The following is a 72,089-nucleotide window of genomic DNA, read 5'->3' as shown; positions in this document are numbered from 1 at the left end:
TGACAAATAGATGGGAAAAAATTGGAAACAGTGGCAGATTTTATTATCCTGGACTCCAAATCACTGTGGACAGTGCCTGCAGCCATGAAATTAAGACACTTGCTTCTTGAAAGGAAAGCTATGACAAACCTAGACAACATATTAAAAGCAGAGACATTGCTTTGCCAACAAAGGTCTTTATAGACAAAGCTATGGTTTTTCCACTAGGCATGTAAAGATATGAGTGTTGAACCATAAAGAAGGCTGAGTGCCAAAGAATTGATACTTTTGAATTCTGGTGCTGGAGAAGACTCTTGAGAGACTCTTGGACTTCAAGGCTATTAAAACAGTCAGTCCCAAAGGAAATCAACCCTGAATATTCATTGGAAGGACTGATGCTGAAGCTGAAGCTCCAGTACTTTGGCCACCTGATTTGAAGAGCTGATTCACTGGAAAAGACACTGCTGTTGGGAAAGATTGAGGGCAGGAGGAGAAGGGAGTGACAGAGGATGAGATGACTGGATGGCGTCATAGACTCAATGGACATGAGTTTGAGTAAACTCTGGGAGATGGGGAAGGACAGGGAAGCCTGGAGTGCTGCAGTCCAGGGGGTCACAAAGAGTCAGACATGACTTAGTGACTAAAAAAGACATATGATAAATGGAATTTAAACATAAAAACAGACATTTAAGAATAGTGCCAAGACAGAATTGTTCATATTCATGATTATCATAACAAGATATCCTAACACGACGTTGAAACCTTAGAGAACTTATACTTTCAGTCTCCCACTGGGTTGCTCTTTATCCAAGACTCTTGAATTCATTATCTCTTTTGTTCCCACAAGTGTTCCACTAGTTTAAGAATTCTCCTTACCTCATCACTGATCATTTTTGACACAATCCAAGTCTCCATCTTTCAATCCAAACTGCATGCAGCTACATATTTCTCTAATATTTTTATCTTATCATTCTCAAACAATTGACCTTCATTACCATTGCTAACAAATGAATTGCTTCCCCAGCTTTTTCATCTCATGATACACAGAGAAATGATACCTATACACATAGCAGGGCAAATGGAAGACATTGGATGCCTCTGGGGCTCCATGAAAGAATGAATTATTCTTATTTTACATAAGTAAAAGATACAGAAAATAAAAGAAATATGAAAAAAGTTAAATTTTTAATTCTTTGAAAATTTAAACAGGATATATTAAAAAGCTTTAAAATAGAAACATGAATTGGCTTCTGTGAACATTTTATTTTCCCAGATTTTAACCTGAAAACTGATCAACACTTTCAATGGTTGCTGCAGGTTTTTCAGATATCTTCAACAGGAAATTTTATTCACACATGTAGGTGGTAGCAAATGGCAAAAGAAAGTTTATGATTTATTTACACCAATTGAAGGAAATTTATCTATAAGTATTAGCAAGATTTCAGAGTACTAAGTCTCTAAATTGTGCTCCAAATATATATTCATTCTTTAAAACCATCACTCTTCCTTTTATACTATTAAAATAAAATGCTGAAATTTCTTATCGCTATGAAAATGGATGTGAAATTCAAATGGTTTAATATCATGAATTTCAAAATATTGATAAAATATTGTCTATTAAGTTTTGCAAATATTCTTAATGATTAAAATTAGAAGACTCATTAAATAATGTTAATGAGCATTCTAACCATACTCTCCTGAAGTTATGTTTTTGCTTAAAGTGCATGCTGCTGCTGCTGCTGCTGCTGCGTCACCTCAGTAGTGACCAACTCTGTGTGACCCCATAGATGGCAGCACACCAGGCTCCACCATCCCTGGGATTATCCAGGCAAGAACACTGGAGTGGGTTGCCATTTCCTTCTCCAACGCATGAAAGTGAAAATTGAAAGGGAAGGCGCTCAGTCGTGTCCAACTCTTCGCAACCCCATGGACTGCAGCCCACCAGGCTCCTCAGTCCATGGGAATTTCCAGGCAAGAGTACTGGAGTGGGTTGCCATTGCTGTATCAATATATGGTAATATTTTTCATGTAGTTTTTACAATAATGATATATTTATTTAAGGTATTCAAACTTTCTCTTCAATTAGTTGCTTTGGCTAAACACCAAGCGCAGGTGGCTGCAGCCGGCGCACTAGCTACCCCACGTCCGAGGTCAGGGGCAGAAGCCGGGAGGACCCCATGCCTGAAGGGAGGCGGCCTAGAGGAGTTACCCCACGTCCAAGGTCAAGGGCAGTGGCCTAGAGTGCCAGGCTGCGACGGCACAGGAATGCCCGAGAGGAGCTACCCCGCATCCGAGGTCAGAAGCAACAGCCGAGAGGAGCTACCCCGCGTCCAAGGCCAGGGACAATGGCTGAGAGGAGCTACCCAAAGCCTGAAGCCAGGGGCAGCGGCAGGGAGGAGCAACCCCACTTCCAAGGAGTGGTGGCTACGTGGGCGCAGGAGGGCCTAGAGGAGCCATCCCAAGTTGAAGGTCAGGAAAGGCAGTGGTGAGGAGATACCCCTCGTCCAAGATAAGAAGCAGCGGCTGTGATTTGCTGGAGCAGACGTGAAGAGATACCCCATGCCCAAGGTAAAAGAAACCCAAGTAAGATGGTAGGTGTTGCAAGAGGGCATCAGAGGGCAGACACACTGAAACCATAATCACAGAAAACTAGTCAATCCAATCACACTAGGACCACAGTCATGTCTAACTCAATGAAACCAAGCCATGCCTGTGGGGCAACCCAAGGTGGGCAGGTCATGGTGGAGAGGTCTGACAGAATGTGGTCCACTGGAGAAGGGAATGGCAAACCACTTCAATATTCTTGCCTTGAGAACCCCATGAACAGTATGAAAAGGCAAAATGATAGGATACTGAAAGAGGAACTTTCCAGGTCAGTAGGTGCCCAGTATGCTACTGGAGATCAGTGGAGAAATAACTCTAGAAAGAATGAAGGGATGGAGCCAAAGGAAAAACAATACCCAGCTGTGGATGTGACTGGTGATAGAAGCAAGGTCTGGTGCTGTAAAGAGCAATATTGCATAGTAACCTGGAATGTCAGGTCCATGAATCAAGGCAAATTGGAAGTGGTCAAAGAAGAGATGGCAAGAGTGAATGTCAACATTCTAGGAATCAGCGAACTAAAATGGACTGGAATGGGTGAATTTAACTCAGATGACCATTATATCTACTACTGCAGGCAGGAATCTCTCAGAAGAAATGGAGAGGCTATCATGGTCAACAAAAGAGTCCAAAATGCAGTACTTGGATGCAATCTCAAAAACGACAAAATGATCTCTGTTCATCTCAAAGGCAAACCATTCAATATCATGGTAATCCAAGTCTATGCCCTAACCAGTAACACTGAAGAAGCTGAAGTTGAACGGTTTTATGAAGACCTACAAGACCTTTTAGAACTAACACCTAAAAAAGATGTCCTTTGTATTATAGGGGACTGGAATGCAAAAGTAGGAAGTCAAGAAACACCTGAAGTAACAGGCAAATTTGGGCTAGGAATGCAGAATCAAACAGGGCAAAGACTAATAGAGTTTTGCCAAGAAAATGCACTGGTCATAGCAAACACCCTCTTCCAACAACACAAGAAAAGACTCTACACATGGACATCACCAGACGGTCAACATCTAAATCAGATTGATTATATTCTTTGCAGCCAAAGATGGAGAGGCTCTATACAGCCAACAAAAACAAGACCAGTAGCTGACTGTGGCTCAGATCATGAACCCCTTGACTTCAACTGAAGAAATTCAGACTTAAACTGAAGAAAGTAGGGAAAACTGCTAGACCATTCAGGTATGACCTAAATCAAGTCCCTTATGATTATACAGTGGAAGTGAGAAATAGATTTAAGGGCCTAGATCTGATAGATAGGGTGCCTGATGAACTATGGAATGAGGTTTGTGACATTGTACAGGAGACAGGGATCAAGACCATCCCCATGGAAAAGAAATGCAAAAAAGCAAAATGGCTGTCTGGGGAGGACTTACAAATAGCTGTGAAAAGAAGAGAGGTGAAAAGCAAAAGAGAAAAGGAAAGATATAAGCATTTGAATGCAGAGTTCCAAAGAATAGCAAGAAGAGATAAGAACGCCTTCTTCAGCGATCAATGCAAAGAAATAGAGGAAAAGAACAGAATGGGAAAGACTAGAGATCTCTTGAAGAAAATTAGAGATACCAAGGGAACATTTCATGCAAAAATGGGCTCAATAAAGGACAGAAATTGTATGGACCTAACAGAAGCAGAAGATATTAAGAAGAGGTGGCAAGAATACATAGAAGAACTGTACAAAAAAGGCCTTCATGACCCAGATAATCACAATGGTGTGATCACGCATCTAGAGCCAGACATCCTGGAATGTGAAGTCAAATGGGCCTTAGAAAGCATCACTATAAACAAAGCTAGTGGAGGTGATGGAATTCCAGTTGAGCTATTTCAAATCCTGAAAGATGATGCTGTGAAAGTGCTGCACTCAATATGCCAGCAAATTTGGGAAACTCAGCAGTGGCCACAGGACTGGAAAAGGTCAGTTTTAATTCCAATCCCAAAGAAAGGCAAAGCCAAAGAATGCTCAAACTACTGCACAATTGCACTCATGTCACATGCTAGTAAAGTAATGCTCAAAATTCTGCAAGCCAGGCTTCAGGAATACATGAACTGTGAACTTCCTGATGTTCAAGCTGGTTTTAGAAAAGGCAGCGGAACCAGAGATCAAATTGCCAACATCCGCCGGATCATGGAAAAAGCAAGAGAATACCAAAAAAACATCTATTTCTGCTTTATTGACTATGACAAAACCTTTGACTCTGTGGATCACAATAAACTGTGGAAGATTCTGAGAGAGATGAGAATACCAGACCACCTGACCTGCCTCTTGAGAAATCTGTATGCAGACCAGGAAGCAACAGTTAGACCTGGACATGGAACAACAGACTGGTTTCAAATAGGAAAAGGAGTACATCAAGGCTGTATATTGTCACCCTGCTTATTTAACTTATATGCAGAGTACATCATGATAAACACTTGGCTGGAGGAAGCACAAGCTGGAATCAAGACTGTCAGGAGAAATATCAATAACCTCAGATGTGCAGATGACACCACCCTTATGGCAGAAAGTGAAGAGGAACTAAAAAGCCTCTTGATGAAAGTGAAAGAGGAGAGTGAAAAAGTTGGCTTAAAGCTCAACATTCAGAAAACGAAGATCATGGCATCCAGTCCCATCACTTCATGGGAAACAGATGGGGAAACAGTGGAAACAGTGTCAGACTTTATTTTGGGGGGCTGCAAAATCACTGCAGATGGTGATTGCAGCCATGAAATTAAAAGACGCTTACTCCTTGGAAGAAAAGTTATGACCAACCTAGATAGCATATTCAAAAGCAGAGATATTACTTTGCCGACTAAGGTCTGTCTAGTCAAGGCAATTGTTTTCCAGTAGTCATGTATGGATGTGAGAGTTGGACTGTGAAGATGGCTGAGCGCTAAAGAATTGATGCTTTTGAACTGTGGTGTTGGAAAAGACTCTTGAGAGTCCCTTGAACTACAAGGAGATCCAACCAGTCCATTCTGAAGGAGATCAGCCCTGGGTGTCCTTTGGAAGGAATGATGCTAAAGCTGAAACTCCAGTACTTTGGCCACCTCATGCGAAGAGTTGACTCACTGGAAAAGACTTGATGCTGGGAGGGATTGGGGGCAGGAGGAGAAAGGGACGACAGAGGATGAAATGGCTGGATGGCATCACTGACTCGATGAACGTAAGTCTGAGTGAATTCCAGGAGTTGGTGATGGACAGGGAAGAGTGGCGTGCTGCGATTCATGGGGTCACAAAGAGTCAGACACGACTGAGCAACTGAACTGTACTGAACGAATAATTATTCTTTAACAATGTACAAAATGATCATTAGTCACACCAACTACAAAGAAATTTTAAAAATTCTTAGCTCATAAACTTTTGTGTTTTTTTTTGTTTGTTTGTTTTTTACTTAGCAAAAGCAGTTCATATGTAACAAAAGCCAGTGATATTCTAATACTTTGCACAAAGCTGAAGATATATAGAGACCTGAATTCTATTAGAATTATCATCTTCTAATATAATTTAATATACATCTGAATCTAGAGACAGGCTATGTGCTAAGCCTTCTCTGTGAATTCAAAATTGATTATTTAAATGTCAGACTTCTCAGAATAAATGTTAAAGAATGATATAATTTCTCTCCCAAAGCAAGACACTTTGGTCAGTAAATGAGTGTTATTAACAATATATAAAAAAAATATTGGGTCATCTTGATTTGCTATTTTGATGTATATTTACCATTAATAATGTGGCTAATATTATTAATACTAATTTACTGACTCTTCAGAGCAATCTATGACATAAAACATACTTCTCTCTGCATTTGAAAACTTAGTGTGCTGCAGTAGAATGTTCAAATAGCTTGGTGTGGACCAAGCAAGTAAAAGGCACAGCTTTGGTCTGCCTCAGGCAATGCTGAGGTTTGAGTTCACCTACGATTCATTAGGTCGCAAAGAGTCAGACACTACTGAGTGACTGAACTGAACTGAACTGATACTCTTGCCTGGAAAATTCCACTGACTGAGGAGCCTGGTACAGTCCATGGGGTCAGAAAGAGTTGGACACGACTGACTGACTTCACTTCACTTCATAAGGTTGTTGGTCACGGCTCTTGACTTTGTATTCTGCCTCTGTGTACGATGCACACAGTTATGAGTCTTTTCATATAGCCCTATTTTCAAAATATTTGTTTCCACTTGAATATTCTAAGTATTTTGTTTTGATATGTCCATGATAAAAATAGACAATCTTCCTAGTGTTTCTTTTCATGGTCTCTAACCAGTACAATATATATTTTTTTCATCCTCTGAATTCATGTGAATATATCATGGACACAGGCACTATTCAAAATAGTATCTTTTCTATTTCTTTGCTTCATGGGTCCCCAACACTAGTCTTGGAAAGCAGCTCTGTAACTTGTGAAGCATTTTGCATTTCTCGATGTGTGATCTTGTGACTAGGCACTTTGCTATGATCTCATGCTGCTGGAACTAACCTCACGAGGGTAACTTGCTTCTTATTTTATACTTACAGACACTTAAAAGAGTCACAAGCTCTTTTCTGTTCCATAGAGATATTTTGTTTGGTAATGTGTTAAAGTAGTTAAATTAGCAATGTTGTTTATTTTTAAAATATAACTAAAAGGTAACAGTTTTAGGCTGAGATAGAGAATTACAGGAACACATCAAAGCAAAGGCCATCTACTTTATTTTACATGATTAGGTAATATAACTTATTCAGCATTAAGAGTAAAGTTTTTGAGACTGTTGTAGTTTGTATGTTATATAACTTTACAGTTGCAATCAAATAGCTGCGTGTCTTGGTACTAAAATTGGGATTTATTATATTATATATGCGCATGTATATATTACAGGAGGCAGTTCTACTCTGTGTGTGTGTGTGTGTGTGTGTGTGTATATATATATATATAATATATAGTGAAAGAGACATTTCTGCTCTGCACCCCAGAAGGGTCACTTCTCTAGCAAAATTTGTAATCTTTTCACATTCTGCTTCAGAGCTTTCTCCAAAACAAAATCATCTAATTCAAACCTAAGTGCAGCCGGGAATCATGGGAGAATTAACGCCATCCAGGGGTCACATGTAGTCAGTGGGGGCTGGGAGCACATGGAGAGATTCTCCAGTTATTCTCTTCCACAGAGGTGGAAGTCCTTCTTTTCCTGACTTACTTGTCTAGAAGATCCTGGAAGAGCCACATCCTTGCAGCTCAGAACAACAGGACTTCACACTGGCTTGTCTATTTCCCTGCCTCACTCCTTACTCCTCTCATTCCCACCTCTTCCAAACCCCTCCCTAATAAACTACATGAACTGTAGTACTTGCCTCAAACCCTACTTTTTTAAGAGTATCACAAGAAAACAATAGACACCAGATCATTTTAAGAAATTTTTAGTTAATTAGCATCAACAATTTAAAAACAGTAAGCACGGGGTAAGCAAAGTATAAAGTTCAAATACTATATTCAATTAACTTTCTAGAAAATATGCAAAATAAAATATGATTATATATATGATCAAAATGCTTTAATATGCAACTTATGAATTTTGAAATATCCAAGCTCATTGAAATATTTGATTGCACTTTCCACTCATATTTTTAAGTATAATTTATTTTCCCCAAACAGTAGTGCTGCTGCTGCTGCTAAGTCGCTTCAGTCGTGTCTGACTCTGTGCGAACCCATAGATGGCAGCCCACTAGGCTCCTCTGTCCCTGGGAGAATCAACATTTAACTAGTTTTTAACATCAAATGTCAAAATTAGTTAATAGTTCTTATAGAAAGATGAAGAGAGAGCAATAGTGAGTGGGGGGCAGGATGGAGGAAGGAAAAAACATTTTAAAAACATTTAGAAAATAATGACTGTCTCTTTGTATGTATACCTGTTCCAGTAAAGTTTTGGTTTCTTGTTAGCTTCAATTTTTTATTTGCAATATTATATTAGTTAAGGCATGTAACAAAATTATTCAGTATTTTTATAGACTGTGCTCCATTTAAAGTTTTATAAAATAATCACTATATTTCTTGTGCCATAAAATATACGCTCATTGCTTATTTATTTTATACATAGTTTTTTGTACCTCTTAATTGCCTAAACCTGTTTTGGCCCTCCCCTTTTCTGCTCCCCATTGATAACCACTATTTTATTCTCTATAGAGTCTGTTTCTGTATGCAATATAGATTCACTTGTTTTATTTTTAGACTCCATGGGCAAGTGATAACATCCACTGCTTGTCTTTCTCTGACTTATTTCACTATGCATAGTATCCTCTGGATTTATGCACCTTGTTGCAAAGAGCAGAATTTCATTCTTTTTCATGTAATATGCCATATTTATATATGCCATAATTTCTTTATCCATTCATTTTTCAGTGAACACTAGCTTCCATATCTTGGCTATTGTAAACAATGCTGCTATGAACATTGGGGCACATATACATTTCCAAATTATTGTTTTCATATTTTTTAGATATATACCCAGGAGTGGAATTGCTGGGACATATGGTAGTTCTATTTTTAGTTATTTGAAGAAACTCCATACTGTTTTCCATAATGACTACACCAAATTGCATCCTCACCAACAGTGTACAGGACTTCCACTTTCTTCACATTTTCACCAGCATTTGCTATTTACAGACTTTTTTAATGTTAGCTGTTCTGATAGCTCATTATGGTTTTGATTTGCAGTTCTCTGATGATAAGATGTTGAACATCTTTTCATTTGCCTGATGACAATGTACATGTCTTCTTTTGAGAAATATTAATCTCTTCTGCCCATTTTTAAATCTTTGTTTATTTGTTTCACATTGAGTTGTATGAAATGTTTTTATGTTTTGAATATTAATTACTTATCAGTCATATCTTCAGCAGGTAGTCTTTTCATTTTGTTGGTTTTCTTTGCTATGCAAAACTTTTAAATTTAATTAGTTCCATTTGTTTAATTTTATTTTTATTTCTTTTGCCTTAAGAGCTAGATGAGAAAAACAGTCCCTGCAATTTATGTCACAGAGTTGGTTTCAGACCTTACATATAACTCTTTAATCCATTCTGAGTTTATTTTTATATGTGATGTGAGAAAATGTTTTAATTTCATCCTTTTATATATAGCCATCCAGTTTTTCCCACACCACTTGTTGAAGGTACTGTCTGAATCATGTTATATACTTCGCCATCCATGATATCCTCAATAATGACTGTCCCAGAGCATCCCAGTAATTGACTCACACATTATAGCTGTGCTACAGGTTTGGGGACATTCTAGTCAAAAGCAAAAGACTATGCCCGAGTCCCACTCTCTCTATGGCCATGAATGCGGCCCAGTTTCTCAACCCAGGCCCTAAACATCTTTTCTTACTATTTTTTGTGTTAGGTCTTCCTTTTCAATCAAACTTATGATTTTGAAATTTCATATCTATCTGCTCAAGAATCAGGACTCTTCTTTCCTCCTTTTTTCCATCCTTCTTTTCTGGTTTATTTCATGTGAGATATTCTAATACATTTACTTTCTCATGATAAAAAGTTCTTCCTCTCCTTGCCTACTAATGTCAACCTACAGTGTATTTCAAATCTCAGTTTAAAATGATCTTCAAAATACTGGATCTCACCAAAGTTGTAAGCTAGTTTAAAATAGCCTTGTATAATGTATCACCAAAGAATTTTAGAATGATATATTTGAAGTTGAGCATTTGTTATATTGGAAGCACTCTGCTACATGCATTATATAAATTCTATTTTGTTTTCCTATCAAACACTGCAGGAAAGTAATATTACATTTATCTATCAAAATGTTATATATCCTCTTTTAGTTAACAAGCTAGTAAGTGACAGAGTAATGTTTGCTTCCACATTTTACAACATTAACACACATCTGTGCTCATAATGGAGAGTGGGGTGGGGGAGAGTTAATGCTAACTCTGAAATTTATATTAGTATAATTTAAAGCATAGAAAGATTATACATAATATATATATTTATATTAATTTAATGGAAAAATTAAAGTAAAAATTATAAAAAATAATAGTTAAATGGGAGAATGTTTCAAATTCTGTTTTTCCTATGTGTCCATTCCCTTCCCAATTCCTCTGTCTAAACTAGCCCTGCCATATTGTTTAGCTCAACTTGAATTGAACTTTATGCAACTGGAATTAGATTGTATTTACTTTTCTACAATATTCTTTTTCTATTCAATGTGAAGTTTTAAAGACCTATACATGTTTTTACACATGTATGTGCTAAGTCACTTCAGCCACATCCAAATCTTGAGACCCTGTGAACAGTATCCTAACAGGCTCTTCTGTCCATGGGTTTCTCTAAGAAAGCATACTGAAGTGGGTTGCCATGACCTCCTCCAAGGGATCTTCCCAACACAGGGATAGAACCTGCGTCTCCTGTATCTCCTGCATTCGCAGGTGAGTTCTTTACCACTATCGCCACCTGGGAAGCTCCATTTGTACACATAGCTCTAACTTTGTTTCACTGCTTTAAAATATTCTATTTAGTGAATGCATTATAATTCATTAATCAACATTATTTTGCTGGACTTTTGTTTTTCTCCAGTTTTTTTCAGTTATAATAATGCTTCTAATAATTATTTTCCATGTGATCCACTACATACGAATGATTTTCTCTAGTCCATGTTGGTGAATGAGAGTATAATTGCTGCATATATATATCTTCAAAGTTACTATATAGTTCCTATTTTAAGTACTAATCTCAGAACTTTATGAATATGCATTGCACTATACTGTCAAAATGTTTGGTATTTTCAGACTTTGACTTTTGCTAACCTGGAGGCTTTGAAATGGGATATCACAAAGTAATAACCTGACATGCTTTTTATTGCTAATTGACATTTCCTACTTCTGTTAATTATCTGCTCTGCCTTCCCCACTCTTCTATTCAGTTGTAGTTTTTGTTGTTGTTGTCATTGATAGTAGAAAATGTTACATGTTCTGAACATTGATCCTTTTTATCTTTAGTCTATAAACACTATAAACATGTGATTTATTTTCTCATTTGTTTGGTAGAATCTATTGGCAAATTCAAGGTCCTAATTTTAATTAGTAAAATTAATCAATATTTCCTTTCAGTTAAACTTATTCTCTACCTAAAATCCATGAACTTTTTAAAGGTTTTCTTCTAAAGTTTTAAAATTTGCGCTTCATAAAATTGTCTGAAATTTCTGCGTATGATGTGAATTTCAAATTTAATTACATTTTTCATATAATTTTGTGACTTGTCCTTTTTAAAGTAAATAATCCATTTTAATTGAAGTATAATTGATGCATAATATTATAATAGTTTCAGGTGTTGAACATAGTGATTCAGTATTTTTACATATTGTAAAATGACCACCATGTTAAGTCTAGTTCCATCTCTTATTATACAAAGTTATTACAATACAATTCATTCTTTTTCTGTGATCTACAATGCCATTTTCTCATACTTCAAGTGTCAGTATGTATGTGGATTGTGTTTCTAAGCTTTCTTCTATTCCTTTTATTGATGAAATTATATTCAACATTCAGAAAACTAAAATAATGGTATCTGGTCCCATCACTTCATCGCAAATAGACGGGGAAACAATGGAAACAGTGAGAGACTCTGTTTTCTTGGTCTCCCAAATCACTGCAAATGGTGACTGCAGCCATGAAATTAAAAGACACTTGCTCCTTGGAAGAAAAGCTATGCCCAACATAGAAAGCGTATTAAAAAGCAGAGACATTACTTTGCCAACAAAGGTCCATCTAGTCAAGGGTATGGTTTTTCCATTAGTCATGTATGGATGAGAGAGTTGGACTATAAAGAAAGCTGAGTGCCTAAGAATTAATGCTTTTTAAAAATTAACTAATTTATTTTAGTTGGAGGTTAATTACTTTACAATATTGTAGTGGTTTATGCTGGGCATACACACCGAAGAAACCAGACTTGAAAGAGACATGTATACCCCAGTGTTCATTGCAGCACTGTTTACAATAGCTAGGACATGAAAACAACCTAGATGTCCATCAGTAGATGAATGGATAAGAAAGCTTTGGTACTCATACACAATGGGCTATTACTCAGCTATTAAAAATAATGCATTTGAATCAGTTCTAATGGAGGTGGATGAAACTGGAGCCTATTATACAGAGTGAAGTAAGTCAGAAAGAAAAACACAAATACAGTATATTAATGCATATATATGGAATTTAGAAAGATGAAAAGGATGACCCAATATGCAAGACAGCAAAAGAGACACAGATATAAAAACTGATGCCTTTGAATTGTGGTGTTGGAGAAGACTCTTGAGGGTCCTTTGGACTGCAGGGAGATCCAACCAGTCAGTCCTAAAGGAAATAAGTCCTGAATATTAATTGGAAGGACTGATTCTAAAACTGAAACTCCAATACTTTGGCCACCTGATGTGAAGAACTGGCTCATTGGAAAAGACCCTGATGCTGGGAAAGATTGAAAGTGGGAGAAGTGGACGACAGAGGATGAGATGGTTGTGTGGCATCACCGACTCGATGCACATGAGTTTGAGTAAACTCTGGGAGTGGGTGATGGACAGGGAAGCCTGGTGTGCTGCAGTCCATGGGATTGGAAAGAGTTGGACGTGAATGAGCGACTAACTGAACTGAGTCAATAACATACCTTTAGAGGACTATAGCTTTATTATACTCATTGGAATATAGTAAGACTAAGCCTGTCACATTTTTCTTATTATTCAATAAATATTTACTATGCTTGGACTTTTGCTATTCCATATACAATTTAGAACTGGCCTCCTGAAAAAAAAAAAGAAGAAGAATTGGCCTACTGAACTTGTAGATTCTGAACTTGAAGATACTGAACTTATAGTAGGGAGGAAAAGGGGATGACAGAGAATGAGATGATTGGATGGCATCACCGACTCAATGGACATGAGTTTGTTTGAATGGACATAATTTAAAAATTATGAAATGATGTTTAATTACTTCAGTTTTTGCTCAAATATAAATGCAATTGAAATTTTTTTGTTGTTTTTGGATTATGGTTTTCTATCTACCTATCTTGCTAAATTCTATCATTACTTCTGATAATTTGTTTGTAGATTTGAGGGCTGTTTGTATATAGAAAAATCATATAGATTGTGGATGCAATGTCTTTATTTGTGATTGAGCACTACCCTATTTATTTATTCCATAAAGAATGCTTACAATTACAGATATGCTTTTTAGCATTAAGTACTTTAAGTATTTCCATCAGTTTCTAAGGTAGGTAGATGCTCATTGAAGTAGATAATTGAAATCAGCCTTAATTATTTGTGTATCACTTTCTAAAGGTCCGTAAAAAATACTTTATACTCTAGAAATAAAATATAATCATATAAACAGTTCTCTATTATAAACAAGGTAAAGTCCAGGAGTTCTGCTTTAGAACATATTTTATTTTTGGCCCTGCCGCAGCTTGTAAGATCTTAGTTTTCTGTCTATGAGTTGAACTCAAGCCCTAGGCATTCAGAAGACAGAATTCTAACCACTAGATCAACAGGGAATTTCTTTACTCTAGAACTTAAATCTCTTGAATATTCACCACCAGCATACTTTTCCTAATAATGTATATTTCAAGAAAATGTGACTATGAACAATCGCATGATATGCCCTTAAAATGATTAGCTCTACATGCTTCTCTTCAGCCTGTTGAGATCTGTCTATCCAGAGGGAAAAACAGAATACAACAGAATGTAGGCATTGGAACATACTGATGCAAAGCTGATGATCTATTTCCTTCCCTTGCTTATATAAGTCAATTATGTTTATATGTTTAAATAATGTACAATTTTATGTATTTGCAATGATCCCCAAAATAGCAAAACTAGTGTGGAAGAGGGCAATACCAGGAAATTATAGTCTAAATATCCATATTAAAGCCAAAGCTAATAGCTCCAGTCATGGTGGTTTAGTCACTAAGTCGAGTCTGACTCTTGCGACCCCAGGGACTGCAGCTTGCCAGGCTCCGTCTATGGGATTCTCCAGGCAAGATTACTGGAGTGCTATTTCCTTCTCCAAGGGATCTTCCTGACCCAGGGACTGAACCCACACATTCTGTATCTCCTACATTGCAGGAAGATTCTTTACCAACTGAGCTATGAGGGACGTTCATTCATATTTTCCATTTATTTATCTGCTGGTTTTTTTTCATTTAATTAGAAAAAAGACAAAGGAAGTGAAGGCTCTAGTAGATGCCCACCAGTTCCAAGATGTATTTGTAATCTTAAGAGGATAGCTTCATGCAGAAAATGAATCTGTGAATGAAATCCAGAAGCCACATATGCTATAACTGATCTTTTTTATTATTATATTTGATTTCAAATTAGATTGCTTTATAGAGTTCAACATTTTAACATTTCTGATTTCAAGACAGATATATTACTTTCATCATTTCACTCCCTTATTATTTACTTCCCTGGAAATCAGATAAAAATTACATTTCTAATCATTAAAATGATTGGTATATTGGTGTACTACATCTCTAATCATTAAATGGTTGGTGTAGCGAAGCCTGGTGTACTGCAGTCCACTGGGTCACAAAGAGTCGAACAGGACTAAGTGAATGAACTGGACTGAATCATTAAAATAGTATGAAGCCAGTTAAAATAACTGGTCCTAATATCAAAATCGGGTTTCATATTGATGATTGGTATATACAGCTACAACTAGTTGATAAAGAATTTTTCTGCAGTGCAGGAGACCCAGGTTCAATTCCTGGGTCAGAAAGGTCCCTGGAGATGGGAAGGGCTACACATTCCAATATTCTTGCCTGAAGAGTCCCCTTGATGGAGGAGCCTGGCAGGTTACAGTCTGCTGGATGGCAAAGAGTCAGACGTGACTGAGCAACGTGACTTAAACAGCATCTGAAGATTTTATTTTTTTTAATTAATACAGTTAACGAGTTGAAATAATCAGAAAATTGCAGTAAGCTCAATATTTACTGCAGTTTGAGAATGATAGCAACATGACCATCTTTTCTTGTTGCTTTAAATTTAACAAATTTAATAACACTTTTTTTTAAATCCATAGCTCTTGATAATTTGTAGATTTTATTTTTATTTTTTTTCTCAATCTATGCTTGAGGCTTCATTTGCTTAAGGTATGTTTATCTAATAAGCTAGTTTTGTGAATATGAAAAGATACAATTAAGTGCTGTATACCTTTTGAGGATAAACTGTTTTGATAGGGTATAAACCAAGGCTGTATATTGTCACCCTGCTTATTTAACATATATGCATAGTGCATCATGAGAAATACTGGGCTGGAAGAAGCACAAACTGGAATCAAGATTGCCAGGAGAAATATCAATAACCTCAGATATGCAGATGACACCACCCTTATGACAGGAAGTGAAGAAGAACTAAAGAGACTCTTGAAGAAACTGAAAGAGGAGAGTGAAAACATTGGCTTAAAGCTCAACATTCAGAAAACAAAGATCATGGCATCCAGTCCCATCAATTCATGGCAAATAAATGGGGGAACAGTGTCAGACTTTATTTTTCTGGGCTCCAAAATCACTGCAGATGGTGACTACAGCCATGAAATTAAAAGACGCTTACTCACTGAAAGGAAATTTATGACCAAACTAGACAGCATATTATAAAGCAGAGACATTACTTTGCCAACAAAGGTCAGTCTAGTGAAGGCTATGGTTTTTCCAGTGGTCATGTATGGATGTGAGAGTTGGACTGTAAAGAAAGCTGAGTGCTGAAGAATTGATGCTTTTGAACTGTGGTGTTAGAGAACACCCTTGAGAGTCTCTTGGACTGCAAGGAGATCCAACCAGTCCATTCTGAAGGAAATCAGTCCTAAATATTCATCGGAAGGACGGAAGCTGAAGCTGAAACTCCAATACTTTGGCCAACTGATGAAGAGGGCTGACTCATTTGAAAAGACCCTGATGCTGGGAAAGATTGAAGGCAGGAGGAGAAGGGGACAACAGAGGATGAGATGATTAAACGGCATCACCAACTCAATGGACATGAGTTTGGGTAAACTCTGGGAGCTGGTGATGGACAGGGAAGTCTGACATACTGCAGTCCATGGGGTTGCAAAGAGTTGGACATGACTGAGCAACTGAACTGAACTGAACTGAAACCATCACTGAGATTAAAGGACCAAATAAAGGTTAATTCTTTAATACTAACAAAACACCAAAATGAAAAGAAGTTTCATTGAGTGAGAAATGAGATACTGTTATTGATTCACCATAATACAGGTTTCCTGAGATTATCCAACATTTCTGAGAACACATTGTTTGTTTTTTTTTTAATGCCTTCCTCATTGCAATACTTAGTTATGATTCATTTCAAATTTTAATTTGAGAGTCAAGAATATATGCAGAAAAGTAACATAGAAGTGTTTACTATAAAGGTTACTGGGAACTTAAGAATAAACATTTTAAAGAAACTTTTAATCACACTCAAGAATCTAGTTTGTATGCTGAAATCCAAGCTTATCATTTTTTCCTCCTCTGCCAAGTAAAGCATTACAACTATAAACCAGGTCAAAAAATAATGCTTCAAAGTGTCTTGAACAAAGTTGGGGACTTAAAAAAAAAAAGTTAATAAAACTCACATGTGAAAATTAGCATTTGAAGGACCAATGAGCATGATAATCAGAGATTGTAAAACATACAAAGAAATGTCTACCACCTTCCAGATAATAAATATACAAATTTTAAACTACAAACATCCAAATTTTAATCCTAGTTTATTTTGTAAAATTTATCTTATTTGTGTAAGTATCATGGAGGGAGCAAGGAATGGAAAGGTAAGAGTGAGAAGAAAGGCTTATTCAGGCAAGCACTGTGCTTTGCTAAGTTGCTTCAGTCCTGTCCAAGTCTTTGTGACCCTGTGGACTGTAGCCCACCAGGCTCCTCTGTCTATGGGATCCTCCAGGCAAGAATACTGGGGTAGGTTGCCAGAACCTCCTCCAGGACATCTTCCCCACCCAGGGATCTAACCCACATACTTTATATCTCTGGCATAAGCAGGCAGGTTCTTTACCACCTAGAGTTTCCATAATGCAACTCAGTTAAGTAGGATGGGGACACCTTGTCAGTAAAGAAAGAGCTGTAAGATAGGGGCTTCCCAGGTGGCTCTGTGGGTAAAGATTCCACCTGCAATGCAGGAGACACAGGAGACATGGATTCAGTCCCTGTCTCAGGAAGACCCTCTGGAGGAGCGTATGGCAACCCACCCCAGTATTCTCACCTGGAGAATCGCATGGGCAGTGGAGCCTGGTGGGCTACAGTCCATGGGGTCGCAGAATCAGACAGCACTCAAATGACTCAGCATGGGTAAGAAAGCGAGCCCCATCGAGGCATCATTTCGTCAAGCAACATTAAGACAGGGCAAATGGCATGTGACCCATTGTCAAATATCCCAGTGAACTGCTATTTAGAGTGCCAGACATGTTTACAGCATTTTCCCTTTACTTAGGTGTATTCTTTGCCCTCTGCGCTGCGTGCTAAGTCGCTTCAGTCGTGCCTGACTCTTGGGACCCCATGTGTTGTTACCGGCGCTACATGGCGCATCTCCTGCATTGCAGGTGGATCCTTAACCGCTGACCCAAGGAGGGGAGCCCCTTTGCCCTCTTACCTAGATATAAGAAGGTTAGAGGTCAATGGGCCAAGTGTGGAGCAGTAGTGATGGTACAGACAGACATCCTCAGTAAAAGATACAGATTAAAATACTAGGAAACTACTAAGTAAAGGAGGGGGAGACAAAAATAAGAATAACAGATCTGCACTTTAAATTTTAGTAACATATTTGCTATTTTCATTTGCTTTCTCAGCCATCTTCCACCTTTCCAGTTCACTCCAGTGGAAATGAACCCACACACATATACACTGATACATTTTTATAAATAATCCTTGGAGGATTATTTAGTGGTGATTAATGGATAGATTGACATCTTGAGAAAGAGGGGGAAAAAGCAATGTTAGAAGGGTAAAAAGTTCAAACTCTTAAAGGATCCCGAGATCCTGGTTCCTATTACATATTTTATTATTATAATTTTTTTTACATGACTGTATTCAGGCCCCTCATAACCTCAACAGTTTGAAAGAAAAAGAAAAAAGATGTGGTGTATAGTCTGACAGGAACACCTCCCCAATCTCGTATGTACGGCCCAAATTCAACAATGCTTCTTAAAAATATTAGCTCTCAGCACAAAGCAGAACTTTTCAATTTAAGAAAAAAATAACAAATCTGCTTGATTGTGTCTACTCTTAAAAATAATCTTAACTCACAAGAGAGAAATCGTCCAAACCTTCCAAGTCTTGTTATTACTATCTCTGTGGCTTTCTTTTCCCTCTTTGATCTAGAATGGAACTTTGGCAAAGTACTTACTGAAGACACTGACACCGAGAAAAACAAACCTGTTGTCACAAATTCGGCCTGTTTGCAAGAAGCTGTATTTCTTCTCATACGATATCATGAGTCCTCTGTTTATATTTCTACTTTGTAGCCATATTTAAGTTTTCAACTTTTAGCACCTTACCCTTTATTAATAATTTCAACTTTTTTTAAAAAAAATGGGGCAATTGGGATTCCTGAATACAATTACCATTACTATCATCATTTTAAGTAGGAAGCTGAGTTGAAAAATACTACAGTCCTCTCGTCCAAGAATTTGAAATGCCTTTGGCAGTCAGTTAAAAGGTACTTAAAAGTTCATAGGATTATACTGAGCACTTATGTTAGCACAGAGAATAAGGCACATTCTTTTGTTGTTAGAAACTGGTCCATTAAGATGTTCCCACACTTATCACCGAAGAAACTCTCTTGGGTCAGTTGAAGGAAGTGAGGAAGCTTTATCATATGTATCCTAGCATTCACAGTTGGGCCAACATTCCACAGTGAATTCTCATTCTGTTTTGTACCACTGCTTTCAAAAGAAACCTATGATCACACACATGAATGAAAAGTTGTCACGTAAGAGTATTATCTGAGTGTCCTCTAAACTTAAGGAGAATTTGGGGTGAAATTTTTTAAAAAGCTGTCATTGTATCAATAATAAATATATGCCAACAAATACAGTATGTGTTGCATTTTGAGGAAGATGAGTAGTTATTATATCTTATAAGAAAGACCCAAATATTAAGTAGGAGAAGAATTTACTAAATCAGATATTGAGTCAAGTAACAAGAAACATTTACTTACAAGTAAATGCCATGCTATAATGTTTTAGGAAGGAGTTTGAAAAACATAAAATTACAAAGATATTTAAATCTTTTTATATGACTATGTGGCATTAGAGATAAGTTATTCATAAATCTAAATTCCTAAACCAAAAAAAATAATAATAATTGAGATGGTGTTAAAAGTTATATTACTGAAGCTAACTTTTCTGGTTTTTTGGCCAGGCCACACAGCATATGGGATCTTAGTTCCCCTAACCAGGAATTGAACCTGTGTCTTCTGCTGTGGAAGCATGGAATCTTAACCGCTGGACAGGCAAGGAAGTTCCCTGAAGCTGATTATTCACTCAAGGTGAAATAGAAACCAAGTACATGATTGCAGATATCATTTGAGTTTTGATTTAACATTTATGTGAGGCCTGTGAATTTTTGCTGCACCAGTGGGTAAAGAAGTATGGTCTAACAGCCACTTTTTATATGAATGAATATGGGGCTGCTTAAGGCTATCAAAGTTTCTGCCAAACAAATGAGTCAAAAATGTTGCCAGAAAGACTGTGTGTGAGAAGGTTCCCTCCAACCCACAGCCACTTAGTGTTTTTTCCTAAAGTGAGATATGGCCTTTGGGTAGAGGAAATAATAGACTGCCAAGATTATTAGTCTCTGCATATTAAAGGCCATTTCTCCTTTTTCTCCTGAACCTACAATTGTGCTTGACATGCTTAGATAATAACTTAAATAACAAAGATCAACCATTTAGTTTATTAATTACTATAATTAGTTAATATTCCCAGGTGACTCATTGGTAAAGAATCTGCCTTGCCAAGCAGGAGACCTGGGTTCGATCCCTACATTGATCCCTGGGAAGATCCCCTGGAGGAGGAAATGGCAACCCACTCCAGTCTTCTTGCCTAGAAAATCCCATGGACAGAGGAGCCTGTGGGACTACAGTCCATAAGGTCACAAAAGAGTCAGACACAACTTAGCCACTAAACAATAATGACAATGCAAAATACCTTATAGATTGTTTATGGATTTCCTGTCTAATAATATTAGATGATATAATTTGATCTTAATACTCTCTGCAACTTGTATTTCTATAATATTGATTATAATTCTGACCAAAATGAAAATTAGTCAAAAATGTGTAACAAAATGTTAATTAGGAGAAAAAAAGGAGAAACTAGTGAAATAAAAGATATAAAAGAGTAAGTCAACAAAACCAAAACTTGGTTCTTTGGTAAGATTAATATTGAAAAACTACTGACAATTGTCAAAAAGAGAGAGAGAAAGCAAAAAAGTCATTTGACAAAGAAAGTGTTATCTTTATTTAAAAACTTGATTAATATTTTTTTCTCATTTCTCAATTTTTCTTTAAACAGTTTCAGTGACTTAGGTAAGATTGTTCATTTCAACTACTTTAATATATTTTGCCACAAAGATGTTCCTAACATTGTCTCATTATCTTTTTAATGTTTGTATCTCCTATGCTAATAGAACAAAGGAAAAAAAAATGAGCAAAGGAACAAAACAGAGAATGATGGATCAAATTTTTTTTAATGTGTAAATTTGATATAATGGAGAGATTATATTGGTTATCAATTTTTTTACCTCTTTGTAAAAAATAGGTGAGATACTTATAAGTGTTTGTATGCCTTTTAGTATTCCTCTGTATGCTATTTTATTTTCCTTGGGACTCAGATGAAATATCCATTTAACATCTTAATTCAATAGCAAATACTGTGATATCAAGGGGAATGCATGTTAACTGTCTTTATATGTGCAATAGGATTATATAATATATACTATTTACTGCAATGTTTTGATACTTATCAGCATCATCCTAAGTTCTGCATCCATATTTTCTAACTCTCAAAGCAATGGCTTCTGTAAACTCTGAGATTATCACTACTTTAAACAGGAAGAACTAAAGATCAAAGTAGTTAAGTATTTTGATTAAGTTGCTTAACCTTAACAAGAATAAGAGCTAGAACTGGGATCTAAATGAAGACTTTCAGAGCACAAAGACTATTGTACTAGGGAGAACTTTTAATAATCAGGAGCCTATAAAATGTTTATTTTCATAATTATAAAATTATAACTCTAGAAAATTCTAAGCAACCAATGCTAAATTCATTCCCTACTATATGAACAAAGCTGTTTATATTATCATACTCCAGTTTTATATGTACAAATATAGACCAGTGAAATCTATGTTGATATATGCAGTCATCAGTTGCCACTGAATTTTTTTAAAGATTTTAATATTTCAGTAATACATTTATGTTATAATTTTCATGGAAATAATCAGCTCTCAGAAATGAAAATACAACATTATGTCAGCTATGCCACAAATATACAGCTGAGGGATTGGAAAGGAAACGTTGACAGTATTTTTGTCTTGATGGAGGCGTATGAGGATGATGATTCCTTTTATTTCTTCATATTCCCTGTATATTTGACAACAGTCATGCATTCCTATGTTATTAAAAAACCCAAGTATTCTAAATATTGTTCTGAAAAGTCAAGCATCAGTTTCAGTGTTCCTGCAGAGGGTTCAATGTAGGGCTAAGTTGTTTTCTGGCCCTGTGCTTGCTCAGCAGTTGACCAGGTAACTGCTGCTAAGGTAAGCTACTCATCCTCATCTTAGGCCAGGGAAAACGGGTTCGGAGAAACCAACTGGCACACAGGGCTGTCCTGCAGATCAGATTAGATAATGGACAAGAGTGGGTTTTAAAACACCGAAAGGCCCACAGAGATAAGATACCGGCGCATTCTGGTAAAGTGTGAAACATGCAGTTGGATAAAATACTTGTGATCTAATGGCCCAGAAAAATCAATACTATGTTATTTTAAGCACTATCCTTGAAATATTTCCAACTCAGAGAACAGCTTCAGAAAGGAAAGTTAAGTTTCACGTCCTTGACTTTCCCTTGCTGAATAACATGTGTAACTCTCTTTATTTCTTTGAAAAATGATTTGAGATCGTGCATTAAAAGGGTTCAGTTCAGAATACTATTACTGTCACAGGATGACATATTCCAGCCCACAAGATTTTAGGAAATGACACAGCCAAATTATACAGAGGTCAAAACTCTAGCTCCAAACTTGTGTATGGATTTCTGTCTTCATTTGGGCCAAATTCCTTGGAGGCAGTACTTAATATGATCCTGTTTCAAAACTAGAGACGATTGGATTGGGTGTTAAAAGTACAACTGAAAACTTTTATTCAATTTAAACTAAGTACTAGTAGTTTGAAGGTTAAACAAGTGCAGGAAAATGCTTCATAACAAAACTTAAATCCAGGCAGAGGTACAGATCGGAGGGAAAGGTACAAGGCCGAATCGACTTGCATTGAGGTAGTGTTTTATTAACAAAAAGCAATGTCAAAGGTCATGGCTGATTGAATCTTTTGATTCTTTCTTACCTATGATTTTCTATTGTGATTAGGCCCCAATTCTAGGAACTTGTATTTCTTTGGAAGACCCAATTCCTATTCATTTCAGTGCCTTTATTTTTTTTTTCTCTACAATATAAACTGACCACCAAGGCAAGGTCAGCCCTATTTCATGTCTCATATGTTGGGATTTTCCTTTCTATGTCAAACTATAACTGCAATTTGTATTCTCAATGGCAATTATTGGTTATATTAATGGGACTTGTTTTCTTCATGGTTTTTACCCAGTTTATCTCTGTGATCATTAACATAAAATACGAATAACTTGAGACAGATATATTAGAAATCAGTTGTTAGGCCAGTATTCTGAAAGATCAAGAAATATTTCACAAGAGAACAGAATTTTAATGTCCCTCGGATACAATAAAACTCTATTCTTTTCAGTGAATGTGTACATTTTATTGCTTTTACTGGTAGGGAAAAAATGGACAGATGGCACAGAAATGGAACTAGGAAAATCGCTTACAGTGAAACCAATTTTAATACCCTTGCTAATAAAGTTCTCTCTATACATATAGGCCTGATCTTTCCAGGAAAAAGGGAGTAATTCTTCATTTTGTCCAGGGAGTTTAACTCTTTCAATACCCTGGGGCACTCTACAGTACATTATATTATACTAAATAGCCTGAAAGAATTAACACACTTTCCAAGTCAAGTCCTTTATTTCTTTCTTCTGGGTAACATCAGGCCATTGATCATATTAGAAGGTCTAACCAGCTCCCACAAGGCACTTTCCCTTATGTCAGAGCTAGCCAGGTGTGATGGTTTCCTTTCTTGAACTCCAATAAACTTTACAAGACCTATTCAACATCACTCAACTAAATCGCATAATGGTAAATTTATAACCCAGTGGTGCTAAATGATCTAGTTGATTGTCTCCACTCCTGGCTAACTAAATATTAAACAGAAAGCCAGCTAACCCAACCTTGTTACTTGAACTTTATCATCCCCAAACAAGAGAAAAACTCATGCCTCACCATATTTCCCTTAATTATGTCTTCCCCCAACTGGTCTTGTAAAATGGGGGAGCCAGTCATGCTTTTTATCCCACCTCAGGGGGTCGAGAGAATAGGAAACCTGTCACTAATTCCTTTCACCTCACAGGCAAAACTCCTTCACCCAATTAACTAAGACCAGGTGCGCCCTCCAGTGAGTCTGCGGAATGCAGAGAACTCACAAACCTTGCTTCCATCTTGGCAGAAAGGAGCCCAGCCTGCACCTGATTAGCACACTTTGCTGGGGCTGCAAAAATCTGCTAAATGGTTGTGTTTTTCCCCGTGAAAGTTGGGAGAGATCATGGAGCTGAACATAAACAATGCCTGCCTTGGCCAAGCAAAGTCTGCAGCATTCTCTACATCAGCTTATCAAGGTAGCCAAATGGCTGTCAGTCATGCAAATCAGCACCCGTCCACCTTCTAAGCTAGCATTTTGACCCACGTTGTTTTTAACGTATCTTGATGTTACATTTAAAATGGTGACTAATTGTATTGAATGTTCAAGAATAAATACGAGCATATTCAGACAAAACTAATGATGGAAAAACAGCAGCCTAGGGAGAAGAGATCAGTTTTCTAATTTGGAAATTTAGAAGGACTGTCTGAGTATCAAACTATGCCAAAGGTGACTGCTGCCCCTGGTGGCTGCCTAGGAGGATATGGAGACCTAAAGACTTGGAATCAAAGCCGGGCTGAATTCTGATGCATTAAATATATTTGCATAAGTTATCTAATGTTCCTCAACTTTAGTTTCCTCATCTGGAAAACTGGAAAATTAATAATGATAATAATAGTAATAACACCTACCTTATAGTCTTGTGTTCAGTCGCTCAGTTGTGTCTGACTCTTTGCAACCCCATGGACTGTAGCCCACCAGACTCCTCTGTCCATGAGATTTTCCAAGCAAGAATACTGGAGCAGATTGCCATTTCTACTACAAGGAGTCTTCCCGACACAGGGATCGAAACTGTGTCTCTTGCATCTCCCCATTACATCTTGTGATCAGAGTTTAGAAAATGGGCAGGCACAGAGTATGCACTCAGTAACTGTGTAAACTTATAACTATTAATGACATTTAGTTAGTGAAAGCACAAAGTAATCAAATGAAAAATAGACTCTTTCCCAGAAGACAAGTCTATTAAATGAGAAGTTAGGGCTTTGCCTAATAATTCGGCACCAACTGGCTGGGATCCAGGAAATTAAAGGGGGATGGTTTAGAGCTGTGATTTTCAAGATGTACTTAGCTGGATCCCAAAGCGGTTTTTGGAGGTGTCTGTGGGCCCATGCTGGGCAAGGGAAAGAGACAGAGTGAAGGGTAATCAAGCAATCTTTCCTGCTCCCCCTTCAATCAGGGAGCAGGTTTGCTGTGATCTATATTATGTATTATACTTAATCATACAATTTTATTTGAAAATTGCAAGGATAAAATGTTGAAAAAGTTACGTAGTGTTACTTGAAGGTAGCTGCTGCTAAAAAGCAGTTTATAACAGTAATAGGTACCTTTCCCTTGGATGAACCCATTCCGCTTTAGGTAAACATTGAAAATTCCCTCATCAGGAATGCTAATATTATCTACCAATTAATCAGCACTTACTGGCTAATTTATTATTGGTGAGTCACACAACTCTTAATCCACTGAATTTCTCTAGTTTCTATTAGCAATTATACCCTACTACTATGGGCTGCAAAAATGCTAATGGACCGCAAGTTCCAGGAGACGCCTTAGTAAAGGGTATCTGCTCTTTGGTGGCGAGGTCTGAAAGGAGATTAAACTGATTCCAGCACAGCAGCCATTGACCATTCCTTTCCATCCAAAGGGCCTGTCATTCCTCAAGAAAGCACGTGTCGAGGAAGTTGCCGAAATCTTCATTTTCAATGTACAGTTTTGCAGGAAGGCTTTAAGATTTCATCAGTGGAGTAAAGCCACATAATACCACATAAGCCTCCTTTTTCTCTACAAAAATCCCTCTTTCTATTTAGTGTCATCTGCACATTGTCTCTGTGACTTTCTAAGAACTGCAGTGGCTCTGGTCTGATTGATTCCTGCTCTGTTTCCTGAAGAGCTCAACAGCGTGGCAGTTTCAGGGCACATGTATTTGGCTTAGATTTACAGTGAAGGTCTTCATTTGGATCTGGATATTTTAGGTTCAAAACCATGAACCGTACACTCTGGAATGTAATTTGGGGGCAAATATAAATTACCCTGCGTGGTTTTGTCTCAGCCTGAAACAGCCCAAGTAGGACAACTCAGCTACCAAAAAAATAAAAATAAAAATAAAAATCCTGTCCCCACTTACAACTCACAAAGAACTTAAAAGGGATAAGTTGTAAACCATAGCAACATCACAGAAAATGTATCTTCTCCTTTCCTCAACTCTCTTTCGTCTGCTTCTCGGAGTATCTCATTTTCCAGTTGTCCCACTGCACCCAACCTGGACGCATTCTACTCCATACGTCAAAACAAACTCTGAAGAGTTAAACAGTGCTTTCTTCCCCTAGATGGCACAGAATTAAACAACTTGCCTTTCTTCACATACCTGACAAGTTAGAAATGAGAGTCCTTCAATAGCCCATAATAATTGGTATTATCAGGCTATTTACTGCTTTCCCATACAGGTCTTTCTTATTGACGTGTTTAGATTTTACGTATAAATAGCTGAAATTTATAATATGTTGGGGAGAAATCAAAATGTTAGAAGGAATTTAATCAAATTGATGGAAACACTTACCATTTGTATATTTTTTCTTTTTTTTTTCTTTTTTACATTATGTCTTAAAGCAGCCGCATTCTCAGTCTTTCTTTGTATTAATTTTCCATGGCAGTATATAGCACACTCCTCCCATTTCCTGTTCCAAAAAAATAGTAATACACAATTTTATGCCATTTTACAGCCTTGGACTTAAAACCCAGTTTATTGCTGTTCACTAATTTTTGCCAATTCAGGTATATGAAAAAAAGTATTCTATTTCTAGACTGGATTTTTCCCACAAGAAGTTGTTTTAAAGCATTTTTCATTAACGAGCAAGTAAGTATTTTTAAGTGTAACTTTTCCAATGATTTTTCCCCTAATAAATCAAAGGAAAATGAAATTAATTTAAAAAAAAGTACTTTTGAAATGGACCAAGTCATATATGTAAGTTTCCTCAATAAAAGTTTTAAATGTTTTTCTCTAATGTCCACTACTGCAATAAGCACATAGGAGAACAAAGCTAGCCCTTGATGAGCACTTGTGGATGTGGAATTGGGTATCTGTGGATATAATAATGAGTGATAATAAAGCATACATGGAGGAGTCTTGTTCTAGCTTTTCTTGCTATTCGTTTGGGTGACTTTGTAAAAAAAAAAGTGTCGGTGGACGTTTGAGGTAAATTTATCATCTAGCTCTTGCATAGTCACTTTATAAAATTAGGGTAATGTTTGTCATTCCACCAGGCTCAAGAGACATTATTTAAAATATAGAAATAAAAGCTACCACTTGAATGTTGTTCTGTCAGTTGTTTAAAGTAACTCTGTCTATGTTTGTTTATACACACATATACACCTTAAGGAGTTAATACATATTTTAAACTCTTAAACAACTCACTTTTATATAAGCTCTCATAGGGAAAGGTAATCAGATTATGACACACCATTTCTTTATACCTGTGCTGTCTAAACTGGCAGCCACTGGTGGCATAGGACTATTGAGCATTAGAAATCGGTTTAGTATGAAAAGTCATCTGAATTTGTTATTTGACTTTAATTAATTTAAATATGAAAATAACACTTCAGTTAATGGGATACTTATAAGCATGTGTAAAAATGTGAATCGGTTGTTTCACTATAAATTTTATGAAATCTAAATCCAATTCTATATTCTAGATGAAAATTTAGCATCCAACTTGAGAGTGGTATGAATATAAAATATTCACTGGGTTCTTAAAAGCTGATATGAAAATATGAAAAAGCTATATTGGTTATATGATGATATAATAATATTTTGCATATACTTAGTTAAATTGAAGATGTAATTAAAAATAATTTCAATTTTTAAAACTTTTTTTTTTAATGTGACTAGTAGAAAATTTAAAATTGCCCATTGACTCACAATATATTTCTTCTGGGTAAAGTTGTTATATATTAATGACTGCAGTCAATTTGAAATGCACATAAAATGCAGGCTTCGAGTCCAGAAAGAGACAGTATGGAGCCGAAGGGTATATATGAAACAAGGAAATGTGAACTACTGGTCTTTGTATTTCTTCTTAGAAAGTCTATTCCGACCGCAAGTAATTTATTGATGTCACAAACATTGATAATGCAATTTAGGTGTTATAGAATGTTTTTATTGTATTGATCTGAAATTTACAGCCAAATTTTAAATTCCCTCAACTTACACAAAATAACATTTGTGTAGTCATAATAATAAAAATGATTTCTTAATACATTATAATTTGTATTGCTTCCATTTATAAATATATATATATATATCCTAAACTTAAATGAAAATTGTCTATTTGTATGATATTCTCTAATCTGGTCATTTCATTAATTCATTCAACAAATATTTATTTACAGGCAAAGTCCCGGGATATGATCATAAACAAGAAAGATTTGGTCCCACGTCCTGAAAGAATTTATAAAGACAAAAAATAAAGAAAAATAACCTAACTACATATAATTTAATATATTTAAATTAAATATTATGCCACTTTAAGCAAAGACATTATAGGATTCAGAAGCCATTTGATTAAATAATATGGGTGAGAAACCTCATTGAATTGCACCAAGGATACAGTAAGAGACAGGTTTTTTGGTTTTTTTTTTTTTCTGAAAGTTTGACTACAAAGGAATTCTGTGAAAAAAAAAAATGAAATTTCTCAGAAAGATTTGAGGATTTTTAAAGGTGAAACTCCCTAGAAAACTCTTTAAAAGCAATAGGAATAGCCATTTGAAAATAAGGGAACGCTGGAACAGGAAATTGAAAAATAAAACCAAAGAAGCTGAGTTTCTTAAAATCTGGAGGGCATGGTACAGCAGGAGAGGACACATGGATTTCTACTGAAGGGGGGCATTATATCAGAAAGGAAGAAAAGACGGGCTTGAATTGGAATAGCAGAAAGAGTCAGGGGTTCCTATCCAATAGATAATGATTTCCACTTAAAAGGAAGTTCATCTCCAAGTTCTTGAAGACTTAAGCAAGTATGAATGAGGGTGGGGAAAAATGGATCAGAGCTGTTGTTAGGTCAAATAATTTTGGCATGGAAGTAAATGAGCAATTGAATCCAAAGTATAGAAAATGCTGGCTGGCTGCAAAGTAGAATATCTGAAATTAAAAATGCAATTATGTCTCGCTTTCTGACACATTAAATCTAAGGCATAATCAAGGGAATCGGGGGCTAAAATTGTTAGGTTTTGGAGGAGATGCCAAGATGCTAAGTGAGTTTTGAATGCTTTATTCATGAAGGTCTTAGTGTCCTTGAAAATGATCAAAAGATATTCAGTGGAAAAGAAGATGGAGCAAAAACAAAATCAACAGTGAAGGGGAGTGATTAATACATAGCCAATGATAGCAATTAAGAAAAGACAAGGAGGAGAGTGTTTATGGAGTAAATTCAAGTAAACATTGTATTGGGCAAAGAGGGGGAAAACAGTAATAATCTGAAACCAAAATGAATATCAAACTTACCTTTTGGGGAAAAGTCTGTTTATGAGAGAGTGAGGTTCCAGTTAGGGCAAGCTTCCAGAAGAGATTGTTCTGGGAAGATGCTGAAGACATAGGAATATCCAATATAAAAACCAGGAGATCAGGTATTGAAAGGGTCTGTGTGAGAAAAAGGCAGCCCCTAGATGGCTTAGATTGCTTCCTAGGTGGCTCAGTGAAAAGAATCCACCTGCCAATGCAGGAGACGCAGGAGACATGGGTTCAATCCCTGGGTCAAGAAAATCCCCTGGAGGAGGAAATATTAACCCACTCCAGTATTCTCACTGGGAAAATTCCACGGACAGAGGAGCCTGGTGGGCTACAGTTCATGAAGTCACAAAGAGTAGGATATGACTGAGCATGCATAATGGTTTAGATTGACAAATGATGGAGCAGGATAGGAACAGAAATCAGGAGAGGACTAATTCCTTAATCTCTGAAACAAGGACAGGAAACCAGAACTAGAATGAAAATTCCCAATCACCTTCTTTGGCACCATAGACACCTGAAAGGTGAATGGTTTCTGAGGCTTCCAAACTTGTGGATATGCAGGAGGTTTTTGATTACTGAATCAATCTCATAAGTAATTGGCCTGTTCAGATTTTATATTCCTGCACGATTCAGTCATGGTAGTTTGTAGTTTCTAGAAATCTGTTTAGTCTAGTCTGTCCAATTGATTGGAGTATAACTGTTTTTGATAGTATTTTATGATCCTTTTTTTTCCTGTGGAATTAATTATAATAATTATTCTTTCCTATACTTTATTTATTTGAGTCCCCTTTTTTTCTCTATTTCTCTCTCACTCTCTTTATGTTTTTTTTTTTCTTGTAAGTCTAATGATGTGAATTGCAGCCATGAAATTTCCTTGGAAGGAAAGTTATGACCAAACTAGACAGCATATTAAAAAGCAGAGACATTACTTTGCCAACAAAGGTCCGTCTGGTCAAGGCTGTGGTTTTTCCATTGGTCATGTATGGATGAGAGAGTGGGGCTATAAAGAAAGCTGAGCACAGAAGAATTGATGCTTTTGAACTGTGGTGTTGGAGAAGACTCTTGAGAGTCCGTTGGACTGCAAGGAGATCCAACCAGTTCATCCTAAAGGAGATCAGTCCTGGGTGTTCATTGAAAGGACTGATGTTGAGGCTGAAACTCCAATACTTTGGTCACCTGATGTGCAGAGCTGACTCATTTAAAAAGACCCTGATGCTGGGAAAGATTGAAGGTGGAGGGAGAAGGGGACGACAGAGGATGAGATGGTTGGATGGCATCACTGACTCGAGGGATATGAGTTTGGGTGGATTCCAGGAGTTGGTCATGGACAGGGAGTTCTGGCGTGCTGCAGTTCATGGGATCACAAGGAGTGGGACACGACTGACCAACTGAACTGAACTGAACTGAACTGAATGATGCAAAGAGCTGACTCATTTGAAAAGACCCTGATGCTGGTGCTGGTGAAGATTGAAGGCTGGAGGAGAAGGGGATGACAGAGGATGAGATGGTTGGATGGCATCACCAACGCAATGGACATGAGTTTGAGTAAACTCCAGGAGATGGTGAAGGCCAGGGAAGCCTGGAGTGCTGCAGTACATGGGGTAGCAAAGAGTCGGACACAGCTTAACAACTGAATGACAACACATTTCACTAACATTTTTTTATTGTGCTTTGAGCCTTTATTTTGCAGAAGGCAATGTCACCCCACTCCAGTACTCTTGCCTGGAAAATCCCATGGACTGAGGAGCCTGGAAGGCTGCAGTCCATGGGGTCCCTGAGGGTCGGACACGACTGAATGACTTCACTTTCACTTTTTACTTTCATGCATTGGAGAAGGAAATGGCAACCCACTCCAGTGTTCTTGCCTGGAGAATCCCAAGCACGGGGGAGCCTGGTAGGCTGCTGTCTATGGGGTCGCACAGAGTCGGACACGACTGAAGTGACTTAGCAGCGGCAGCAGCGGCCTTTATTTATTTCCACTCTTTGCTATTTCTTTCCTTCTACTATCTTTGAGCTTTATAGTTCCTTTAGATGTTAAGTTAGACTTCATATTTGAGCTCTTTCTTGCTTTTTAATGTATATGTTTATTAATATAGACTCCTCTCTTAGAACTGCTCTTGCTGGAACCGGTAAAGGTTGGTTTGTTGTATTTCCGTTTCCACTTGTCTCAAGGTGCTTTCTGTGTATCTTCTTTGACTCATCAGTTGTTCTCTGTCATGCTGTTTAATTTTCATGTTTGTGAATTTTCCAGTTTTCTTGTTATATTTGATTTCTAGTTTCATATCCCTGTAATTAGAAGAGATGCTTGATATGATTTCAGTCTTCTTAGATTTATTAATACTTATTTTGTGGCCTAATATATGATTTATCTTGGAGAACATTCCATTTGCACTTGAGAAGATTTTATATTCTATTGCTATTTGATGATGCTCTCTAAATGTCTGTGTGTCCAGCTGGTATAAACTATTAGGTTATGTCCAAATTTCTGTGTTAATTTTATGTCAGAACTATCTTTTCATTTTTGAAAGTGGAGTATTTAAGTTTCCTACTATTACTGTATTTCTGCCAATTTCTTCCTTCAGGTCTCTTATTATTTGCTTTATATATTTAGATGTTTCTATGTTAGATATGTAAATATATACAAATGTCATATATTCGTGTTAAATTGACTCCTTATCTTTATATAATGACCTACTCTGTCTCTTACTATAGTCTTTGGTTTAGAATCTATTTTGTCTGATGTAAGTATGGTTACCCCTGCTTTCTTTTGGTTTCCCTTCACATCAGATATCTTTTCCCACCCCATCCCTTTCAGCCTGTGTCTGTAAAGTTGAAGTGAATCTTTTGTAGGCAACATATAATTTGGTCTTGTTTTTTTAATCCATTCAGCTACCATATGTCTTTGATAGGAAAATTTAGTCTTTTCACACTTAATAATTGATAGATATGGACTTACTATTGCCATTTTGAGAATTACTTTCCAACTACTTTGTAATCCCTTTCTTCATCTCTTCTCTGGTTCTTTGTGACTTTGAAATTCTGTAGTGGTGAGCCTGTTTGGGGGGCTTCCCCGGTAGCTCAGTTAGTAAAGAATCCGCCTGCAATGCAGGAAACCTTGGTTTGATTCCTGGGTCAGGAAGATCTCCTGGAGAAGGGATAGGCTACCCACTCCAGTATTGATGGGCCTTCCTGGTTACTCAGTTGGTGAAGAATCCGCCTGCAGTGTGGGAAACCTGGGTTCGATCCCTGGGTTGGGAGGATACCCTAGATGAGGCCTTGGCAACTCCCTCCAGAATTCTTGCCTAGAGAATTCCAAGGACAGAAGAGCCTGGTGGGCTGCAGTCCATGGGGTCATGACTGAGCGACTTCACTTTCACCTTTCACTTTCACACATTGGAGAAGGAAATGGCAACCCATTCCAGTGTTCTTGCCTGGAGACTCCCAGGGATGGCAGAACCTGGTGGGCTGTCGTCTATGGGGTCGCACAGAGTCGGACACGACTGAAGCGACTTAGCAGCATTACTTATTTTATTTCATAAACATTGATTTAATATAATAAAATGATACAAATACTTAAAATGTTTTTATTTGAATGTGTTTTATAAGGTGATAAATCTTGTTTCTTACATTCAGCTTTATGAATATGCTATACAAATCCAAAGTAATGAGAAAATTTGTAATGTCCAAACTCTCATATAATAGATATTTAAAGCTTTGACATAATCTCAGCTTTTAGGCTAATTTATAATACACATGGAATACAAATTCTTGGCACATTGTCTAGAACATATACATTATATTTTCATAGCAGCCTATGGAGATACTTGTGTCAATAGGAAAGAGTTGAATTGGTTCTTCTCCAAATTTTCTTATTTCATAGTTCTGTGTGATGCATTACCAAATTTTGAATAACACTTTAAACTCATTTTCATTGTCAAACTTTAATTTCTTATATTTTTATGTTAAGTAGTTTAAGCTGCACTATAAAAAGTTAATAGTTTCACTTTGACTCTCACAGTATTAACTCTTTTGAAGTTAGTTACATCACTTAGTAGAAACTTGGTATGTCATTTAGTATTACTTTTACTTGTGTAAAACTCATGCACGTCAAAGTATAGAGATAATTTGCTTTTTATATATTATATTATTGTGGAAATTGAACCATAGGAGTAACAGATCACATCTGAAAAATAGCAGAGCAGAGGACTACTCTCTAGGATTCTGGCCTAAAATAATTCTTTTTATCATCATCACACAAAGCCACCTCCTTATATACTGTATTTGGAAAACTGCTTATTCATTTTTTTCTCTATAACTTGTCATTCAAGGTAAATGGCCTTTCCTAAGAAATGTGACTTCAAAAGGATCACATGTAAAACATCTGTATCAGGCACATTGTCACAGAATAAATTCAATCGCTTTAAACCTTTAAAGTTTCCAGGCAAGGAAAAAAAAAAAAAAAGCTAGGATGAATAACAGAGTTAAAATGAGAAAGTTCTGCAGTGTGATCACCACGATTCTGGTGAGGTCATGGGGGAAAAATGGGTGCCATGTTTGGCCACACGAATGTGAATGAATCTTGTGCCAACTCGCGATGCTTATACATTCCCCTCAAAATGTTGTGGTTAACTTCTCCAAGGAATGTGAACGTTAATTTAAATAAGTTTCCAGAAACGTAACTGTTTATCCAGGCTTCTCCAAGAAGCTTTGATATGTAAATCAATTTGAGAAACAAAGATATTTCTGTCTCTTAATGTTTCCATCCTCTATGTGTGTTAAATGACAACCTTGGAACAATTCCCCTTGATCTAGGAAATAGGTCTAATGTAGATTTTGTGAAGGTCAGTTTGAAATGAAGAGATTTATTCAATCCAACCAACATGAAACATATTTGCATTAGGCTGGACATGAACTAGCAGGATCTTGGAGCAGTCATACATTGATTTAAATCCCTCTCTGACACTGTGGCCCAAGTCAAGTCCATGGGCTTTCTGGGGACTTAGTTTTATTAGCTATAAAATAGGGACACTCACATTTACCTTCTGAGTTTTGAGTCATTAGAGGTCATGCATATGAAGCATCCAATCCAGTTCTCACTTAGCGTAATGAACGCTCAACCAATGGGTGATTTGATTATTTTGGCATTTCTAAACATTATTATATGGATCAGGATAGCATTCCCTTCTAGATATATTAAAAAAAGTATAAGATATTATCCTTGAAAAAGACAATTTTTTTTTAAAAAAAAGCTTGTGCTGTCCTGTGCTAAGTCACTTCAGTCATGCCTGACTCTTTGTGACCCCATGGACTCCCCAGAGGAGTCCACCAGGCTCCTCTGTCTGTAGGATTCATCAGGCAAGAATACTGGAATGGGTAGCCATGCTCTTCTCCAAGAATCTTCCTGACCCAGGGGTGGAATCCGTGTCTCATGTCTCCTGAACTGGCAGAAGGGTCCTTTACCACTAGCGCCGCCCAGGAAGCCTGAGCGCAGTAGAACAGCATATTGTGCAGTGAAAACATAAATGGTTTTAATATGCTATGGTAGTCTGCATGCGCTTGCTTGAAACCTGACACCTATTTCACCTGTTATGCCTTTCCCTTCCCTTTCTTCCAGTGAGGATGTTGTTTACTAGCACACACCAGGATGGGACGATTGTGTTATGGGGCTGGTATCCCTCTGACTGGTCAGTGCCTCTGTCATAAGGCTGTGAGATATTTCAAGCATCATTTCTACCTTCATGCTATCTTGTGGATGTACTAAGACAAAAGGCATAAGGATTATCTGACAGGTGTTGAAATCATGCAGATCATGTTCTTACTCTAAGTGCATTTTTCTTGACTTGGATACCAATCTCATTTGTATCTCTTGACAGACGTGTAAATTCTGTGAGTATTCCCAGAATGTGACCTTCTATAAAATAGACACATATAGATTGCATTAGACCTTTACCCATTAAAAAATAAGTTTTCTTCTAACCTGATGGGGAAGGCATCTTGATCAGGCTGAGCTTAATCTTAGCAGGTTTTCTCCCATCTTGCTTTATGAAACACTTGCCATATGACCAATAGTGTGTTATTTTTTAAATAAACAGATTTCATTAAAAATACCAGCATTGGCCTTTTAAAACAAACAATTAAACTACAAGTTTGACAAAGTAGGAGGGAAATACTGTGGGTTTTTAGAAATAGCATCTTTTACCAATGTTAGCTAGCCTTTCATTTTCAGAGATGTCAGCAATAATTGGTTTTGTATGCTGTTTACTTAGTGTGTATCAACAAAATAGAAAGTATTATGATTACTTATACTTTTCATTCCTAATTCCACACTGTAACCGTGCTATTGACTAATGACCATTAATTTTTGGAAAAAAATAGTCTCTCAGGTATCCAAGCTTGCCCATTGCATATCGCTTACTCAAGTACAGCCAGTTCTGCTATGATGATCCATACGTGTTGCTAAAATCACTGTGCTGTCCAAAATCACAACAAAACCCAGCAGGCTTGTGAGAAAAATGGAATCAGGGTGCTGCACTCAGACACATCATCGATGAAACGTTAAAAAAAACATAAGGAACTTAATAAAACTGATAGCTAATGCATTCTGACTGGTTAAGGAAGACGTGCTAAGTCACTTCAGTCACGTCTGACTCTTTGCAACTCCATGGACTGTAGCCCACCCTCTTCCTCTGGCCATGGGATTCTTCAGGCAAGAATACCAGAGTGGATTGCCATGCCCTCCTCCAGGGGATCTTCAAACCCAGGGATCAAACCTGCATTTCCTGTGGCTCCTGCATTGCAGGCAGATTCTTTGCCACTGAGCCACTGAGGAAGCCCCAATAAAGACATAATTAGTATAATAAATATGGCACCGCGCATTGTAAGGGACCAGACACATGTGGAAGTGCACTTGGAAAGAGCTGCAACTCGTGAATTCTTGTGAAAAGACAGAAGGATTATCTGAAAGTGGATGAAAAACCCATACATGTTTGAGGTGTGTGCAGTTTGTGTTTTCCATTGTGCTGGGTTTCTCTGAGTGCCGTTTTCTGTGTTCACATAGTGTTTCTCATGAATTAAATTGTACATAAGCACAAGTTAAATTTCTGTTATGCTCAGATTGTCCCCTAATAAATCAGTGGTGTTAGAATGAACTCTGTCTTCAAAACAATCATTGCCGCAGAACTGCTGTATAATCATTTCACGAATCAGATTTCTGTGAAAGGAACAGTTTAAATATTTCTACATTGAATAATGTTTCTGATGTCCTGAAAAAGTCTCTGCACTAACCTTGTAGAACATTCATTAAGCACCCAGGCTTTGATTCGGATTTAAATTTGATCCTAACTTTACCTGTTTGATTTTGAACAAACATTCTTAACCTTTTCTTTTTTTTTTTTTTTGACAGCATATTATTTTTTTTATTTTTTTAATTTTAGTTTTTTATTTTTTAAATTTTAAAATCTTTAATTCTTACATGCATTCCCAAACATGAACCCCCCTCCCACCTCCCTCCCCATAACATCTTTCTGGGTCATCCCCATGCACCAGCCCCAAGCATGCTGCATCCTGCGTCAGACATAGACTGGCGATTCAATTCACATGATAGTATACATGTTAGAATGTGATTCTCCCAAATCATCCCACCCTCTCCCTCTCCCTCTGAGTCCAAAAGTCCGTTATACACATCTGTGTCTCTTTCCCTGTCTTGCATACAGGGTCGTCATTGCCATCTTCCTAAATTCCATATATATGTGTTAGTATACTGTATTGGTGTTTTTCTTTCTGGCTTACTTCACTGTGTATAATCGGCTCCAGTTTCATCCATCTCATCAGAACTGATTCAAATGAATTCTTTTTAACGGCTGAGTAATACTCCATTGTGTATATGTACCACAGCTTTCTTATCCATTCATCTGCTGATGGACATCTAGGTTGTTTCCATGTCCTGGCTATTATAAACTGTTTACATTCTTAACCTTTTCAAGTTCATTTTCCTGAACTGTGAAATAAAGCTGAAAACTTCTATCTCATAGGGTTACTGTGATGATTAAAGCATAAAATGTATGCAAACTCCTTAGACAATGACTTATATACAAAGCAAACAATAAATGATGCTTTAACCATAAAAATACATTATTATCTTACTCATATTTTTAATTTATTGCTGCTTTCATTATTATATAGTAATGCAATAATTGGGCTTCCCTGATGGCTCCGGAGTAAAGAATATGCCTGCCATTGGGTTGCAAAGAGTCTAACATGACTTAACAACCAAACAACACCAACGAAGATAATAATATGGTATCTGCTATATGTAAATAAATACAGCCCTGGCAAATTTAGGTGGTTACTGCACAGTTAACATTGTCATTAGTATTTTCTTTTTTTCCCCTTCTTTCTTATTCTTTATGTATTTAATGGATTTGCGCTCCTTTCACCCAAATTGCTAGGAGATGGCAAAGCTTATGGGAAAACTGATAGCTTCTGCATGTAGGTCTTCTTCTTTCCTAGGGGAAATAAACAGATGTCAAAACATCATTACAGGGGGACTTCCCTGGTGGTCTAGTCAAGACTTTATGCTTCCAATACAGGGGACACAGGTTCGATCCCTGGCTGGGGACCAAGGCTCATGTATGCCAAATAAGTAACTGATTGGAACTTTCAAAAAAAGTTTCTAGGATGCCATTACTAACTAAGCACATTTCTGAGGGATACCCAGAAAACAGGAGAAGGGAATGGCAAAGGCAGACAGAAGGGTCGGCGCTTGAAGGCACAGAGTGCTAGAGGAAGGAGCTTGATGCTCTCCTTGATGCTGGAGAGCAGGGGTGAGGCCGAGGTCCAGGCGGAGCTTGAGCCCCATAGCTCGAGGAGGGCACCAGGCTTTTAATGTCATGTTTGATTCTCTGCTGAATAGACTCCCTTGCATTGGAAAGGACATTTTATGTTTGGTGGGATTAGATGGGAAAGGATTGTAAGGAATGTTTCCTGTTTATTTCTTTTCAGCGAAAACCTCAGCAATGAGTGGAATCATAAGCCACTCAGGGGCTAGAATGCTAAATACCATCCCTGGAGCAATTAGGTGAGTTGTTGAAATAGTGAATGGCAGAGGACTTTCCAGAGAACTTTAAGAGTAAGTAAAACAGCATCAGAGACAAGACTCATCTGCTTTAGTCACTCTGTCTTAACTGTCCATACAAAGTTTCATTAGGCCCCAGATTTTGAGATAGTTTATAAAAGGATCCTTTTCTTAGGTTCAGCATCCTCAATATTTCCTCTTACTTAACACTTGATTATGTCCACTTAGGACCAACCTTAGGCTGAACTGATCCCTTCATTCCTTTTGAGTCCCCATCAGCATGTCTCTTCTTTCTTCTCTCCCTCTAAGCCCTTCTTCTCTGGGTATATTTAAATATTCCGAGGCTTCAGCCTCACTGCAAAGTCATGAAAGAAAACCTTTACTCGGCTTGGTTGCCGCTCTCGTGTAATTGCTCCCCCTTCCATTGCCATTATCCACTATCATGATTCATCGTCACCAATGCTGCCATGTCCCGTCATCCATGTCCCCTTAAAGCCCCTGCTCTCTAAATTCCAGGCCCATCATTCTTCTGAAACATCCTTCAGAGACCTCAAATGGCTTTCTTCTTGCTAATTCCAGTGACCTTTCCCCCACTTTCATATTCGTAATCTCTGGTGTATGTCACATCACTAAACCATACTTTTTCCTTGACATCTTAACACTGCTCTATATTGGATTTCATTCTTCCCATCTAACTACTGCCTTGGTTTTAAAACAATATCTTTTCTTGAGAAACTCTTCTTTATGTGTAAAAAGTATCCACCTCATAGGTGTAAATGTTTCCAGTACATTGGTAAATCCCCAAACTGGGATTATTAGATGAAATTTTGATTTGTAGGGATATCTGATACATTGTCCTTTGGTAAATTGTTGTTATAATGGCAAAGTTTTAGTGAAGTGTTTATTAATTAAAGAAAATAAGAGTATCTTATCATATCATAAATATCAGATACTAAATGTCAAATACTTTATACAATTTTTGGAAACATTAAGTTATTTGAGTTAATTTCTCTGATGCTTAAATAGGTATGTGAGTGTGCTCAGTCACTCAGTCATGTCAGACTCTCTGCGATCCCATGGACTGTAACAGCTCCCTAGACCCCTCTGTTCATGGGATTCTCTGGGCAAGAATACTGGAGTAGGCAGCCACTGCCATCTCCAGGGGATCTTCTCTACCCAGGGATCAAACCCAAGTCTCCAGTGTTTCTTACAGTGCAGACAGATTCTTTACCTTCTGAGCCATCAGGGAATATTTAACAAATAATTGGAATATACATTTTTTTCAAGAATTAATAAATATTTTGTGAATAAAGTATGTGTGAAACAGAATATACAAATAGTCTGTCTTCATTTTTAATTACTTTTTTTTTAACTCATACTCATTTGCTATTAGGAAATACCCACATTTTTTCCTTTGTAAAGTTTTGTGCAATTTCTGTTATCTGCTTACAGTTTTTTGGTATGCAAGTTTTTCCACAAATACAGAACCAATTCCTTCCTAGTCTAAACAAAAAGCAGGGATGGAGGAAAGAACCTAACCATGGATTTAAACATGTGTGGTCAACTTTCTCTATGACTAACTAGTTTTCCACATTTTAATTCAAATTGCTTTCTTCTAAATGGTCAATAGTTGTTTGTATCTTATTAGGCAAACTGTAAATACCTCACATCTGGAGTATATATTATTTATAGCAATTAGAAACCATCAATTTAATTTTCATAGGATGAATTTTACTTTTACTAATATTGAGCTTAATAATGGTAACACTAGGCTTAAGCTTAAAAGCCATATCATTATTTTTAATATATTACAGTCAGTGGAGCCAGGGATCTTTATATAACCAGTGCTAGACTGTGAATCCAGTTTTTATCTACTTGCTTTTATAATGATTGTCTTAAATCTTTAGTTTTCATCAAAGTTTCACATTTAGTTATCATCAACTTGGGTTATTTCTATGTGGCATGTTTTAAACACTACAGTACATATGTCCATCTTTACCTTGATTCAGTTACCCTATAATATCATGTGGGACTCAGAGCATCATACTATTAGAAAGATGTAGAAGTACGGAAAAACCAGCTTATCCAGTAAAGGAAAGCTCTAGATAGAGAGGATGCTACATGAAACATTCCTCAAATAAAAAATGGACAAAATAGAAACATTTTGGTTTTCTGGAAAAGAAAATAAGGTAAACATATAATAGCTATTTATTCTATTTGAACAATAGTTTCAAAGTAACTTTCGACAGTCTAAGCTGGGATTACTATAGAACATTGCTTTAAATGTATCATCACTCTTCTCATAAATTCTTCAATTTGACTTTTTAATTGCAAAGACAGCAAACACCTGAACAATTTAAGTTCCCTGAAATATGACCCCATGATACTATCCAAACCAAGCATAAACAACCCCTAATATGACTGAACTTTTAATTCTTCCATATATTCTCTTCCTTTGGTCTGAACAAAGTTGATTGTGGAAATCAGTATTTTTGCATTGCTTTTCTTCAAAACATTATCACACAATTTCTGTGGCTAGCAGGCTTGACTGGACAGTTGGAGAGTTAGAGACATTTCATGCCATGTAAATTGAATATTTTCATGTTGTAGCTTAGTCACTAAGTTGTGTCCAACTCTTTTGTGACTCAAAAGAGTGATATTTGTGACTGTAGCCCCCCAGGTTCCTCTGTCCATGGGATTTCCCAGGCAAGAATACTGGAGTGGGTTGCCATTTCCTCCTCCAGGGGATCTTCCCAACCCAGGGATGGAACCTGTGTCTCCTGTTTGGCAGGTGGATTCTTTACTGCTGAATCACCTGGGAAATCCAAACTGAAAATTAGCATTCTTATTTTTTAAAGGTTGTTCAAGAACTTTGTGAATCTAAAAGGACCCCCTTTCTCTTCAATCATGAGCCTCTGGGCATGCGGCTCACTTCTCTTTTCTCGCATAGAGCTTCTATTGCAACTGTATTGCTTCACCAAGTATGCAAGGTGATTTCTCTCTCTGCTCACTACTGAACACTAGGGTGACTATGTGCTCAAATTCCATTAATATATAGTACCCAGATTCAAGCCATTTACTGTGGGTCCCATCTTTCCCCAAATAGTGTTTCAAATTTTATGCCTAATCTCTTCCTCTTCTAGCACTCTATATAATTGAAGAGAAATGATATAAAATTTTCATGTGGCATTATAAATGATGGCAAGTCTTCTCCCTTCTTAACTAACTACTTATACATCTATGGAGGTAGGTCTATATAATATATCTCAAAATATTTTGTGTATTGACTTTTATATATCTGTGTTCCCCCATGTTTATCTGAAATGAATCACCATTGTATCTATCCAAACTCTATTTAACTTTCAAGCTTGACCAAGTTTCATGTTCTCTATTAAATCATTCAAATTCCTCCAACTAATATCAATCTATATCTTTCTGAAAATGTACAGCCTATTTTCCTATCATTTGAAAAAAGATTCCTTACCTACTAAGGCTGTATCCCCAAATACTCTTTGAGGACATACATACTAAATGCCGCGTAAGTACACATATCTAAGTATTTCCAAAATATTGATGGCACTGCTGTTACAAATTATTTATTTCTGGGACCGTCTGGTTTGAATAAGGCTGAGTGTCCCCTTGTCATTTCCTTTAATTAATCTGATTTCTACTAGTCAGCTGCAGGAGGCATTCTAAAGTTTCTAATAAAAATTTACCTGTCAAAATAAAGGCCACAGATCCCAAGAGACACAATACTTAGAATTTTGTTCTACTTAAAACTGGTTCAGTTCAGTTCAGTTCAGTCACTCAGTTGTGTCTGACTCTTTGCGACCCCATGAACCACAGCACGCCAGGCCTCCCTGTCCAGCACCAACTACCAGAGTCCACCAAAACCCATGTCTATTGTGGTGGTGATGCCATCCAATCATCTCATCTTCTGTCGTCCTCTTCTCCTGCTGCCTTCAATCTTTCCCAGCAACAGGGTCATTTCAAATGAGTAAACTCTTCGCATCAGGTGGACAAAGTATTGGAGTTTCAGCTGCAACATCAGTCCTATCAATGAACATCCAAGACTGATTTCCTTTAGAATGCACTGGTTGAATTTCCTTGCACTCCAAGGGACGCTCAAGAGTCTTCTCCAACACCACAGTTCAAAAGCATCAATTCTTCAGTGCTCAGCTTTCTTTATAGTCCAACTCTCACATCCATACATGACCACTGGAAAAAACATAGCCTTGACTAGATGGACCTTTGTTGGCAAAATTATGTCTCTGCATTTTAATATGCTGTCTAGGTTGGTCATAACTTTCCTTCCAAGGAGTAAGCATCTTTTAATTTCATGGCTGCAATCACCATCCACAGAAAAATAAACTCAGCCACTGTTTCCACTGTTTCCGCATCTATATGCCATGAAGTCATGGGACCAGATGCCATGATCTTAGTTTTCTGAATGTTCTGGTTTAAATCAACTTTTTCACTCTCCTCTTTCACTTTCTTCAAGAGGATTTTTAGTTCCTCTTCACTTTCTGCCATAAGGGTGGTGTCATCTGCACATCTGAGGTTATTGATATTTCTCCCGGCAATCTTGATTCCAGCCTGTGCTTCTTCCAGCTCAGGACTTCTCATGATGTACTCTGCATATAAGTTAAATAAGCAGGGTGACAATATACAGTCTTGACGTACTCCTTTTCCTATTTGGAACACATCTGTTGTTCCATGTCCAGTTCTAACTGCTGCTTCCTGACCTGCATACAGGTTTCTCAAGAGGCAGGTCAGGTGGTCTGGTATTCCCATCTCTTTCAGAATTTTCCAGTTTATTGTGATCCACAGAGTCAAAGGCTTTGGCATAGTTATTAAAGCAGAAATAGATGTTTTCCTGGAATTTTCTTGCTTTTTTGATGATCCAGCAGATGTTGGCAATTTGATCTCTGGCTTCTCTGCCTTTTCTAAAACCAGTTTGAACATCTGGAAGTTCATGGTTCATGTATTGCTGAAGCCTGGCTTGGAGAATTTTGAGCATTACTTTACTAGCGTGTGAGATGAGTGCAATCGTGCAGTAGTTTGAACATTTTTTGGTATTAATTTCTTTGGGATCGGAATGAAAACTGACCTTTTCCAGTCCTGTGGCCACTGCTGAGTTTTCCAAATTTGCTGACATATTGAATGTAGCACTTTCACAGCATCATTTTTTAGGATTTGAAATAGCTCAACTGTAATTCCATGACCTCCACTAACTTTGCTCATAGTGATGTTTCCTAAGGCCCACCTGACTTCGCATTCCGGGATGTCCAGCTCTAGGTGACTGTGAGTGATCACACCTTTGTGAATATCTTGGTCAGATAAAACCAGATAAAACTGGTACTCTTTGGCGATCAGAAGATCATTCTTTCTAACATTACATTTTCCATTCGTACTTAACAGGCATGATCCATGAAAAAATTTTAACAACATACTTTCATCTTTGTCTTATACACAGAAGTATCAGCTTGATTCATAAGAATGAGTTATAGAAGTGATTGCTACCATTACCGTATTCCTTCTTATGCTCATACTGTTCAGAACATTATGATTCTATTAACTGCATGCCCAAGATTCAAATAAGTTTTTCTCTGCCTGAATCACATCTTAATAATTTCATTGTCAGTATTCCATAAAAAGTCAGTTCTGAGTCCTGCTAGAGTACCAGGAAAGTAACAGAGTTTGAGTGGCATGTAATGTTTGATCTGGATTAGATCACCTATTTATAAAGCTGTCAGTGTACAAATGGAATAAAAAAACATGAATGAAGTAGAGAAAACACATCATTGTGAAAAACTGAACAAGGAAAGTATTCTACGTTTGAAAATTATTAGAAATATGATCTTGAATGAATCACTTTATCTCCTGGAACTTAAAATAAGAGGAAAATGATTTATCTTGATGGTCTGAATTTGAAAATAATATTTCTAAATCTCTTTATCTCCCATATTTTAATTATTTTCCTGTACTTTTTATTACTGTAATTTTATTTCTGTTAATATTTAAATTACTGGGAATTTAGAATACACCTAGAATTGTGGTAAACTGGGTTTGAAAAGACGCTAAATAGGATTGGTAAAGCTATGAGCTTGTGTTCTCTATGATACTGTTTTCCTTATTAATATATAGAAATACACATACAACTGAGTCTGGGACATAGGATCAGAGAGTAATCAAAGAAGTCTTCTTAGGAAGCAGAGCCTTTAAGCAATGTCCTTGGAAACTATAAAATGCAGTGTTATTTCAGATCTCCTAATGACTCTTTGTTTCTTGCTGTGTTGTGAGTCTCACATGAATGTGAACCCTGAGTATACGACCCTATAAATGCAAGTTTTCTCCTGGGAAACCAGGACACGTTAACTATACCTGCTAATTTTTTCCTGCATATATTCTAAAACATACTTTAAACTTTGACTGAAAGATGGACGTTTGGTGGTCAAGAACTTCAACTTATTTCAACAAAGTATTCTAAGTCATCATCTTCTGTTTTCTTAGCTGAAAGGAAAAGGTTCAATGTTTATAATAGAGCTATTAAGACTGTAAAACTTCTGTGAGTTCTACTCTTTGAAAATTTTCAGGTGACTTTTCATACTGTAGTGAGGAAGAGAGAGGGACTAGAAATAACTCGTCAAAGCAATTAATTATTCTCTGGAGAGCATCTATCGTGTTGCCTTCAGAGAAAATGTTTGCATTAAGGACATTTCAGGACAGTTATCATTGATGAAATATGGAGTACTTCAAATTAGATGACCCTAGAAACCGCTGTTCCTGTAGATATTAGTCAGAAGTTTCTCTGCATTTTAAATAAACATCATTCTACAATTTCTCATTGTTCCCCCTACTCCACGCCTATCAAGGCTAAATATTCTTATTTCCAGGTAAATTTTCTTTAAAATTGTGAATGGTCCTTTTATTTTGACCTATCAAGGCTAAATATTCTTATTTCCAGGTAAATTTTCTTTAAAATTGTGAATGGTCCTTTTATTTTGAAACTTTTTACATTTTGTATGAAATCAACAAGCTATTTCATTTCATCCTTTTAAGCAAACGCCTGCTGTTTAATCAACAAAGTGAAAATGTGTTGAAAGTAGCATAGAATCAGCACATAGACAGAGTTATTGAAGAACCTTTCTGACTCAAACGTGGTTCACTGTTGCTGCTTCAATTATTAATTTCTTTATTCAGCACTTTTTGAATATGATAAGGTTAAAGACTCTTCTGAAGAAATACATTGGATTACAAGAAGATGAAATACATTGTCTGTTCTTGAGAAACTTGAATTCTACTGGAGAAGAAAAGCATGCCACCAATTAAGTTGCAACATGATACAGTAAATGGCTTTCCCACTTTTGACAGAATTTGGGCTTCCCTGGTGACTCAGATGGTAAAGTGTCTGCCTGCAAAGCGTGAAATCCAGGTTTGATCCCTGGGTCAGGAAGAGCCCTTGGAGAAGGAAATGGAAACCCACTCCAGTACTCTTGCCTGGAAAATTCCATGGACTGAGGTGCCTGGTGGGCTACAGTTCATGGGGTCGCAAAGAGTTGGACACGACTGAGTGACTTCACTCACTCACAGTAAATGACCACCTGCTACAAAGAGCTGACTCATTGGAAAAGACCCCAATCCTGGAAAAGACTGAGGGCAAGAGGAGAAGGGGACAACAAAGGATGCAATGGTAGGATGGCATCACTGACTCAATGAACTTGAATTTGAGCAAACTCAGGAAGATGCTGAAGGACAGGGAAGCCTGGAGTGCTGCAGTTCATGGGGCATAAAGACTTGGACATGATGGACTAACACAGATATGACCAGGAAGTTTCCCAAAAAGAAATTCGATATTATTAGCATTCTAGAGATTAAGACCCTGAAACTAAGTTTTTCTTAGTATGGATTGTAGAAAGTGTTGTAAGGAAATCTCCCTTACAAGTTTCTTTCCCTGGAAGTTCTTGAGTTGTCTTTTTCTAGGTAAAGAAGAACTTCATAGAATTGGAGTGTTTCTTTACAATCGGGGTTTTCTTAGACGTTAAAGAATTTGCCTGCAATACAGGAGACCTGGGTTCAATCGCTGGTTCAGGAAGATTCCTTGAAGAATGGAATGTCAATCCACTCCAGTATTTTTGCCTCGAGAATTCCATGGACAAGAGCCTGGTGGCTACAGTCCATGGAGTTGCAAAGAGTCAGGTACAACTAAGGGACTAACACTCACTCACTCAATTTTTGCAATTAAACACTTTGTAAAGAGTCAAAACAATATAAAAGTGGCAAGTTGTTTCAAAAACTATAATAAAGCATCAGTTCTGGAAAGAAAAATAATGCGCTTCTGAAAGTTGTGTTAAAATATTTAGTTCTTTAATCTAGTCGTTGAGATAGCCCTTAAATTTACTTTCAAAAAAAAGTAATTTAATCAAATAAATACAATAAAGAAAAATAGTGCAAAGAGTTGCTGACACATTTCATAAAGTATGATTGATGTAATTAAAAATGAATAATGCAACCAATTAAATATTAAAGCAGAAACAAAACATACAATATTTTTAGTCCAAAACTTAAAATGATATGTAGAAATTTTAAATCCATAGTTGTGAAGATATTTGCTCATCTATTAGAAAAAAGTACGTAAATGAGATGCTTTAAAATTGTGCTATAGGAGGAATGAAACTAGTATTAATTAACACAAACCATGTGTGAAGCACAAAATTTAGAAAATTCAATCCCACATAAAGAAATACATTGAAAACAATTGCATTAATTGCTTTAAATTATTGACACACATTAAAATAGTACATGCACTATTTAAATAATATTAAAATGCTAATATTTCAATGTGAGAGATGGACCATAAAGAAGGCTGAGCATCAAAGAATGGATGCTTTTGAACTGTGGTGTCAGAGAAGACTCTTTCCTCTGCAAGGAAATCCAACCAGCCCATCCTAAAGGAAATCAACACTGTTATTTATTGGAAGGGCTCATGTCGAAGCTGAAACTCCAATATTTGGCCACTTGATACAAAGAGACAACTCACTGGAAAAGATCCTGAAGTTAGGGAAGACTGAAGGCTGGAGGAGAATAGGGAGACAGAGAAAAAAATAGTTGGATGGCATCACTGACTCCATGGACATGAGTTTGAGATAATTCTGGGAAATAATGAAGGACAGGGAAGCCTAAGTCCATGGATTGCAGAGTTGGAAACAACGTAGCAACTAAACAACAACAAATAATAAAACAATTGAAAGTTCTATAAATTGCATAGTTTTAAAATTTAAATTCCAATTTCAGCTCATATAGATTAGCTTGATTTAAGAAATAAGCATGTGTTTACCTAACTATAGGGAGTAAATAAAATTAAAGCCTAAACATGCAATATGTTATTTATGTTATCATCCATATAGATATTCTTATAGATATCATATATATAATATATATCATATATAATATACATATATATCATATATATCCTATATATATGTCCATATATTTAAATATGGACAATTTACATAGAAACATGTCTAGATTTATAAAATAGTTTCCATGTATATAATGAAATCATATCTTTGTATCTATTAAACAATAGCTATTAGAAATGTTCTGTGAGTTTGTAAGCATCTGAAGTATGTATATATGGAAACATATTTTATATAACATTTACTACACTTGTATATATATGCATATATATATATACACATACACACACACGCACACATATATATATATATATATATATATATACATATATATACATAGGCTTCTCAATAGTTATGGCTATAGATTTCATTGCTTCCCTTGTGGCTCAACTTGTAAAGACTCTGCCTGCAATGCAGGAGAGCCTGGTTTGGTTCCTGGGTCAGGAAGATCCACTGGAGATGGGATAAGCTACCCACTCCAGTATTCTTGGGCTTCCCTTTTGGCTCAGCTGGTAAAGAATCTGCCTGCAATGCAGGAGACCTGGGTTCGATCCCTGGGTTGGGAAGATCCCCTGGAGAAAGGAATAGCTATCCACTCCAGTATTCCAGCCTGGAGAATCTAGTTGCAAAGTGTCAGACACAACTGAGAGACTTCATTGGTAGCCTTTGCTAACAAAACATCAAATATTCCCTGCCAGTGCAATATTATAAGAAAAACCTCACATCATATTAAGCTGGAATAAAAGTATGCTTAAGAAAAGTATCAAAATATTAAATAAGAAAACATATATAACATTTTCACTTGATGGTATAATTATTTGTGATAAATAAAACAATAACAAAATTAAGCAGAAAGGGATTGATTTGTAGTTTTGGACAATGATGGATTAAAATAAAGAGTAATTGAAAAATAAGCATATTACAACTCTATTTATATAATAGATATAACCAGATATACTGAAAGATATACTGTCTATAAAAGAATGATTGTTGTAACATAATTTATAAGAATAGAAAAATTAAAAACAACTTAAATATCTAAACTGAGGGTATTTGTAGAATCTATTGTCTTTCATCCAAAATATTTTTTTAAAATAATCTCACTTCTAAGATCACTTACTGTCAAAGGACATGTTAACAATGTAATAATAAGTAAAATAATATGTGACATTTTTGTTTCATACTTAAAAGAGCTAACATATAAAATTTCATTTCCAATCATTTTTCAATAATTTATATATAAGGTTCAAAAACTGTTAAGTGTGATTTGCATTTTCTTATTTTTTTCTATATTTTATAATGCTTAATAACAAGCATATACTACTTGGAACTCCCCTGTGGCTCAGACAGTAAAGAATCTGTCTGCACTGCAGGGAACCTGGGTTCAATCCCTGGGTTGGGAAAATTCCTGTGGAAAAGGGAATGGTACTCACTCCAGTATTTTTGCCTGTAGAGTTCCATGGACAGAGGAGCCTGGTGGGCTGCAGTTCATTGGTTTGAAAGAGTTGGACATGACTGAGTAACTAACATACTATATACCAGTTACTTAATTGAAGAAAAAAAAGTTTATTGCTTCAAATTAGTTTTATTTATGTATCTTAGTGGATATTTTCATGGAAATATCTAATCAGCAAAAGCCATAATTTAAGAAAAAAAGGTAGTAGTTAATATGTCATCTTGTAAATATATTTCTTAAACTTATATGTAGCAGAGTCAAGAGCATTTTCAGCTAGACTTGTTACCTAGAGAGTTCCTGGCTCCTTGAAGTGTGTTGCAGGGCCATAGTGCATTATGGTACCAAAAATTAGCCAAATAAATTTTTAAGTAAAATAAAAACAAGTACTTCAATAATTAAATTGTTACCTTTCTGGGCTGTGGAGTTTGATGATAGCTAATATTTTTAGTGAAGAAAGACTTATTGGAGGTGTAAAGTTTTAGATGAAATTGTTTGGGAAGAAAGAAAACCTATGAGATTCATTATCAAGGATCAATGTACAAAACTGTGTTCAGCTACATATTTACTGATAAAGACTGATTTGTTGTTCTTCAAATTATCTTTTTTTTTTCCTATAGGTTCAGAGTGAGGCTTCTTTATTCTCTATCTTTCCAGTTAGTTAAGGTCATGTGAATGTGTTCTTACCAATTGAATATGATTGAATATGAGACACATAACTTTTGAGCATGGATGATAAAATTTTCCATGCAGCCCTCCATTTTCTCCTGCCTGTAGGCTAGTTGCAGAGAATGTCAATGTTTAGAGGTCAATAGAACCCCAGTAGGACTTCCCTAGTGGCTCAGATGGTAAAGCATCTGTCTACAATAAGGGAGACCTGGGTTCAATCCCTAGGTTGGGAGGATTCCCTGGGGAAGGAAATGGCAATCCACTCTAGTATTATTGCCTGGAAAATCCCATGGACAGAGGAGCCTGGTAGCCTACAGTCCATGGGGTTGCAAAGAGTCAGATACTACTGAGCAACTTCACTCACTCACTCAGTGCCTCTGAGTTATCATATTTAAGGATGCTCAATAAAGAACTGCATAAACTACTTGTTAAATGAGAATGAAATAACATGTCAAGTCATAGGAAATTTGGGGTTGTTAGTTTATCCTGATTAATATAAAAATTAGTGCTTTTAATTAGGATACTATATAACAAAAACCTGAAATATATGGTAGTGGTTTAGCTGATGGGCAGCACTCAGCAAAGGAACAGACAACTGCCTGTAAAGATGTCTTGCAGACAATATGGTTACTGAGTCTATAGCTCTAGGGTAAGTCATTGGATAGAATCATATTGATGCTGTGTTTTGACTATTATTGGCTTTCCAATTAAAGTATAATGAGACACTTGTAGGTGAAAATTAGTGATTTTTTTTAATAGCTCAGTTCAGTTCAGTTGCTCAGTCGTGTCTGACTCTTTGCGACCCCATGAATCACAGCACGCCAGGCCTCCCTGTCCATCACCAACTTCCGGAGTTCACTCAGACTCCCATCCATCGAGTTAGTGATGTCATCCAGCCATCTGATCCTCGGTCATCCCTTTCTCCTCCTGTCCCCAATCCCTCCCAGCATCAGAGTCTTTTCCAATGAGTCAACTCTTTGTATCAGATGGCCAAAGTAATAAGAGACTGAAGAAACATTAGGGAAGTCTAGCAATCAAGAGCCTTAAAGCTTTCCAAAAAACCAGTTCCTTCTAAAGGCCAAATGGTGGGCTTCTCTGGTGGTTCAGTGGTAAAGAATCCACATGCAGTGCAGATGTGCATTTGACCCCTGGCTCAGGAAGATACCCTGGAGAAGGTAATAGTTACTCACTCCAGTATCCTTGAGAATTCCACGGACAGAGGAGGCTGGTGGGCTATAGTCCATGGGGTTGCAAAAGAGTCGGACACAACTTACTGAATAAACAATAGATAAAATAGATCATAAATTTCAAAGAATCAAGATCTCATGGTTTAAAAAAAAAGTCAAATGTCAAGTAACACATTATTAGTGTTAACTTCCCTTCCCACCTTGTTTTAAATTTCCAAATATCATCAGAATAGTCAGCATTAGCTTGATTAAATGAATAGGATTTAGGATTTACATCTAGAAAAAAAGTTAGGTTGAGATTGCTGGAGTAAGAATTGTTTGGAACAGAAGCATCTTAAGTCTTTGAAGGAATTATATTTTTTTAAAAAAATCAGTCCAGACTCTACTCTTCCAAAAATCATCTGATTGATCAAGCAATAAAACAAGCTTTAATTTCCAAAGCCAGAGGTAAGAAGTGAATTTGGTAAGCACTATAGTCCTCAAGGAAGCTTCCCCAGTGGCTCAGTGGTTAAAGAATCTACCTGCAATATGGGAGGAACAGGTTTATCCCCTGGGTAGGGAAGAGCCCCTGGTGAAGGAGATAACAACCTACTCCAGTATCCTTGCCTGGAAAATCTTATGGACAGATAGCCTGGTGTGCTACAGTCCATGGGGTGGCAAAGAGTTATGAACAAGTCAAGCGACTTAGCCCATGTTCCTCAAGAAGGCGATATCCACCAATACCCACTTTATTTATGGCCATGCAGGGTATAACCATATAATTTATTGCTTCACCTGATGCTTTGAAGAAAAGAAGGATGTGCTATTATTAATAATACAGAGACCAAAGGCACCTACCAGGATGCTCTGAGCAATCCCTTGTCATGGAAAAAAAGCGGAAAATAAAGTAGACACTCGAGGGAAGAGCCAGGTGCCACCGAAGGCAAGAGCCGATGTAGCGTCTCTGGAGAGCAGGATCTGGTCTAATCGGTAAGTTATCTCCTGGGTGGAAGATTTTCATAATGATGGCCCAAGTGGATTACAAAAAAGATTCCAAAGTCTGCTGTTTTCTGTCAATCTTTCATTTTCTAAATGAGGAATTTCACTGAGCTGTCCCCTCTCTTTTTCTAACATTGTATATTGGGTGTTGAGGAGTGGTAGATAATATCTCCCTTCAGTTCATATATCATTACATCACAAGGAACTACTAATGACTCTGTATTTCCTGTGGATCTTGGACTTTGAATTGGAGGCAATTACTAAGTGGGTCTTTAAGTTGGCTCCCTGGAGGACAAGGTGTCTGTATTTTATGGGGTGGGAATGAGTAAAATGGACATTTTGTTTCCTAAGGTGAAGACCATAAAAGGAAGAAGTTGGCTAGTTGTTCATCAGTATATTTCACTTTCCCACTGGCTTTGGGGTAGCCTGCCTGTCTCTTTCTCCCTTTTGTTGTATATAGTTGGTTAATTGAGTCTTAGCTAATGGAAGAGGAGGGGAGGGATGTTCTTCATCTCCAGGGCTGGCTCCTAAATGCTCTTACATTACTTCTCGGAATTCTCTTTTACTCCTATAGCCAGCTGGATGCAAAGTTCCAGGACAAAATAATGGCACCCAAGGGGATGATGAAGCCACAGATGGAAGGAGCCAGGGTCCTCAAATCACCATCAAACACCTGCCCCAATGTGTTTTATGAGCAAGAAATGAGCCTCTATTGTGCAAAAGCCTCAGAACTTTGGAAGCTGTTTCTAAGAGCATTTCGGTGAGCCAACCAAAAGCACTGGCTTAGTGACGCTAACTGTCCACAATGGCACTCAGTTTCAGGTCAGTCAGCTGAAGGATGAAGACAAATAATAACTCCCCATAAGCAACTTAATTCATACGAAAAATGTTAAGTTTGAAATAAAAAAATATTACAGAGAAAGCAAGCAATAAAATGGGAGAGTGGGAGAAATATTTGCAATAAACCAAAGTAGTAAATGCCAAAGCTATGGAAAATAGGGACTCATAATCTAATATTTAAGGTTGGTCCAGATCCTGTCTGGAAAGCAGGCAATTGATTGACACCTAAGTCTAACGACTGATTGCCTCAGCTCTGTAGTTAATTATTTTTCTGACAAAATTGAGTGGTCTTATTTTTATTTCCATGATATGCTGTGTTGTTTGTGGTTCCCCGCAACTATTATACTGAATTAGAGAAAGCTAAGTTTGAATAAAAGAGGAAGTCTTATGCTTGGCCAACTGAAAGCTTGTATATGAAAATAAGAGTTGGAGTCAGGGGAAATGAGAGTGTGGAAATGAGAAATCGCTGCAACTCTCTGACAAATGACCAAAGATAACAGAGGTCAACTTGGGAAATAGAAGTGGTGTAGATAGTTGTACAGTTCCCTGGACTGTTGGATAAAGCCCTCTCCAATTTCTTGTTTCAATAACTGTAAGTTGAGCGCCTATCATAGTTCCTGATGCTTGGTGGGAAAAGAGTAGGTACTTGGTAACACAGAGGTGAGAGAGAGAGAAAAATGCTTGTTACACCCCAGCTTATGATTTGATCATAATGTTCCAATATTCATTTTTGCATTTTAAAAAAAGACAGGACTAATTTCCCCAGTAACCTAGTGGTTAAGGCTCTCTGTTTCCACTGCAGGAGAAGTGCTCTGCGGGTTCGATCCCTGCTTGGGGAAAACTAAGATCCCATGTGCTGCGTGATGGGGCCCACAAATAAATAAAAAATACAAGACTAATATATGTACCCTTATTTAGATTATAGCTGCATTTTTTAGATCATTGTATTTATTTATTTTTGACCGTGCTGGGTCTTATTGCCGTGTGAGCTTTTCTCCAGCGGCTGTGAGTGGGGGCTACTCTCTAGCTGCCATGTGCGAGCTTCTCACTGCCGTGGCTCCTCTTGTGGAGTACAGCCTCTCGGGCATGTAGGATTCAGCAGCTGTAGCTCCGGGCTCTAAAGCACAGGCTCAACAGTTGTGTCTCATGGGCTTAGTTGCTCCGCGGCATGTGGGATCTTCCAAGATCAGGGATCGAACCCATGTCTTCTGCATTGTCGGGGGGATTGTTTACCACTGAGCCAGCAGGGAAGCCCAGCTGCACTTTAATAGATATGATTTTTGCCTTCAGAGTTTGTTTCTATCCTGCTTAACATATGGTATAGAGTCAACTAAAAAAAAAAGGAGGGGGAGGTCATTCATTATTCTTTTTCTAAAATGAAGTGAAAGTCTCTAAGCCATGTCTGACTTTTTGCAACCCCAAGGACTGTACCCTGCCAGGCTCCTCTGTCAGTGGAATTCTCCAGGCCAGAATACTGGAATGGGTAGCTGTTCCCTTCTCTAGGGGATTTTCACAACCCAGGGATGGGACAGGTCTCCCACACTGCAGGATAATTATTTATGATCTGAGCCACCAGGGAAGCCCATTCTCTTTCAAAAGGCACCTTGAATAGCTCTGAAGGTCCTCGGCAGTTTGTTCAATTTTTGTTTAAATCACCTTTCAGAGATGGTTTCATGCATGCTAAGTCACTTCAGTCATGTCTGACTGTTTGTGACCCTGTGAACTATAGCCCACCAGGCTTCTCTGTCCATGAGATTCTCCTGGAGTTTGTTGCCAGGTCCTCCTCCAGGGCCCTTCTGGACCCAGGGATTGAAGTTGCTTCTCTTAAGTCTTCTGCATTAGCAAGCAGGTTCTTCACCACAGCGCCACCTGGGAAGCCCCCTTCCACTATGGTACTCAGCAAACAACACTTTATGTATATTTTAGTCATGCCAACTCACAAGAAGAGGCTCTATTATTCCCATTTTACAGATGACAGATATTGAGGCAGAGAGGTTAGTGTGTGCGTACTTAGTTGTTCGGTCATGTCAGACTCTTTGTGACTCCGTGGACTGTAGCACGCCAGGCTCTCTGTCCATGGCATTTTCCTAGCAAGAATAATGGAATAGGTTGCTACTTTCTACTCCAGAGGATCGATCCCATGTCTCCCACATCTCCTGCATTCAGTTAAGTTGCTCAGTTATGTCTGACTCTTTCTGACCCATGAACTTCAGCGTGCCAGGCTCCCCTGACCATCAACAATTCTGGAGCTTACTCAAACTCGTGTCCATCACATCGATGATGCCATCCGACCATCTCATCCTCTGTCATCCCCTTCTCCTCCTGCCTTCAATCTTTCCCAGCATCAGGGTCTTTTCCAATGAGTCCTTTCTTTGCATCAGGTGGCCAAAGTAGTGGAGTTTCAACTTCAGCATCACTCCTTCCAAAGAACACGCAGGACTGATCTCCCTTAGGAAGGACTGGCTGGATCTCCTTGAAATCCAAGGGACTCTCAAGAGTCTTCTCTAGCACCACAGTTCAAAAGCATTAATTCTTTGGTGCTCAGCTTTCTTTATAGTCCAACTCTCACGTCCATACATGACTACTGGAAAGACCATAGTCTCCTGCATTCGCAGGCGGATTCTTTACCAGTGAGCCACCTGGGAAGCCCAGATAGAAGTCAAGCTGCTAAAAAGTGGTGAAAATGAGCTCAGACTCACGTCTGACTCCAACGCCTCATGTTATGCTTGTTTCCTAACTGTAAAACAACTAATGTATTATTTTACAGTTTACCTGATACTGTTCTACCTGTTCTTTAATTTAATCCACATAGTAATTCTGTCAAGAAAGTGCTATAGCTCCCCAGTGTATAGGTGAGAGAATTGAAGGTCTAGGTGTGATCTGCCCATGGTATCATTGCCCTGGTCAGAGACTGAGATATACTATTATGTCTTCATTTCGCGGCCTCTCAGTCCTAACTACACAGAGAATTTCTAATCAAATCATGTACACACGGCACATGTATATATTCCCAGCGGCCTTACTCAAATAAAAAATTCTTCATCATCACATAAGCAGTGAAGGCAAACACCAAGCTAATGAAATCTGAACTGAGAACAAACATCAGGGCAGCTATATGTTCTGGCTAAATAAAAGCAACATGGGGAATTACAAGAGGTCTTGCCCAGAACTTCAAAGGAAATATTGCTATCCTTATTAAGAGCTCTTAATGCACAGTTATCCAAAACCAAATGCCTGCTATGGGAATTTTCTATGCCACACTCAATGGCATCATTGCCCACTAGTCAATGTAAGACATAAAAGAAAAAAAAACATAGAAATTTCAGGTGTTAAATTAGCCACCCTGGGGCATCTCTACACAGTCTCTTGGATTCTATAAAGGAAATATATGGAATGTGACAAAGAAAATTAATTAAAATGGGCTATAAAACCATCCAAGTTCAAACAAATTGTGGCCCCTAACACATACCAATTCTATACCTGCAGGCAAAACTTCATGAAATCCAGGCAAGCTAAAGCATATTTTTATACTTTAATGAGGAAAAGAGGTTGTCATGTTTCTTAGCTATTCAGTAATCTATTCTGGCCACCTTGCATTTGAGAATTCTAACAAGAAAAATTTATTGAGCACTTATAGCCTTTTCTTCAGTAAAAACAGCAGAGTGCTTGATTCAGTTCTATTTGGGAGTTTTCAATAAAAGATTAAGTTATTAAAAAATAACATTTTATCAATTTAAAAAATACCTAAGTTTCAGGGTGGGTTGTAAATGAGGTTATTTTATTTGCAGATTTCAAAATTTTTCAATCTCCTTCCGTAATTCTATTTTAATCATTTTCCCTTATAATATTTGCATATCTATCTATCAGAAATGAACAGAGAATGCTTCTCTGATTTTCTTTTGGTGAAAATTTAAACTTTGTGTGTGCATCTCTCCCTTTAGGTAAAAACCTGCTGCTCCTTCATCACTTCTCTCTGTTTTGATTTACTTTTTTTTTTTTCCTTTGTAATATACTGCAGCAAAGCGAATGACAGAACGCCATGGCTACCCCATGTTTTTCATAATCTTTTCTCCTCTTTAAAGCTCTTTACAAGTTTCCCTTACCTGCTTGGGGACCTGTCTACCTGCTGGTTCTCAACTTCCTGTTTAGACTCAACTGACAGCCCTCTGTCTACGGTCTCTTTAATTCTGTTGGGGAAGAGAATGTCACTGAGCTGTCACTTTCAAGGCTATGAGTGAAGTCAAATTTATATCGAACAAAGTGACATGTTTGCAGAGCCAAATAAATGGAAATATCCATATAATGTATGGCTTGTTATGTTTGGTGATAAATAGACATTTTAATTAAGTTTGAGCTTGAAGATTTTACAAACTTCTGCCTGAATTGTATCAACCACCACAAACACAGCCTTGGATGAAGGAAGAGATAAATAGCAAAATGGACCCTAGACATCTACATGGACTAAGGATGCAGTTATTGACAACGTTTATGAGAAAGGCAGCCAAGGAACAAAATAACGAGGTCTCACCAACTCATAAAAGACATCTGCAAAAATTCTGACTGTAAAGGAAACTTTTTCTTTGTCTCTCTGGGCCAAAACTCATAGAGTTTTAAAGGTGCAGGTATAATAGTAATGGGAAATGAAGAGTAATCCTCATAAATATAGAGCTTTACCAAAGCACCTGCCCATGGAGTAATTTGTTCCTGAGTCGTTTGGAATGATCTCATCTGTTCATTGTTACCAAGCAGAATTAATCAGGGACTAGGGTGGAAGAGTGAATCCTTAGCCTAGGTTCTCAAGCTCCGTCACCCACTGACTGTGCACAGTCCGACCTCAGAGGCCTGCCTAGGAGGCTGAAGCCGCAGAGAGCTCTCAGGACTATTTTGGTAGCAACTTGGGTCTTCTTGGTAGAGTACACTGAAAGCTAAGACCTAATTTTACATGTGCCTTAAACTTTAGAAAAGTTTCCTGAAATGTAAATATTCTGCTGTTTAGAGAGCTAAGTGCGGACATACAAATTTTTTATAGTTTATTGATCCATTATTCCCTAGTGGCTTCAACACTAAAGAATCTGTCTGCAGTGCAACAGACCTGGGTTTGATCCTTGGATCTGGAAGATCCCCTGGAGAAGGAACTGGCAACCCACTCCAGTATTTTTGCCTGGAGAATTCCATGGACATGGGAGCCTGGTAGCCTACAGTCCATGGGGTCACGAAGAGTTGGATGCGACTGAGTGACTATCATTTTCTTTTTTCATAGGTATTAATACAATAAACATAATCTTTTTTTGAAATCTGGGTCACCTTTATTTTCTAGGGTAGCTGTAATGAACTTCAAGAGATTGAGTGGCTTAAATGTTAGGGATTTATTTTCTCATACTGAAAGCTACAAGTCTGCGATTAAGAAGTTGGCAGGGTTGGTTTCTCCTGACACCTCTGTCTTTGTTTCTAGATGATCAACTTTTGCCCTTCTCCTCCTTCTTTCCTCTAAGTGCACCTGGTGACTCTTCGTGTGTCCACATTTGCATTTCTCATAAGGGCACGAGTCAGAGTGGATTAAAGGCCATCTTAACAGCCTCATTTGAACTTAAACATGCTTTCAAAGGCTCTCTTTTCTAAGACAGTCATGTTCAGAACTATGGGGAGAGCTTCAACATATGAATTTTATGAGTTCAGAATTCAGCCCAAAACACATGGTACACTAGCAATTAAAATTCAGTTCAGTTCAGTTCAGTTCAGTTGCTCATTCGTGTCCGACTCTTTGCGACCCCATGAATCGCAGCACGCCAGGCCTCCCTGTCCATCACCAACTCTCGGAGTTCACTCAGACTCACGTCCGCTGAGTCCGTGATGACATCCAGCCATCTCATCCTCAGTGGTCCCCTTCTCCTCCTGCCTCCAATCCCTCCCAGAATCAGAGTCTTTGCCAATGAGTCAATTCTTCGCATGAGGTGGCCAAAGTACTGGAGTTTCAGCTTTAGCATCAATCCTTCCAAAGAAATCCCAGGGTTGATCTCCTTCAGAATGGACTAGTTGGATCTCCTTGCAGTCCAAGGGACTCTCAAGAGTCTTCTTCAACACCACAATTCAAAACGATCAATTCTTTGGCACTCAGCCTTCTTCACAGTCCAACTCTCACATCCATACATGACTGCTGGAAAAACCATAGCCTTGACTAGACTGACCTTAATCGGCAAAGTAATATCTCTGCTTTTGAATATGCTGTCTAGGTTGGTCATAACTTTTTTTCCAAGGAGTAAGCATCTGTTAATTTCATGACTGCAATCACCATCTGCAGTGATTTTGGAGCCCCCAAAAATAAAGTCTGACACTGTTTCACTGTTTCTCCATCTAGAAGAAGATAAATGATGAAAAAATAAAATAATTGTCCATGTTCATGGATTGGAAGAATCAATATAGTCAAAATGAGTATACAACCCAAAGCAATCTACAGATTCAATGCAATCCCTATCAAGCTACCAGTGGTATTTTTCACAGAGCTAGAACAAATAATTTCACAATTTGTATGGAAATACAAAAAACCTCGAATAGCCAAAGCAATCTTGAGAAAGAAGAATGGAACTGGAGGAATCAACCTGCCTGACTTCAGGCTCTACTACAAAGTCACAGTCATCAAGACAGCATGGTACTGGCACAAAGACAGAAATATAGAGCAATGGAACAAAATAGAAAGCCCAGAGATAAATCCACACACCTATGGACACCTTATCTTCGACAAAGGAGGCAAGAATATACAATGGAGTAAAGACAATCTCTTTAACAAGTGGTGCTGGGAAAACTGGTCAACCAGTTGTAAAAGAATGAAACTAGATCACTTTCTAATACCACACACAAAAATAAACTCAAAATGGATTAAAGATATAAATGTAAGAGCAGAAACTATAAAACTCCTAGAGGAGAACATAGGCAAAACACTCTCCAACATAAATCACAGCAGGATCCTCTATGATCTACTTCCCAGAATACTGGAAACAAAAGCAAAAATAAACAAATGGGATCTAATTAAATTAAAAGCTTCTGCACAACAAAGGAAACTATAAGCAAGGTGAAAAGACAGCCTTCTGAATGGGAGAAAATAATAGCAAATGAAGCAACTGACAAACAACTAATCTCAAAAATATACAGGCAACTTATGCAGCTCAATTCCAGAAAAATAAATGACCCAATCAAAAAATGGGCCAAAGAACTAAATAGACATTTCTCCAAAGAAGACATACGGATGGATATGAAATACATAAAAAGATGCTCAACATCACTCATTATTAGAGAAATGCAAATCAAAACCACAATGAGGTACCATTTCACGCCAGTCAGAATGGCTGCGATCCAAAAGTCTATAAGCAATAAATGCTGGAGAGGGTGTGGAGAAAAGGGAACCCTCTTACACTGTTGGTGGGAATGCAAACTAGTACAGCCACTATGGAGAACAGTGTGGAGATTCATTAAAAAATTGCAAACAGAACTGCCTTATGACCCAGCAATCCCACTTCTGGGCATACACACCGAGGAAACCAGAATTGAAAGAGACACATGTACCCCAATGTTCATCGCAGCACTGTTTATAATAGCCAGGACATGGAAACAACCAAGATGTCCATCAGCAGATGAATGGATAAGAAAGCTGTGGTACATATACACAATGGAGTATTACTCAGCCATTAAAAAGAATACATTTGAATCAGTTCTAACGAGGTGGATGAAACTGGAGCCGATTATACAGATTGAAGTAAGCCAGAAAGAAAAACACCAATACAGTATACTAACACATATATATGGAATTTAGAAAGATGGTAATGATAACCCTGTATGCAAGACAGCAAAAGAGACATAGATGTATAGAACGGACTTTTGGACTCTGTGGGAGAGGGAGAGGGTGGGATGATTTGGGAGAATGACATGTATACTATCATGTAAGAAATGAATTGCCAGTCTATGTTCAATACAGGATACAGGATGCTTGAGGCTGGTGCACGGGGAAGATCCAGAGAGATGATATGGGGTGGGAGGTGGGAGGGGGGTTCAGGATTGGGAACTCATGTATACCCGTGGCAGGTTCATGTCAATGTATGGCAAAACCAATACAGTATTGTAAAGCAAAATAAAGTTAAAATAAAAATTTAAAATAGAAAAAAAATTCAGAAGAAGATAAATGATGGACAAATAAAATAATTGTCATTTCCTATATCAAGTTTCACATCTTGCAAATGGTTACCAGAAAGAATGTTTCAAACACTTCAAAACATGGTAGATGAGTTATTTGAACAAAAAGGTAGCAGGATGCAGAGATGCTCACCATTAGTTATCTAGAAAGTTGGAAGCACTTCTACAACTTGACGCCCGAGAAAACAGTCATATCAATCCTCATTATTGCTCAGTATCACCATTAAGTTTTCATGCTTTCTTACATTTTCCAGCTTCAAAGCTATTCCTACTCATTGTTTAACTTTAGCCTTGAAATAGCCAAAGGAATGCTGCTGTTGATAACAGGGAATTTTTCATTTAATTGTGTTGGCAGATCCAGAGTGTCAGATAAATTGAGTTGATGGAGATGTTTCTGTAGAAAATGTCTTTTTCCCCTTCTAGTCTTTCCATTGGCAGCAATGACGCTCAGTCTACATGATGAGTTTTTGTGAAATGGACACGCATTTTTCCATAAATAAAAAAGAAGTGATCCTTAGTATATTTGAGACTATATTGCATGTAATTCTCCACCTTCCTGAGTATAAGATTATAATCCTAATTTCTGAAAATGTCCATAATTAGTCTTTGTAGCATGATTTGGGAACTCTATTCTATTCCTGGTACAAATCTGGTACCAAGATTTCTAAGTCTGCTTGTCACTTGAGTCTAAATCGTAGGATAAGAGACAGCAAAGCACACTGTATTGGTTCTTCTTCCAGACAGGAAAAAGACATCTTTGACTTTCTTGTTCAAGTAAATGTAGGTCTTAGGGTGGAAATAAAATATATGTGTTATTGTTCAGTTGCTAAATCATGTCCGATTATTTCAAGGGATTCTCTAGATAAGAATGCTGGAGTGGATTGTCATGCCTGCCTCTAGGGTATCTTCCCGGCCCAGGAAGATACCTCTTGTGTCACTGGCATCTGCAGGCAGGTTCTTTACAACTAGTGTCACCTGGGAAGCCCCTTCCCCATCTATTTCCCATGAGGTGAGGGGAATGGATGCCATGATCTTAGTTTCTTGAATGCTAAGTTATAAGCCAGCTTTTTCACTCTCTTCTTTCACCTTCATCAAGAGGGTCTTTTGTTCCTCTTCGCTTTCTTCCATTAGGGTGATATCATCTGCATATCTGAGGTTGTTACTTCTCTCAGCAATCTTGATTCCAGCTTGTGATTCATCCAGCCTGGCATTTCACTTGATGTACTCTGCATAGAAATTAAATAAGCAGAGTGACAATAAGCAGAGAGATAAAAGACACATTTCTATTAAGTTATATAAGATATATCTCTGCAAAGATGACTAATTTGTTCTAAAGAGGACAGCTTTAAAAAATGACTGATCTGTGCTGGCTTCTCTGTAGTAAGGGGTACTTACTTCTCCAAAGTAGAGGTCCTTCAGTTTAATTCTGATCAGTGCAGCAGGTATTTATGTGATATTTGAGAATCTGTGTACAAGAGAGCATTGTTATCTGGCAGTATTGCTATTTGAGCATTCTCCAACATAAAGAGGCTTCCCTGATGGCTCAGATGGTAAAGAATTTGCCTGCAATGCAAGAGATCCAGGTTCAATCCCTGGGGCGGGAAGACCCCCTGGAGAGGGAAATGTCAACCCACTCCAGTATCATTGCCTGGAGAATTTCATGGAAGAGGAGCCTGGTGGGCTACAGTCCATGGGATTGCAAAGAGTCAGACATAACTGAGCAATTAACACACATAACACACACAGCATAAGGAAGAGGGAGCAGCCCCCCTATCTATAATGAGTTTCTTTTCTCTTCTCCCCCATTTTCAGTAACATATCTCAATCTTTTCTATCCATGATTCTTCCTAGTAACTTCTCACTAGGATTTACATCAGAAATTAAGTATATTTCAAAATCATAGGATACGGAGGGCCTTCGAGGACTGATTACAAGCTTGAGAGTTTTTTTTTTTTTCTTTTTGGCAGCACTCAAAGATATGGTAAAAGAAAAAAAAAAAAAACCCTCTCTGGATTAGTGATGAATTATGGTCATGGTGAAAGCTAATACCTCAAGGAGGATTGGAAATAACTGGGTCATAAAAGACTGTCTTTCTTTTTTTTCTTTTGAGAGGCAGTGGATCTGAGTGAGAGGTTCATGTGGATTCAGGATATTGTAAACATTCTTAGAATTTCTTCAATAGCATTGTTTGAAATGGTATTATTTTTCACTAATACTTGTTTCATCCCATCAGTGATTATCACCAAGGTGATAAATGTCTCTTTACTGACTAACTGCCAACCAGTTAACAAAATGTTAGTGTTCTATAGGTCATATATTATAGAAAATTTGTTAATTTGTTTAGTTTCAAACTGACAAAATAATGTATGCTTACTTAAAATATTCACCATATCGCCATGCAGAAAGTATACATAGAAATCAATCTTCACCCCTCTTCAATTCTTCTCTTGAGAAGTAACAGCTATTAAAAAATGTATAAATGTACATGTTAATATATGCAACCTGCATAATATTATCTGTCACCCTGTCTTGATATGACAAGGTTGTAGTTAAAATTTTATTAGCTTATCAAGCAGTAAAAATTAAAGGTGATTTAAGGTCTTTGTTTCAGTGTTATATGAAAATAACAAGTATTGTTTATGAGATATATCAAAGTGTCTCAAACTTCTTTCTTTTTTCTCCAGATTCATTCTCCCTACTGTTGATTCAGTGTCTCATCCGTTTTCACACTGACTGATTCACCCCAGATCAAGCTGGGTTACTTGAACCTCTCATTTTCCCTTGCTAACTCAGTTTGTAAGAGCAGCAGTTTCTTGGTTTTCTTTCAGTCTTCTATTATTTCATTAATAAAATTCTGTGCTGAAAAGCAGGGTCAGGAAGCTAACCAAGCATGGATAGATCTTTCCATGGAGGGGTAGGGGAGTGTATAAATATACCAAATTGACTTTTTTTTCATTTTGCCACTATTTCATCTGTGTACACGAATAGATATACAAGATTTATTATGTATACTTTTAATTTGCAGTTCTAGTTTTGAGCATTCACATTTTATTTGTGCCAAAGAACAGCAAGAGGAAACGAGATCCTCAGCTCTAGAAATAAGTAATAATGAAGAATTTGGTTTACACAGGAATAATTATCTCCCTTATATGCTACAAGAACGTTTCTGAAAGAATATAAAAGCACCTTAAATTGTCAGTAACCCCTGGGTCAGAAATGGAAACATTTACATAAAAAGACAAGATCTTTCAATGAAAAAAAAAATTCTTTGGGTATATTTCTCAGCTAATAAAGCAAGTTTCTGATAAATAAACAGAAAATAGAAGTTGGAATTGAGCCAGACATGAGGCTTGTGGGAAACAGAAGTCAAAGCAGTTTTGCTAGCAATGGAAAGTTGGGAAACAAACCAATTTCTTTGTAGAGCAAGTGCTGTGTTGTCTGGCTCATTCAATTTATGAAGTTGACACATCACACATTGTTGAACTGACATGTTGAATGAACTTGAGTGTAGGGTGGAAATTACAAACAAGCCAAGGGTTCTGTCCTCACTAATGAGTCATCAGTGGTTAAAAAATAACTGTGGATCAGTTTGTCTGGAAGAATTTCCAAACTTGTCTGGATATTATGGACATGTTGTGAATAGTGCCATGCCATCTGAGAAAGTTGGAACAATGTTATTTTAAAGCAACATGCCAAGAATTGAGATAATGCAGACATATACATTTGGACAAAGTGACATCTTAAAAAGACTAAAGAAGTATATTTCAGACTATTGAAGGATTTGAGGTCTGCTCATATATAGCGATCATTACTCCAGTACTTTGGCCACCTCATGAGAAGAGTTAACTCATTGGAAAAGACTCTGATGCTGGGAGGGATTGGGGGCAGGAGGAGAAGGGGACAATAGAGGATGAGATGGCTGGATGGCATCACTGACTTGATGGACCCAAGTCTGAGTGAATTCCGGGAGTTGGTGATGGACAGGGAGGCCTGGCGTGCTGTGATTCATGGGGTCGCAAAGAGTCGGACACGACTGAGCGACTGAACTGAACTGAACTGAAGAGCAGTTTAACTTCAACCTCATAATGAGATCACATAGGGCATAAAGTCATGTAATGCATCTTTTAGGGAATCATGGAAGAAAAAGTGTTGTACCCTTCAGTGCAGTATTTCAGGTCACTGAAATATGATTTAGATAAGGCATAATTTAGTTAAATCTGTGTTGATGGAAAGAAGGAAGGAAGAGAGGGAGGGAGGGAGAGAGGTAAGAAGGAAGGGAGAGAGGGAGGGGAAGGCAAGGGTGAAAATAGGGAGGAGAAGGAGAGAGAAATGTATAAATTAACTGAGCCTAATGAAGTGGATTGTCTAGTGCTGTAGTCAGTAAAAATAAATGCCCTTCACCACACAGTGAATGGGACCCAACCTAATGAAAATGAACTGGCTGAATTAACAAGAAATTTTCATTGTATATTTGCAATAATTTAAGGAAGAAATTTGCTAATTTCTTTCATTTGCAATTATCATTGCTATGGAGATATTTCTGCTGCTGAATTTCAGGGTCCATTTTTGGTATTAAACTTTTGTAGAAACACGGAATATGAGTCACACAAGGGCTCTTCACTATCATCAAGTCTAACTGTAAAGGACAAAGTTAACCACGGAATTGAATCCTGGTAGGAATTACTTCAGGGCATGTCTAAATGGAAACCGTTAAGAAGCCAACCCCAAAAGGCTTATGAACCCATTTTTGCAGAGAAAGCAAAAGAAAATAATTTACTAAAGAATAGGATTGACTCTTAACCTGATAAACCAGTCTTGGAGCCCAGATTCACACTCACATCTTTGTTGTACACTGGTTTCATGTTTGGGAACTCTCAATTAAGTAAAGACTAAGAAAAATTATGACTGAAATTTGCATAACTGTTAACATCATATAGATTGTGATTATCATTAACAAAATTTTATTTTTTACAGAATTTTCTCATGTGATATATAAGCTTATCTTAACTCTGCTTCAGACTGGATTTGTTAGGAGACTTCCCTGTATACTTTTCTACAGCATATAAATTATCTAACCTTGTTGGTCATTGCTAAAAAATGATATACATATAATATAGATTACTAGTACTTCAGTTCAGTTCAGTCACTCAGTCATGTCCAACTCTTTGCGACCCCATGAATCGCAGCACGCCAGGCTTCCCTGTCCATCACCAACTTCCGGAATTCACTCAAACTCACGTCCATCAAGTTAGTGATGCCATCCAGCCATCTCATCCTCTGTCGTCCCTGTCTCCTCCTGCCCCCAATCCCTCCCATCATCAGTCTTTTCCAATGAGTCAACTCTTCACATGAGGTGGCCAAAGTACTGGAGTTTCAGCTTTAGAATCATTCCTTCCAAAGAACACCCAGGACTGATCTCCTTTAGAATGGACTGGTTGGCTAACCCATTAATGATGTTAATTTCAAATGCTAAAACTCTGGCCATAACAAAGGGACTCAACTGCAAATCACACATATTTTAGACGTTATTACTAGTGAATTTAGTTCTGGTGTTATATATCCCAATATTTTAAATATTTTTATGATAGCAATGATAACCTTTGCCAACTACTCCCCACCAGCACTCCACTTCCCAACAATCCCAGATATTCATTTTGGAGGTGATGTGACTATGGGAAATTTGACACCATCCATGCTTCCCTGGTGGCTCAGATGGTAAAGAATTTGCCTGTAATGCAGGAGACCTAGGTTTGATCCCTGAGCTGGGAAGACCCTTTAGACAAGGGAATAGATTCACTCCAGTATTCTTGCCTGGAGAATTCCATGCACAGAAGAGCTTGGCAGACTACAGTCCCTACTTTTCATGGGGTTACGAAAAGTCAGACACTATCACTTGCACTTTCATGTCTTCTAAGGAGATCCGTCAGATTGAATCTCTTCTCTACTGGAGACGAGTGAGGAAGAAGTACCTCTAGGAAACCCCACCCTTGCCATATTTGGGCTAGGATCCAGGCAGGAGACAACGTGACCCTGTAGAAGGAAAATGAGAGTGAAAGAACTGGGTTATTTGATGATATCATTGCTCTGTTACTTTCACTTCCCTTTGCTATGGAATTGTATGAATAATTTATCTTATTTATGCTGACAGTTAATGTCTACCCATAAAAAGCATAACGATATTATTTATTGGTAGTCTACTTCTCAACTCATGATAAAGTGTTCCTAGTACATATCAAAAAAGTTTTTAATAGAAAATGAGGGCTAGGAGCTACGGAAACAAGAGTATAAAGAGAATTTATTACTGTAGAAAACTATATAGTAGGGATTTTGGTTTGACTGAAGGCAAATGTTTGCACTGAGGGATATTAAAGACCTAGGGTTGGACATACCTAAAATAGTCTTTTTATCCATGTTGATTTCTTATTCATTCATCTCAACTGTTTTCTTTTCTGTTTTACCCCCTTTCTCTTCTTCTTTTCTTTTTGAAGATCACTCTGTTGTATAAAGACAACAAAATGAACACTATGCTAGTGTCTTCTTTGTCCTTTCAACTAAAGCATGAGGTTCAAAAGGACATCCATATCTTTTGGCATTAGCCTATTGTATTGCTAAAAGGTAGTTCAGTATCTGACACCTGCTATATACCTAGTTTGGCTAAATAATCTTAAAGCTTTTAATTTAGTGCTGTACTACATAAGAAAATAAAGAAAATATGTATTTTGTGTGTGAAATTTATGTCATGGTTATTTTTTAGCAATGTGATGGCTAAGGATCACTCTTCATTTCTATTCTAAGTAATGGGTTCTGATGCAGTGCTCATTTGGGTGGGGGCTTTGCACATCAGTGACTAATTTGTGATAGTTAATTTTATGTCTCTACCTGACTAGGTCATGGAGTGCCCAGATATTTGATTTAGCATTATGCTGGGTGTGTCTTTGAGGGGCTTTCTGGATGAAATTCATAGTTAGTGTGATAGGCTGAAGAAAGCAAATTTCCCTCCCTAATGTAAGTGGGTCTCATATATTCCCTTGGAGATCTGAATAGAACAAAAAGTCTGAGTAAGACTTGCTCTTTCCCTGACTGTCTTCAAGCTGAGACATTGGTCTTCTTCTGCCTTCACATATGGACATGGACTAGAACTTAACTATTGACTTACCTGATAATCAAGCCTTTGGACCAGAACCAGAACTATGACATTGGCCTTCTGGGTATCCAGCTTTCTGATTGATTGCAGATTTTGGAATTTCTCAGCCTCCATAACCAGTTAGACTAAATTTTTATAATAAATTTCTTTCTTATAAACAGTTCCTACTGGTTCTGTTTTTCTGGAAAACCCAGACTAATACAGATACATATCCACAAAATTAATGGAAACATATAGAGACGCAATAAAAGAAAATCCCTATACTGCAGAATTGATGTTATGAGAGGCTGAATTAATTCAGCAAGGGATATATAGATGCATATTAGGGCTATGAATATAGCTATTCCTATTTTATTTTTAAAATCTACTCTGTCTGTTACATTTATCAGTACATACTTTATTAATTTATTCATATATTTATTCATTAATATATTCAACAGTCACTCATCCTTGACTTTACAATATCTATCAAGTTAAAAGCACTAAGTTAATGAGACCCTCTAAAGGTCACTAAATAGTGTCAAAGAAAATAGGAACCTAATAAATGAAAGACTCCAGAGTAGGATTAGACTTATCGTTAGCGTGAGGAGTGGCTAAATCAGACCAATGAATCAGGCTAATCTGAGAAGATGTGAGCACTTTAATAATACTCACATGCTTTCTGAGCTTTTATACAGTATTTCCTTTGGTCTTCCTGACAGTGGGGGAAGACAAGAGTACATAGCATCTCTATGAAGTGGTAATGATTTTGCTTCTATTTCTAACTCTCAAACTAGGCACAAGCCTGAGTTTGCTGCACTTTATTTGCAATAACTAGGCAAATGTGAAGAATGCACCACCATGATAAAAAGCATTTTATTCATGAAATTCAGAAGACACTAACCTCTTGCTTGCGGTCTGCACTGCGTAATGATCTTTGCACCCAGGCCATTGAATCCTACCTCTTTGGGATGGAAATGTCTGCACAATTTACTGAGGCTTTGGGCAGGGTTATGTTGGTTTAGCAGTTAAATAGTTATGTTAGAAGTAAAAAAGAATTTAGTGGTTTATTGGAAAGTCAATGGCATAATGTGTGAGGTGCCTCTTTAACCATATTCTAAAAGTGTCAAAATTCCATGCAATTTTCCACACATAAAAATGGCATAATATCCTACAGGTGTCAGCCATTTATTTCCACTTGCTCTGCTCATTAGTAAAATATTTCAATACATAGTCTCCTATATTTTAATCTGGCATGTCTTAATAAAGAGTCAAGTTAAAAGAGCAACTAGGTAAGTTCTGAAAAATCTATTAAATACTAAAAACTTATTACAATTTATCTGCAGTGCTTGTATTTGTTGTGGTCACTTCCTATGGCAGCCAATTCACTGTGTTGACTATTGCATTGTCCATTGTCCCGTGCAAATTATTTTTGTATCCAGATGTCCCTGAGAGATAAATTCTCTCTGCCTTAAGCTTTCAATCAAATTAATAAGGATTACTTAAGAGTAATTCATAACCTCTTAAGAATAAAAACTTTTTTTTATTTTTCAATAGTAGTTGATTTTCAGCGAACATATACTTTTGGGGAATACATGCTGCTATGATTGTGGACATATTCCATGCTGTTTCCCAAATACACTCAAGTACATAAAATTTCACAGCAGGGTGTTATGACTTATAAAACTTTTTCCACAATTGGAAAATACCTATTTTCTTTAATGACATGAACTTATAATTGCAAAATAGCACGTATCTTTGACATTTTCTATATTTAAAATATATTTTGTTTTTAGTATATATGTTTACCCTTGTTTTAAGAGCTATTATTGATAAATACCATATACATGGTATGTGTGTGCATGGGAGGGAGTCTGTGTGTAGCTATGTGTGTGATTCCAGATGTACAGAATATATTTCTTTGATACATACGGCTATATTGTTATATCCTTATAAATCAACACAAGGGTATAGACACATTGTGAAACTTCTGTCATCAGGTTATCAGTGAAATTCATTTGTGTAGAAGAAGCATGTTTGTGTGAGTATTTATAATTATAGACACAATTTCTATAGAAAGCACAAGAATCAGGAAAAGAAGAGAAGAAAACCTATGCATGTATATCTGATATGCAACTGACCTATTCTTTAAATGAATGTCATGGAGCCTCCTTTAAAAGTTTTATCATAAGAATAATAAAGAAATAGCATCATTACATCTACAACTCTGCAACAGTAGATTGTTATCTATGTTTCCTATTTCATAAAGGACCAACTTCTAGCATGTCCAAGATATGCAATGGCACAATGGGCAAGAGATCTCTTATAATGGCTTATAATGGCATTCATCCCATACAAAAGGGCTCCAGCCTCATTATCTAATCATCTCCCAAATGCCCCTCCTCCAAACACAATCATACTGGGGTTTAGGTTTCAACACAATGATTTTGAAAAGATGCAAGTATTCAGGCCTGGATTGCTAATCCTATCATAAGCAAATCATGCTAAATTTATATTTTATTTAAAATTGAATTGCTACTCCCTACTTTCTCTGTAACTGCAAAATACCTTGATCTTTTCAGGAGTACAGCTCCAGACTCTAATTTGTCTCTTCCTTTAGAATAGTATTTCTCAACAGTCCCTAGGAACCAGAATAATCCTTTATAAATATAAATCATATTATGTTATGTCCATCTCCGAATCTCCAATCTGCTAGCATTTCATGTATTGCAATATGCAAATACTATCCTGGGGCTGCAAGGTCATTCGGGATGTAACCTGCCTTGCATTCTTCTTTGACTTCTTTGCGTACCACCCTAATAATTGTTCCTTGTTCTGAATTTCCTTTAATCTTCTTCATTTTTCTCAAATAAGCCAAGCTTCTTCTAACTAGAAAGACTTTGTCTTATTTTACTTATTTATATCTTACTATAAGTTCCCTTGAACTGTTTCTTATACTTTAGGTTTTAGCTTTAATATTACCTCACAGACATCTTGAGAAGGCAATGGCACCCCACTCCAGTACTCTTGCCTGGAGAATCCCATGGACAGAAGAGCCTGGTAGGCTGCAGTCCATGGGGTCGCAAAGAGTTGGACACGACTGAGCAACTTCCCTTTCACTTTTCACTTTCATGCATTGGAGAAGGAAATGGCAACCCACTCCAGTGTTCTTGCCTGGAGAATCCCAGGGATGGGGGAGCCTGGCGGGCTGCCATCTCTGGGATCTCACAGAGTCGGACACAACTGAAGTGACTTAGCAGCTTAGTAGCACAGATGTCTTCCATTACCATCTGATTTTATTCATGCTAAAAATAATTCACA

The sequence above is a fragment of the Ovis canadensis genome, chromosome 7, assembly GCF_042477335.2.
Source record: "Ovis canadensis isolate MfBH-ARS-UI-01 breed Bighorn chromosome 7, ARS-UI_OviCan_v2, whole genome shotgun sequence".
In the NCBI taxonomy this organism is placed as follows: Eukaryota; Metazoa; Chordata; class Mammalia; order Artiodactyla; family Bovidae; genus Ovis; species Ovis canadensis.
The sequence above is the reverse complement of the archived record's forward strand: the minus strand, read 5'-3'. Positions refer to the sequence as shown.